This window comes from Ictidomys tridecemlineatus, chromosome 13 (genome assembly GCF_052094955.1).
Source record: "Ictidomys tridecemlineatus isolate mIctTri1 chromosome 13, mIctTri1.hap1, whole genome shotgun sequence".
Taxonomy (NCBI): Eukaryota; Metazoa; Chordata; class Mammalia; order Rodentia; family Sciuridae; genus Ictidomys; species Ictidomys tridecemlineatus.
Window position 1 is genome coordinate 44,927,928 of NC_135489.1, and position 72,089 is coordinate 45,000,016.

Genomic DNA, 72,089 nt, shown 5'->3' on the forward strand with positions numbered 1-72,089 from the left:
ATCACTTCCTCTAACCAAGCCCTCCTCCTATAGACCCCATCATTTCCCAAAACTCCATTCAATTATGACACCGTCAATGGATTTGTCCATTGATGAGATCAGAACCCTCGTAATCCAATCACTTCCCAAGAAACCCCATCTCTGGGCATTGATGCATTGATGACCAAGCCTTCCATACAAGACCTTTGTGGAACATTCCAGAACTAAACCAACCAAAGAAAAAATTGACAACTGGGAACACGTAAAAGCCATAAAAGCTCCAGGTCAGCAGAACAAACCCAAGAGCATTTCCTACCTGAGACTCTCTCAAACCCTCTCCCCAGTCTTACTGGCCCTTGTTCTGTGCAGATCATGTGAGCCTCATTTTGACTTTTCAAGGAGCCCTACTGTTCCTATGAAGAGGATGAGCATTCAGGGTGTGTGAGTGTGTGCGCATGTGCATGCGCAGGTGCTCCGCCCAGCTACATCCTGGTAAGGAAGTGAGCCTATCAGCTTATGGAATGGCATGTTAAGTGAGTGAGCGGTCAGGGGTGGGAGAGAGGGGCACTGGAGGCAAGAGAATAGACAGTGCCTCTCCAGGTCACAAGGCATCCGTGCTCCTGGTATCACATGCCACCGTGTTGGGCATGGCAATTCCTGGAGCATAAGTTGCAAAAGAACTGGCCAAGGTTATTCTGGTGCCACGGTGGTCTCCATCTCCCAGCCCAGATGGTCAGGAATGCTACAAGGCAGAGAACTCTGCTCCCAGTGGAGAGCTGAGCACTTGACTTGGCTTAAATCATGACCACTCACGCCCACTGGACAGGTTGACGTTCCCTTTTGAAGGGCAGGGGGTAGGCACGGGCTCTGGAGAGGGAGTGCTCATTGAGAGACATAGAATGGCTGTTCTGGTTCTCTCAGCCCTGCAAGGAATGCCCACAGCCCAGGAGGGGGGTGGGCAGGCAGGAACACCCGGCCAAAGCAAAGGGGGCAGAGACTTCCAGACCTGCATTGAAAGAGAATAATGCTGACAGAAATCAGCCACCAAGTGGTTATTCATCTTAAATGATTAACAGTAAAAGGAAGAAAAAGAAATTGTCAATGATTACATTATATTGTTGCTAATAATCCAGAAAAGAGAACTAAACTAATACATAATATTCTGATATCTCACGAGGTAGGCAGCATTTTGTGCCTGCTCCTTTTCGAGGCTTTGGATAAGAAAATGATAATAATTAGTTTGCATACCCACTCTAAGCTCATTCACAGTGAGTGGAGACTGGAGTTGTTACCTGTGCCCTTAAGTGTGCCTTTGGGTCAAAATTGTTTCCACCCTCTTAAAGATGACTATGGTTCTTGGCTGGTTTTTATGGACTAGCTGCTCAGCTTTGTTCCTTCTCATCCTCACTTAAACATCCTCAACACCCAAGAAGCTTTAGCCATCTTGGATAATGATGTGTCACAAAGAGGCAGCCTCTCTCTTTTGCTAGAATCTCCATGGAAAGTTTCTGGGTGGTACTTCCTTTGGGATCAGTACCTAGATCCTGGGCAGGGCTCCTATGCCCAGTTGATTAATTATCCAGAGTTCCTGTCAGAAAAGCATTACATAGCTGTGCAGCAACCATCTTCTCTGTGTGACGTTCTAATTTCACTGGTAAATGTAAACTCTCAGAACTTTTTAGTAGCTCCTTATGACTTCAAAAGTGAAGGTACACAGAAAACTTCAAGGAAGGAATTAACAGTTGTCTTCTCTTTCTGGAACATTTGCTATTGTTTGAAACCTTTTCTCCAGTCCTGTTCCAAACCTAGGGGTCTTATAGGATTTTATATAAATCCCACTTGGGAAATCTTCCCTCTACTTTGCCAAGCTAAAAGGTTATTAGGTATATATGATGGTTCATGTTATACGTCGACTTGATTGGGCCACAGAGTGCTCAGATATCTGGCTAAATATTGTTCTGGGTATGTCTGTAAGGGTGCTCCTGGTTAGGATTCCTGTTTAAATTGGTAGACTAAGTAAAGTAGATTGCCTTCTCCATTCCAGGCAGGCCTCATTCAACCCACTAAAGACTTGAATAAAAGGAAAGGCTGAATAAGAAAAAACTCTTTTTTTCTCAGACTATATTTGAGCTGGGACATTGACCTTCTCCTGCCTTCAGACTTGAAAATAACTTATTCCCATTGACTCTCCTGGGTCTTAGGCATTCAGACTTGGATTGGAGCTCTACCACTGGTTCTCAGAGGTCTGGACTTCTCCATCATCTCCTGAGCCGATTCACATATATATGATTAATTATCCATATTAATATATATTAAAATATTAAACATACATAGCTATAATTTGGAGGTACAGCCACAAAAGTTCATACAGAAAACCTTGGTCCCTGGGGTAGCATCGTAGGGAGGTGATGAAATCTTTGGGAAGCGGGGCCTTGTGGGAGATCCTAAGTCATGGGAGGCACACCCTCAGAAGTGACTGTGGGACCCCATCAGTCTTCTCCGAGTCACCCCCCACTCCCCAACACCGTTCCTGACTCATGATGTGAATACTCACTCGGATATACACTCCTGAGACCAGTCTTGAAAATCAGGATCGGGTCCTCGTGCCCTGGATGTTGAAGATTAAACACCCGAAACGCTAAGGGAAGCGTAGAAAGTAAGTTTAATTTAAGAAAAAGAACACAGATAGCAGGCCTCTCTGGGGAGGAGTTGGGGGTCAGAGCTCGATGCCTGTGGGAAGGGGTATGTTTTGCATTTTTATAGCTCCAAGATTTCCTCTCCCTCCCCACCTTCTCTTTCTTCCCTGTTTAAGTGCCTAAGGGCAGGAAGAAGCAGCCCAGGGGGTTGTGTTGGAAAGTTAGCAACCTGTTGGGGGTGGTGCTCAGAGGTGTGAGCATCCCATTTCCCTTTCTTGGATAATCAGCCCTCATCTTTCCTTTGCCTATCTCCCTCCCTCCATAAAATGTTGCCCTTGCCAGAGCCTCCAAACAATGCCCCCTACCCTCCCCGCCAATCATGGGCCTCAAACTCCAGGACTATGAGCCAAAACAATCTCTTTACTTCATAAGCAGCCTGTGCCAGGTATTTTTTTTTTTCATTACAGTGATGGAAATCTGACATATATATATATTCGATTTCCCCTGGAGAACCCTAAGTAATCCGGTATGCTACTCAAAGTTTTTGAAAACCACCTTCAGTAGCTTCCCGTAGACAAATGTTGCAAACTCAAATGGCTATAAACAAATTTAGAGGAGGGTGGGAGCCAAGCCTTTGAGTGGCAGCCATCCCCTCTCCAACGGACTTCTGCTGATTTTTCCAGTTTTTAAAGAGAAATTTAAAAATCTGGATATTATTTTTAATGTTGGAAACTACTTCAAAAAGTTTTTTTTAGAAGTTTCATACGTGCCAACAACCCCAGTCTGTTGGCCAGTTCTGGTCCCTGGCTGCCAGTGTACGATCTCTACTTTAGGGAGGTATGGATCGAAGGAAAGGGCACATTTAGAATATTTCCCTACTTCTAAACTTGGAGCTGTTGCTACAATTGCTGCATGATAACATTAGTTCTTACATGTATGGCTTGTCCTAGGTTTCTCTACAAACCTACTCCCTGACATCTTTACATTATCCCCATGGGACCCCTGAGAGGAGGAAAAGAGAACAAATATTGTAATCTCTGTTTCTATAGTTTTTGGATCTAGTTACAGAGTCTTCCAATGATGTGCCCCATCAAAAGGCAATAGAAAAATTTCAATCAATGTCAATTTAATGCAAGGCCTATCCTCTCCACCCAAATGAGAACCACGCATTAAACATTACTAACACTGTTTCTTCTATTTTTTTTTTTTTTTCACAAACACATGGACACTTGGTTTTAAGATGTTATGGAGGCTAAGTGAGATAGACAAATTTCGGTCAACAGCCCATGAATAGTTTAAAAGAAATTTTTCCTATGAATTGCTTGATTTTTTTTTTCCATTTTGATTATCAGACATTCTCTTTACACTTAGGGTTGCTTTTTAAAGATAGCTTCACTGCTAACTCAGTCTCCAAAAGAGCTTCTTCTTCTTCAAGCTGTGCCTCCAGAGCCCCAGTACAAGGAGGAGGGGGCGGGGCTCCAAAGGTGCTTCTTCTGGGTCCTCCATTGTATTCAAATTAATGGCACCACATTAGCATGGGCTGCCCTTTGGTGCTCATTTGTTCCTGCACCCCGGGGGTTAAAGGAGCCGCATGCTCTCCAGATGTTCAGTAGCTCTTATAAATGAAAGATTAGCGATTTTTTGCTGCTGCTGCTGCTGCTATTCCCTCTCTTCCCTTTTAATGCTGATATTTTCTTTAGGATCTTGCTTAGTGTCTGAGTCAGAAGAATCTCCTCCCCGAGGTGTATCAATCAATAGCATGCACAAGAAGAAGAACAAAATGGAGAGGAGGGAGACCCAGGCTGTATTAATTTGTTGACTGCAACAGTCTTCCAATGACGGCTGTATACAGCCAATGGTTTCACTCGAGTCTTTGAAATGCGGATCAAATGCACGTGACATGTTTTCCTTAGTCTAAAAACAAAAACCAAGGAGGGAAAAAAAAAAGTTGTTTTTTTCTTTTTTTTTCTTTTTTTGGGCTCACATACCTTTTGTTAAGAGCTATGACAGGAATATCAAGTCTATTTTCAAGCCCGGTTTATCTTCCCACTAAACAAGAGACGTAAGTATCTGAAATATGACTGCATCAAACTCAAAGATGCCCCCCACAAGGCCTTCCCAGGGGAGAAATAAGGAAAGTACCCAAAATGCATTCCAATAAATGAATGCCAGTTTAGCATCTACCATGCCTGCCTTTGGTACACAGAGACACTCCCTCGGCCCTGCTGTTCCAAGAGCTGTTCAAGCATTGAATAAGTAGCGTTCCAATGAGACGAAACCTTCTGCCTCGGCTGGTGTTTAACAAGCTGTTTTCTTGCTACAACTCAGTCAGGATTTCTCCAGCCTTCATAGAATGACGTCTCGTATCTTCTAATACAGATGCTCCTCCACTTGTGATGGGGCTATCTCCCCAAAACCTCACCGGAAGCAGAAAATACCATAAGTAGAAAATGATGAGGTACTTCCCAGCTCCTGAGTTTCCTGCAGAGCATCCTAGCTGAGCCACTGCAGGGCAGGTGGCTTCTTCTCTGGATGGTGGGGCTGATGAGGAGCTGTAGCTGCCCGGTAACCTGAGAGAAGACCAGACTGCACTTTGCTAGTCCAGGAAAAGATCTCAATTCAACCAGTGTAAAGTTGGAGACCGTCTTTACATTTCCAATTCTATTTTTTGTAAGCAGGAATAAAGAGACTGACTTAAGTAAGAAAGGAAGACTGATGAATACATCTCATCTGCTTACCCTCCACTCTCCCCCGAGAGCAGCTGATAGGCTGAGAGGGAGCTACTGACCCTGAGGCAGCAGGATCTGTCATGCTTGAGCCCTTGCAAAGTCACATTCCAGAGGACTCCCATCTGAGGTAGAGATACTATGGAAGGAGGCTGGAGGTGGCAGGAACACGGTCTTAATGGAAACGTGGGCCAGTCTCAGGATGGGTGCCTTGGTCCATACACACAAAATAAAGGTTTTAAAAGAAGACTAGAGATAAAATGTTTATAATAGATGTCTAAGATTGATAGCTTCAGGACGCCAGCTCAGGAAGAATTGCCAGTCACTGTCAGAGAGGAAAAAATCTTTCTCCTTTTACCTTCCTAGTGTCGGTGGGGTCCAAGAATCAACTGATAAAACCTGAATTAACTAGGGTGGGAAAAAAGCCAGGCCTGGTGGTACAGACCTGTAATCCCAGCATTTCAGGAGGCTGAGGCAGGAGGATCACGAGTTCAAAGCCAGCCTCAGCAACAGCGAGGCACTAAGCAACTCAGGGAGACCCTGCCTCTAAATTTTAAAAAAAGTACAAAATAGGGCTGGGGATGTGGCTTAGTGGTTGAGTGCCCCTGAGTTCAATCCTCAGTACCAAAAAATAATAATAATAATTAATTAATTGCTTAATCAAGTATATAAGCAAGTAAGCACAGAGATTTCATTTGAGACAGAGAGAGAGAGAGAGAGAGAGAGAGAGAGAGAGAGAGAGAGAGAGAGAGACTGAAGGAGATAGCAAAGGATTGAAGTTTATATACCAACTTAAGCTAAACAAAGAAAAAGGATTAGGGCTTCCAGGCAGGGGAGGCAAGTTATAGGAAGGAAAGGGGAAGAAATATGAAGTAAATAAGGATCATCATGTTGGGCTCATAAAGACTTTTCTGGTGATAAGAGTGGTCTTGGGAATAACCCTCTTCCCTATATGGAGACATGTTTATGAATGGGATTTCCTTTACAAATGTACATTTCCTTTAAAAGAGGGGAGAAGATTTATGCTTTCATTTGTAAACAGTTCAGGAGAGGTAAAGATCTTTACCTGGGCCTGTGTGATCTCAACTCTGTTTAGATCCAAATAATCCTTAAGCCAAAGTGGCATGTTCTTTAGGTGCCATGTTCTGGAATCCTCCACCACCCAGACCACCAGCAGAGTCAGACTGCTGCCCAGGGAGAGCTTCAGTGGAGAGGGTGGTGGTGTCAAGGGGCACACTGATTGCCACACAGAGGGAGGCACAGCGCGGGGCAGAAGTAGAGGTCAAGGGTCATGAGGGTCAGGGAGGCGATACTAAAGGACCAGAGTGCACAGGAAAGGATGCCAAACCATCTGGGGGAGATGCTGGGTCCCAACGTCTCTTTCATCTATAAGGGTGCTCTAGGGAAGCTTTTTATTTTATTTTTATTGGTACATTATAACTATACATATTAGTGGGATTCATTAGGCCATATTCATACACCCATGTGACATGACGAATTATCAATCTCATTCCCCGGTACCTTCCCTTTCTCTCCCCTTATCCCTCCCCTGATTGGCTTGCTCTACTCCACGGATCTTAGGGAAGGTGTTTTAAAGGGGATATTTTCCAAATGACACCAGCCCCAGCTGACATGGCAGAGTTTGGGAGCACACTCCAGATGGGTGATGGGGGACATTCAGTCGCATGACTCAATACGTGGGTCACGGAGATTAAGCTGATGGAAAAGATTTCAAGGCAACCAAGAGGAAGTGTGGCAATTGAAACCAGAGAGGAAAACAGCAGTGGTCCAGGGCAGATAGGAAGGTCAAAACTCACATGCCCGCTACAGAGAGCTTAGACAGAACATGGAATCTGGATTGCTCAACTGTAGATGCAATCTGACATCGATGAGAACAGAGATAGGCAAACACGTCTCAAAGAAACAGGATTGTATCAAGCCAGAACAAGTGAATAAACACATTAGTGTACTACAGAAAGAATGCTAAAGCCAAAGAGGAGGTTTAGCCAGAGAATCTAGAAGAGTCAAGTCAACTGAGCAAGGAAACCAGGTATTCACATGAGAACAAGTCAGTACACCAAGAACTAAGAGACCCAAACCCAATTTGGCCTGTTCCTTTCAAGGAGAATGAGCAATCGAATTACTCACTTGCAAAAATATGAGGAGGTCTGACACCTGTCCAGCCATCCAGCAACCTGTAACCCAGTCACCTCCCTGCACCAGGTCATGAACCCTGGGGTTTCCAGAAGTTGCTTCAATGATGACTCAAGACTTGGAACTGGACTTCCATCTTGACGGCTGCTGCTCTCCCCACAGGCTCTCCTTGCCCCTGCCCCTCTCCTGGCCAGAAAAGTCTGACTTCTCAGTTTTCACTAGTGGAAAAAAAAAAATAGAAAACAACGGTCAGAATTCAATGGTAGTCATTTCAAACACTTCCCCTGCTAGCAAATGTGAGCATCTTCAAGCAGCAGGTAGACTTTATGTTCATCTTTCTATTTAAGGCCAAGGAGGTCTGGGGATGTGGCTCCGTGGTAGAGCAAGCACTTGCCTAGCACGTGAGAGACACTGGGGTCCATCCTCAGCACCACATAAAAATAAATAATAATGAACAAATAAAGTTCTAAAAAATGTTTTAAAAAAAATAATAATAATCCAGGGGATTAGCATCATTAGCTTCGGACAAGCATGTGTCTCTTTTACCCTACAGAACCTCTACCACCAGCCCCAAAGATGGCGGGGTTGTGATCTGGTTCTTCAATTGCTTTATTAGTACACTGGTCTAAGTTATCTGATCATAAGAATTTGGGCTGTTTTTGTTTCTGTCTTAGAATTTCTCATTTTTTTCCTAACAGGAAGCAGACAGAGTCCCTAGTTAGCTGGCAAGTTTCACAGTGAAACCTGTTTGAGCAGAGATATGGTAGTGGATTGATTTCCTTCTCCTCTCTGGTAAGAAAAAAAGAAATGGGAGGAGGAAGGAGTGAGAGAGAGAGAAAGAGAGAGAGAGAGAGAGAGAGAGATGATGATGATGAAATATCCATTTCCACCTGGAGAAGCACGCTGTCTAGAGGCGCCTTGCTCTGTCAATGGTTCAGATTGCAAGCAGATAATTCCAGAAGGGAATGAGTTCATTTAGCTCCAGCTCCCAACACCTGCCATATGGGATGCTATCCACCTACCAGATCGGATGAGCTTCACTCTCAGGTAACAAATCTGTTCCAGGAAGAAGCTGCCCTCGCGAGGCGGCCAAGCAGAGCACTATCTTTGATTCTCCTCTAAGTTACTAAGGCTTTAGCTCAGACAGCACCAGAAATGCCAGGCACAAACCTGCCCTGAATGTGTTGTGGAGACTCTGTGGTCATCATTCAAATAGCCCCCCAATACAGGCTGCTGAATTCATAGGCCACACTGCCCATCCTCTCACTAAGTACTTTACAGACAAATGGGTTCTCACATATGGTGGTGCACATTAAATAGTTTCTTTAAAAAAGTTGTAACAAGAGGTAGAAATGTCTCTTCCCTGTTGAGTAGCAGCATGTTAAGAGAGTCACCTCACATTCTCTCTTCACCTCCATACTCCCCTGGCTCTACAGATGGGACTATTGGTGTAAATCATCTGGACCCTGGCATCCCTTAGATACAGCATTCAGCAATTAGTTTAGGCACAGAACTTAAATTTATATAATCAGAAAGACGCCTGGGGTCTTGACACCAATACCACCCAAAGAAAGAAGAGTCTTCCCTTTTCTTTTTTTTTTGGGGGGGGGAACAAAGTTTTCCTCTCTCCCTTCATGGATAAGAAGCAATATACCCACCTTAAAGGCATTGGCAGCCATCTTGTGCCCATGAGGGAAGCCAGTTTTAAGATGAGTGTCACTGCAGTCTCTCTCTCTTCGTTAACCTGGGAAGCAGTCCCGTGGGTGTGGGGCAAGAAAGGAGAAGGCAGGATATAGAGGAAAGGTGCCAACAGGAATGTGCTAGCACCCTCCCAGGCTGCCCTGGAGCTTCCCACATGGGCTCTGGCCCGTAGCTGCAGCGCTCCTTGGGCCCCCTATTTACCAGTGGCAGTATGAGCGTGTAAAACCAGGTTTCGCGTGCTTTCAGACATAATTTGAAGCGTGATCAGTCCTGTGACTCCTATAATCAGAAACGTCAGGCATTTGTTTCCCAAAGGAAAACTCTGCCCCACAAATCAGAGGAACAAACCAGCCCATCTTAATAGCTTTCCCGCCCAAGTGCAGATGAGCCATCAGAACCCCTGGAACTACGGGCTCAGAAGTCACAGGAGCAGTGTAAGCAACCCTCCATCCAACCAAGTAAAAACCCTTGGCTGGCTTTGCTCCTCTGAGCTCCGCCCCACCCCCTTGGTTGTCGTCCAGTCACCAAGATGTCTCTCAACCCCCTTTTCAGGATTTCAACTCCTGGGCTTTTTCCTAATGACTGCAAATGTCATAATTTCTCCCTCGGGGTCTCCAGTAGATATTATGCTACAGCATCATTTTCCTTTGTTAGGGTCGACACCCCAGTGAATGTATTTGCAAATAAATTTGTTTTCTTTTAGCGGGAAAGTGGGAAATCCGTCTGTCACTTAGTGCAAGTAGAAACTGCATCGGAACTTAGAAAACAGGGTGGCGGCTGTGGGGCGTAAAGAAGGCAAAGGGGTTCTGAGACAAAGTCAGTCAACGCCATCCACGTGGGTCAAGAGTCATCCCCAAAGCTGGGAGACACTGAAAAAGAGAGGAAGAAGGAGGGTGGGAGGAAGAAGAGAGAGAAGCTTGGGAAATCGGCCGTGAGGTCCTAAGGGAGTACTTAGAAATCAGCACTTTTTTTTTTTTTTTTTTCTGCAGAACAGCTAGAAGGAGATTGGGACATCTCCAAACTGTCCCTTTAATCCTCACCCTTAACTCACCTGAGGACTAAGGATGCAATCGTTTTCCCCCATGGAAGAAATCTTTGCCTAATCCATTTTTTTTTTTTTTGTCTCAGGGATTGAACTCAGGGGCACTCAACCACTGAGCCACATCCCCAGCCCTATTTTGTATTTTATTTAGAGACAGGGTCTCACTGAGTGGCTTAGCGCCTCGCCATTGCTGTGGCTGGCTTTGAACTCCGGATCGTCCTGCCTCAACCTCTGGAGCCACTGGGATTACAGGCATGCACCACCTTGCCCAGCGGTTTCTTTTTTTTTCTTTTTTTCTTTTTTTCTTTCTGCCACTAGACAGAAAGTCTGTGAAACCTTTATTGACACAGGAATTAAGTTATCATGATTTTGGAGAACTTTAAAATGGCCTAAGAGAATACTCATTGTTGAAAGTCTTACTTTCCGCTAATCCCCCTACATTTCCTTCCTTTATTGGCATTTTCCTGGCGATCTCCCTCCTGTTCCTTTTCTCTTTTATATCCTCTTTTCCTGTCTTGAGCCTGCCCTGTAGATCACCTCTGGGCAGCCCTTGCATCTGACCCTCCCATGGCAAACTGCATATGCCGGGCTTCAGCAAGAATGGGTCAATGAACACACACACACACACACACACACACACACACACACACACACACACACACATACACACACACACACACACTGCTGGCTTCTCTTTTGCCTTCAACCCAAACAGCTTCAGTCCACCACAGAGATCTTATTGTTGATACTCGATGAAATGAGGGCAGAAAACCTTCTTCCCTGGGCACAAACCTGTCCCTGAGAGTAACAAATAGAAAGCAGCTCACCTGTGTGCATTCTTGTTGGGTCCCTGGCCACAGGCACGGGGGATTCCCTGACCCTGTTGTGTGTATTCAGAATTCATCCCAGCTCCCCAAGATGCAAATTCTTAGGATCAACCCATTCTTGCAACTGAGAAAAGTGAAACTCCAAACAGTAAAGGAATTTCCCTGAGATCCCTATAAGCTAGTCCGTGATGAGCTGGAATTAGAACTCAGTTCTATGGAACATCTGAGCACCAACTCATTTTGCAAGCTGTCTTTGCCTCTTTCCTCCTGGAGCAGTGACCCTGGGGACACGAGGAAAGAGCAGAGATCGGAGGGGGTCTCAGGGCCACAACACCTTTTGGACAAAAACATTATGGATCTCCATGGAACATGAGCCAGAGTTCCTTCATCACACCCAAGCCAGGGGCCAGCAGCAGGGTCCCACCTGCATTATACGCCACAATAGGTTACGCATGGATGATGGAGAGTCTCCAAACTCCCAGAGCCTGAACACAGACAGACCCTTGGCTTGCAAAACCAAATCAGATTATATGAGAACATTAGAATAACTTGAGATCAGAACTGTTTTCTTCCCCAGTCCCTCTCTCCTCTGTTTTAAGTCAAATGTGTTTTAAGGTCAAAATGAAGTGATTCCATCCAAAACTGTCAAAAAAAAAAAAAAAAGCGCTAAATGTCAATGTGAAGCAGTTTAAGCATTTTTTTTTTTTCACAAAACGGATTATATTCTGCATTAATCCACAGGGAAGTGCTAAAAGCAGGTGAAGCGCTTCTCTTTGCCGTCGCTGTTTTCCCACACTGTCCTCCTGGTTATCATTAGGGTTCACTCAACACTCAAACGGCAGCATTTAAATTGATGGAGCATAAAAACAGGCAGAGTCTCTGTCCCAAGGATCTCCCCCACCCAACTCAGAGACAGAGGCTGAAACAGAGCTGTGGAGGCTGGCGGGGCGTCCTGCACCCCTTTCCTTTGTGCATTGTCTAAAGGAGAAGTCAATGCAGGCTCACCTTGCCGTGCAGACAAAAACACGGTCCTCTTTATCTTTAAAGGAGCCCCTAGATCAACCGGAGTGGCCACAGGATGTCACTGTTACTCCACACACACAATAGCGAGGGAAGCGTTTCCGGCAGCGGTTGGTTCTGGCGGGGACCTGGGCTCCCCTCGGCTCGCCTCTCACAGAACTGACATCCCCTTCGGGTGGCATGCCACAAGCCAGCAGCGTGTGCCCTATAAAAGCCATCTAGCCTGACCCATTGTCTCAATATTCGTATTGTTCTGTATCAAAGAGGAACGGGAAGAGAAAGAGAAGAGAAAAGAAGAAAAGGATCAGCGTGGTCCCTCACATCTCAGGTTCTCCATGAGTTGGACTTTGAACATTATATGACCTTGGATAAAACCAATGTCCTTTTCATATATTTTAGAGTGTTACATAAGGATAAGAACATCTTTTGCTTATCTTTATTTTCGACCATGTCTGAAAAGGATAGGGGGGCACTATTTAAGCAATTCTTAACCTTACTTCTTTGGAGGGACGCTGCTTTGTGTGGCAGCTGGAGGTGAAGCCCACTCTGGTTAAATGCTTTCCCTTTAGCCCAACAAAGCACCTGCCTCTGCCCACTCCCACTTCTCAGTCGCCTCCTAGACTCACCAGCAAGCCCACGTCCAGCAGGGATGCGTGTCCTGCAGCTGGCAAGCTAATACCACTTCCAGGTTGGCATATTGGAGCCCTCATCAGGGAACAGGGACTGAAGCAGGAGAATCACCCTCTATTCATGGCTGCCAGCTCTTCTGCCTTCCTTGTTATAGACCCCCAGAGGGATGGTTTTCTATCCCTTCAGTCCCATGCCCATTGCTAACTGCTATCCTCAGCGTATATTCTACACAATCTGTGGCACGAAATGGGAAGGGGTATCTTGAGTATCGTTAGAGAGACATTTAACAATGCAAAAAATAAAAAATAAAAAGAAAGGTACTTTGTACTTTGACTCATAAAGAGGTATTTTGAGTCATAAAATAGGGGGAAATCTTTTGCCTTCAAAAAGTGACTACTTCATAACTTAGTCTGAAAGTCATCTTCATGTCAATCAGTCATGGCAGTGGGAACCCCTCTGCCTATAGCATCGCACATTAGCCATGCCATAGCTGCAGGAAGAATTAATACAAGCAAAGCAGGCAATCACTGGCGGAGCAAGCACTTAAGAAAGGAGACTTGTACCCGCATCAGCAAGGATCTGTGCAGTAGCTAAGAGCTAGACCTATGTAAACATAGTTGATAGGACTTTGTTAATTTCCACATGGGTGCCTATCTACATCCCAATCTCAGCAGAACAGAGCAGTTAGCCCTGAACTGTACTGGCTTGGATCAGGGTGAAACACACGCCTGTAATCCCAGTGGCTTGGGAGGCTGAGAATGGAGGATGGCAGGCTCAAAGCCAGCCTCAGCAACAGTGAGGCACTAAGCAACTCAGTGAGACCCATCTCTAAATAAAATACAAAATAGGTCAGGGGTTGTGGCTCAGGTGTTGAGTGTCCCTGAGTCTAATCCCCAGTATCCTCCCCCCTCCTTCCCATAAAAATAGTAAACCAGTGTAAGACATAAGAGAAAATCAGCCTGCTAAAAGAAACCAAGAAATGCACAAAGAGAATCCAGACTGGGACAACTGCCTTAACTTCCTTTTCCATGAGATTTGAGAAATTACCTAATGGTCATGCTTGAAAATCAATGCCAAAATAGAATCTATCTAAGCATTGCAGTTTGTTTTTTATGCACATGGCAAATATTTTTGCAGCACCTATTTTCTATTAAATGCAAAGACAATGATGAACAAGGTAGCATATTCCCTGCCCTTGAGAAGTTCATTAGGAAGGCAGTTAAATATGTAGCTAAAATAGTGTCGTGGGGCTGGTGTGTAATAGAGAACCTCACTGGCCTCTGCCCTGGGTTTCTGGTAGCTAATCTCTAACTCACTGGAGTTTCCAAGTGATTGGGATGTTTCTTGTTCATGGAGGTCTCCTCGGACCACATGATAGTATTTGTAAATAAGATGAATCACAATGAGAGCAAGCCACACCAGAAAGACCACTGTATCATTAAAAGGTTGGTGCTTGAACCTTGAGCTATCACTCTGACCTGCAGAGAGAGGAAGAGCCCTGGGACCAAGTTCAACCACATGCCAATGATTCAATCACTCGTGCCTATGGAACGAAGCCTCCTTAAAGATTCTGGACATTGAGCCGAGGTGACTTTCCCTGATTGGCAATGCTTGGCAATTGTCACACATTGATGTGCTGGAGGATAATGTATCCCTCAGCCTGTTCAGTGCTCGGAGCTTGGAAATCTCCCAGACTTCTCCCTCTGCATTTCTTCCTCTAACTGGTTAAGGGTAGTGCTTTCAGAGAGGCCCGCAAATCTTTCTAGTGGGTGATCAAATCTGGGGGACTCTGTGGGCAGCCATACAGCTGGTCTGAAATGAGGGGCTCACCAGGGTCCCCCAGATGCATGGCTGGTGTCAGAAGTCTTGGGCAGACTTGGCATCCTGGAACACTGTGTTCAGACTATGAAGTTTGGCCTGTGAATAGGATGTAATAACGGACATTTGGGATGCCACAGGCACACAGAAGAGGGGGGCCTCCATCTAGACTGTGGAGGGGAAAACTGCTGGGATACTTGTGGCTTGAGAAGTCCAGAGTGGACACATGGCTAGTCATCATAGCAGACCAGGGCCTTATCAGGATCAACTGCTGGACCAAGGGCTTGTCCTGTCAATCCTGTACTAGTCCTCTCAGGGATGGAAGATTTTTATCAACCTCCTTTTGCAGAGAGAAATTACAAGGCAACAAAAGTTCATAAGATTTATTTAAAGTATACAGCAAGTTCTTAAAAGGGGCGGAGAGGCCATCAAAATATGTTTGACAAAGACTGTCCTCAATGATCTTTTTCTGAAAGCTCTTATTTATGATGCGCTTCTTGAGTCCTGTCCATCGAAACACACACTTAAACAGAATCTGCTAAATACAGTAAAATATAAGGTAAAAAATAACTGAAGAGCTCTAAGTTGTTTATTTTGTCAGGCTTGAGCATTGTGCTTAGGCCTCTATATAGAACAATTTACTTATAGGTAAGTTTGTCTCCTAAGTCTTAATCGACATAAGAACATAGACCATATCTGTACCTTCAGTCCCCAGCAAGAGTGGCCAGGCAGCCGCTCAATAAATGTTCAATCAAACAGGTTGAATAATGACTCTAGGAAAAACTAAACCTCTAGTAATAGGATCTCTGGCGTCAGAACAGAGCCCTCCCTGCTTGAGTGAATTCCTGTTGGAGCAGGATGCCCCAGTGAGCATCTGACCTACCTCCCCAGCCACCTCCACAGGTCCCCCATGCTGTTGTTTTCTTTGTTTGGTTGATTTGGAGGTACTAGGGGTGGAATCCAGGGCTTCTGATTTGTCAGGCAGTCACTCTACCACTGAGCTACACCCCCCAGGGCCTTGTGAACCTTATTCTGAGATAGGATCTAAGTTGCCCAGGCTGACCTCGAACTTGCAATTCTCCTGCTTCAGCCGCCCAAACAGCTGGGATTACAGGGTTTGGAGGTTTTTGTTGTGGTGGTTTGGTTTGGTTTGGTTTGGCATGGTATTGGGATTGAACCCAGGGATGCTTCACCACTGAGCTACATTCCTAGTCACTTTTATTTTTTTTTTATTTTGAGATGGGGCTTCGCTAAGTAACTTTGGGTCTCACTAAGTTGCTGAGGCTGGTCTCAGATTTGCAATCCTCCTGCCTCAGCCTCCCAAGTTGCTGGGATTATAGGCATGCACCACCAAGCCCAGCTCCATGTGTGCCTGCTCCATATCCTTGATGCCCTCATGAGAGGGAACATTCCCATCATTCATTTCCCCCTCATTGTTTTCAGTTATTCATTTAGTGAATATTTATGGAGCATCTGGCTCTGATTGCTGGGGAAGAGAGCTAGGTACAAAAGAGACAGAAGTTCCTGTCCTAATAGAGCTTACTTCTCATGGAGGAGACTGTAGATAAGTAGCCTAGAGAGTATTCAAGAGCAATAAGTGCTAAGGGACATAAGGCAGAGGGGGTAGAGAGAGATGGTGGGGTCTCACATCTGAACAAAGACCAACGGCAGGTGGGAGAGAGTCACAGGGAAGCGGGGGAGAGGCATCCACAAAGAGGATGCAGTAACTGCACAGATTCATGGGTGAGAGCATGTCTTAAATGTCAAGGGAAGGCAGAGACCCATGTGGCAGGAACAGAATGCGGAGATGAGAGCAGGAGGAAGCCAAGCAGGGAGGAGCAGCCGGGGTGGATTTTATTCTGAATCATCTCACTGGCAGGTCGGGAGCAGAGTGCCACAAACGGGCACATTTTGACAAGATCACGTGGGCTGCTGGGCTTCGAATAGACTGGAGAGAATGGGAAGGAGGAAGGGAGATCAACTAGGGGCTACTGCAGAGGTCCAGGCAAGAGGTGAGGACAGATGGACCCAGGAGAGTAGCAGTGAATGTGGGGAAAATGGACTCAATTTGAAGGTAGAGATGATGGATTTGCAGACAGACCAGAGATGGAATGGGAGCTAATGAAGAGTCAAAGATGACTCCAAGGTTTGACCCAAGCTCCTGTAAAGATGCCCACTTGTTAGATGGAGAAGACCAGAAAAGAGCGTGCCCAGGAAAAACCATCTGGAGCTCAGTGTAGGACGTGCTAACTATGGGAAGCTGTGGGGCTCCAAGTGCTTCCTCCTCCTGAAGAGGAGGCAATGTTGGATACACAGACAGACAGACATCAGACAGACAGAGTCTGCAACTTCAGGGAGAGGTCCAAGCTGGAGATACCAGTTTTGGAATTAAGAGCCTAAAGATGACATCTAAAGCTATAGGTGGGGTGAACTAACCAAGAAAATGAGGAACAAATAGAAGAGACTACATTTACTGAGCTTCTAGAATTGAATCAATACTCGCAGGCATCCCGTTAATTAGATTCCATCCCAACCCTTCTCTTTCCTTTAAAGCCAAGAATGAAACTATCTGACTCTCTTTCACAGCAGAGAAAGGTGAACTTGAACTTGGGATGAAGGTATGGTGGTGGCCATTCAGAGTGTAGATTGGATCGGGATGGGTGGGATTCGGTGTATCAAAACCTGGAGGAGCAAGCAGCTGTTTCAAGGGAAATGACAAACCAAAATGGCACTAAAATGTCCTCATCCTAAGGCAAGGGTCTGGTGGAGGGCAAGACTGTGGAGGGAAAAAGTCAAATTGTGTCCCTCTTCCCATTTCGATCCTTGCCTTTCAGAGTGCAGGACAAATTCCTACTGCCCCCTGTGAAGTCACATTGAGGTGCCTGGAAGATCCACAACCACATGATGTCATTCTTCCACATAAAGCCAACTTAGTAAATGTATACCTAAATGAGATTCAAAGCCAGTCACATTGAAATGAATTCACAAATCAAGAAGAAAAAATAATTTATCAATCCATGAGTACCCACTTCGGGCTCAATATTTTTTTAAAAGTCTAAGTCATCGGCTTCCTGGTATGCAGTGTGCATAACAATAAATAAAACAGATCAAAGGCTGGCGGCTAGCTATAGTGGAGGCAAAGGAATGTGTGTGCAGGGATCCCAGGAAAACACTTCGTGAATTTGCTGCCTCTGGAAAAAAAAAAAACAAAAACATGGGCTTTTCCAAAAAGGGAGATTTAAGTGGTAGCTCATTTCAGACGGATGAAAGGCTGTTTCCTTCCACAAAGGTGAGCATCACCCTTTCCAGTGTCTCCAGACCATGGTCTCTTAACCTGGGATCATAGAAGCCAAGAAGGTGAAATGAAAGCCAAGAGTTGCTTCTTACTCAACGTTGCAAAACTGGAAGATTCCAAGCCTGGGATAGAGATATTGTCTGATCAACAACCCAGAACCCTCTGCACACCACAGCAAGTTGGTTCTGAACGTACAAGAAAAAAAAAATTAATTTATTTTAATTTAAATCAACTGAAGTTGGAGATCAGATAACCCCAATCCTCTGCTCTGTATTTACAATGCAATGTTTTCCAAAGTATTAGGAGTTCAAGGTGCCTGCTGCAGAACATAATAAAGTTCTGAGTCAGGAGAGGAAGGGGATGCAAATGTCACTTTCCTTGCTGACAGAGTGGATCGTGGAAGTTGTGGTTTCTTTCTGTGGGTCAGTGGGCTGACCTACCCCTCAGCCTCCAGATTGAACTTGCCTGCCCTGCTGTGGGTAGCACTGGGGCAGAGGTGACCCAGGGAAATGTGCGGAATGGGAAGCAGACCAGAATGCATGCTCCCTGCAGGCAGACAGGGGAGGGGAGGGAGAGTAGGACCTGATTTGCACAAAGGCAGATCTCCGTGGAACTCAGCAATGGATTAAATCACTCTTCTGGTCTTCTGGGAGGAGGGAGAGGGAGAGGGAGAGAACACAGACAGTGGCCAGGAACTCTATTGCCAGTGAAACTTCCTCCAAGTGATAGCAACATCTGAAGTCTGAAATCAGCGGGAAACAGAGGGGCACTGCACTCCCCTGATTGTGCTCCACATGGAGCCCGGGTCTCCTAATCCACAGACACTCAGAAAACCCATCTCAAATGGCAAATTATGTGCAAAGCGTCTGGCGCGGTGCCTGGAACATGGTAGGTGCTCCAAAATGATAGTTATTATGATGGAGTAGAACAAAAGGGAGGGAGGAGAAGAGGGGAAAGGAAGAGAGGATGGGAGTATGAACCAGGTGGGAGGGTGTGGAGGTGGGGAACACCTGGCCAGGGAGCCTGCAAACTTGGGAACTGCGCCTGCGTGCAAGAGCAGGCAGTGTGGTTGGAGCCCACTCGGGATGGGCGAGGACGTGATGCTGTAGGGAGCAATGTACGTCTGCAATGTGCTGAAGCCAGAGTCACTGTAACTTAGTGCTGTGCTGAATGAAGTGGAAGAAATGCTATTAAATCCATGACTCCATGAGGTAATAATATTCCCAGCGAGCCCATGCCTACAGAAATACACCCAGCAAGCAGGCTTTCCAGGAGCCCCCTCTAAGTTATAACAAGCTGCCTATCTCCTGCTGCCAGGATGCAGAGAAAAAATGAAAACCAGTTACCAACTACGTTATAAACTTAGTGACCTGCTTCACCTCCCTTGGTCTAGTGACGAGCTCGGCTGCCTTTTAGGCACGGAGAAAGAAACATAAGGCAAGGATTAACTTTCCTGGCTTTTGAAGGCATCAAGAGTCAAAAAATGCTTTCAGCTGGCATTTCTCTCTGTTACCCAGTCAGCTTTGATGGATTTATTTTCTTTGCCCTACTTCATAGAAGTTACTGAGGCCAATTACAGCAAAGATGATTGCCAGGGAGTTTTTATGTGGACGCTAGGTGGCGCTGTCTCCAAGGCTGTTTTAGTTCTCCTTTGGAAATGAATGCCCAGACTGGTTTTGTTGAAATCCTCCTTAGAGCTTTTTAACTTGCAGTAAGAGTGAGGGAATTCAATGGTCAGAAAGGCACTCACTTACTTTCTCCAATCTGTGGGTCTCAGAGCCCCAGGAGAGCGGTAGAATCCTTTATACATTTCACACTCTCACAATTTTATTTCTCTCTGTAGCAAGTAGAGTAATTAGAAAGTAGCACTCGGTTCAGATATTCATAGTCAGCAATAGGCATCTTGTTCAATTTGTACTGGTATACTTCTATGCATTTTCCAGGCTTTTTTTCTTAACTACAAATTACCAACGACCTTCCAATTTAGAAATTTGTGAAAATTCTAGAACAGCCTAGCCCAGCCGAGGACATTTCTATTTCTGCTCAAACCCAGAATGTCTTCTATGGTTTGGAGCCTACAATTCTGGCCAGGAGACTGAGTCTTGCAGCTCTAAAATAGGCTGGGTATCATTCTCTTCTGGGATTTGTGGAGCTAGCAGCAGTGGTGGGGGTGAAGTTCGTGTCTCTACACAGCTCAGCCCTTGGCTCCAGTCACACAGAGGCAGAGAGACAATTAGCCCCTGGGCTTCCTGATTCCTGATGCAATGATTCTTTTCATGACACTCCACTGTATTCTTAAGTCCAAATATCTGCAAGTGCCTAGATAGATAGTACATGTTCCATGGTGCTTGAAAATTGTTACTGGGATATCTGTAACTCCAAATAGAAACGTCAAGAAACCCAGTGGTTTCTAAGCAGCATGGATAGATGTGAAAGAAAAGCAATATTCTATCTCCTGGCGAAACATCAAGTATCAAGACTATTATCTACCAGAGCTGACTCTATCAGTATGCTGCTAAGGGGCCAGTGAACTACCTTCTTCCAAATATTTGCCATGGCTCCTTCTCAGGGCCAAGAGCTGGGTGGCAGAGTCCCAGACTGTCCTCTCAGATCTTTCTTCTGAAGTGCTCCCAATCCTTTCTCCCCCAGCCCCCATGAGAGCCTGGCCTCCCACAGCGGAGTTATCAGAGCACAGAGGCACACCGCTTCAGACCACAATATGTATAAACTAGAAATGGAGGAATGATCTCTTCCTCAATTTAAAAATCTGTGTTTTATCTGCTATTCACCGATCTTATTATTGTACTTGTAAAGCTGGAGTGCGTTTTAGTCGATTTTAGATTGGTTTGCATCTTGCATGCTCTTTTGTCCCAATTACTAAAGGATTAAAGTGCTTCTTAAGCAAGGGGTCCACCCACCAATTTGGATGTTTCTGCCATGTGAGAAGTAGGTTGCTCAGCCCTAATTACAGGTCAAATGCCTCACGTTTAAGGACTCAATTTTTTTTAACTCCCTTTTTTTTTTCATTAGTGAAGTGTAAAAATCTTTACTAAGATTTTAAGTTAATTAAAATAGAAATCAGAAGGTAGCTAAGAAGGAGGAGCTTAAAAAGTAGATTATTTTCTTGGGTTCATTCCTTTGTTCATTTACTCACAGGCTACCTATGGAACACCTATTTTATTATGTATAGAACACTTATATTATTCTTATTGCCCACCAGGAAGCTCAGGTGTTGAAAAGAGACGATAGTGAACCATATCTATCAATTCATGAATCCTTTGGATAAAAAAACAGTATTTTGGATAAATAAACAGACGATAGTGAACCATATCTGCTCAATTCATGAATCCTTTGGATAAATAAACAGTAAATAAATGAACGAATAAAGTCCATTGATATTATTTCAATTATATTTTACTTGATGACACTGATATAAACTCTAGCTACAAATAGTTCTTCTCTATCCTGGGCTCAAATGCTTTCTACTTGATCCAGGTTCTTTTATGGTAAATACATGCAGATTAATCCTTGACTGAGTTCCAACATGTTCCCCTGGCAGCAGCCTGGCCTTTGTGGAATTCATGGTCCCCAAATTCAGAAAATCAAATGTCTATAGGGCCATTGTAGACCTATCAAAAGTGAACCAGGCTGGATTAGGCCAGGACTAAGGCAAAGTAGAGATCAGGGCTCAAGTTCTTTCTAAAAGAACCACAGTCAGAAGTTGCCTCGGGAGAGCAAGGCTGTATTGTGAGGCCTTGGAAGTGGCCATCTGTATTACTGCAGTAACTCTCTGATTTTTAAATGATAACAAGAGGTTTTGTTAGACTACTGTTTGGGTCAAATAGTACATGTTTGTGGGCTGGCTGGGTTCAGGCTGTCCATCTGAGACCTCTAATGTACAGTTCACACTTTTCAGAGAGAGTAATAAACCTGACCTAACAAAATAGTTCAGAACTCTATGGCTTTGTGAATGTGCTTTTTTTATAGCCAATTTTTCTTAATCTCTAAATGGAAACAGCGCCATCCTATTGACATACTCTCTGAGCATCCTCAAAACTTTCAGCAAGCTTGTGCAAAAGTCTGAATTAGAAGGGAGTGAGAGCCATTTTCGGGGAAAGATTAGCTACATTTCCGTCTCTCCGCTTATTTATTAGATGAAAACTAAGTGGTCTTGCATCTCTGTGGAAGGCTTCTTAGGGCATAGAAAAGTAAAGCTTTATTATCTTAGCAGAATACGGGACTCAAATAAATCAAAGATTCATGTTCTCTCTGATATGTGGATACAAACACATAATAAGGGGGAGAGAAAAGAATAGAAGTTCAATGGATCAGACAAAGGGGAATGAAGAGAAGGGAGAATGGGAATAGGAAAGATGGTAGACTGAACGGGACATAACTTTCCTATGTTCATATATGAATACACGACCAGTGTAACTCCACATAAGTACAACCACGAGAATGGGAATTTATACTCTATGTATGTATAACACGTCAAAATACATTCTACTGACATGTGTAACTAAAAAGAGCAAATAAAAATCTTAAAAAAAAACAACTAAAGCTTCAAAAGAATTTCTAGGTTACTCCTCAGTTTCTCTCAAAGAAAAAAAAAATGTTGCCTGATGATGTAGATCATGTATTCACCCAACAAATATTTACAAAACTCCTAAAATAACCTGGCATCCTGAAATGCAGTCTTTATCACTCTTTGAAGGCTTTTCAGGACAGGATCTGCCTTTCAACTTGCCATGTTCAACATATGTTAATTAAATACTGTTCTCTAGGGCTGGAGTTGTGGCTTGCCTAGCAAGTGTGAGGCACTAGGTTCGAACCTCAGCACCATGTAAAAATAAATAAACAAAATAAAGATATTATTTCCATCCACAACCAAACAAACAAATTAAAAAAAAAACACTTAAAAAATACTGTTCTCTAACAAATCTATTGTAAAAGCAACTGGAGTTGATCTTCAGGTAATGGTAACACAAAGCAGTTGGGTAATAACCCGTTAGAGGATATAATCAAAAACAGACAAAATTTTCTTTCTGAAAAATTTATTTCAACCTGCAGCTATCTACCAAAGGCATAAAATAAATGAAGAAGTATTTATTCTGGAGCACAAAACTGATGGAGCTTTGGGTAAAAATGATGGAAGTTTGTGTAGCCTCCTGCCTGGGCTACTCCTATGCTCTCCTCCCCCAGCTCAGTTGGCAAGAATTATACCTGCACCAACTTGGACTAGCTGTAATAAAAAATAATAATAATAATAATAATAAGGAACTTTGCTGTCAAAGAACAAGGACTTGGCTGGAGGGATGGAGGAGGGCAAACATCTATGGTATTCACAGCTAAACATGGCAGACTTGGTTTGGAAGGGACTGTAAAAACCTCAGCTTTCCCAGAAAAAGACTGTGCTTCTCTATTTGAGATAATGGGGCCAGACTAGCCAAAAATTTAATGGGGCGGTATTGGAATTTAGAGTGTCACAAAAGGGCGGTGATAAGCTCTCCCCACATTCCTGGCTGCCTGCTAAACTACACGTGTACAGGGGCGGTTCCAAAGGACCCTGAGGAAATGTGAAAACCAAGGGACACCTGAGAACTGACTGCAGCTTTGAACACGTGCCCCAAAGACAGACTAAGACGGAGCAGGATGTGTGTCTAATGGTTTCAAGGTGTTGAACAAAACCTGGGCCCCAATAATTAGCTGACCCCTAAAAATATACAGACAGGAGTGGTTCCTAGACAGCCAGGTTAAAAAACAGATACAGCTAAATCTGACGGGCAGACGTTTAGCAGCTGCACCCTGGGAGGGAGATGAGTTCCACCATGGAAATCACTAGACATGTAAAAAACACAAACCAACTAACAAAAATCAGGAAAGCATAAATCATACCAGGGTGCTGGGGAAGAGACAGTGGTTGTAAGCGGACCGACCCTAGATATTGGACTTTGCAGACAAGACTTCAGACAGCTATTATAAATAACATTCAAGGAACTAAAGAAAACTATGCTCAAAAGGTGAAAGGAAAATACGCTAACTAGTCAACAAATAATATGGCCCCACAAAGGAATTGAAACTGTATGAAAGAATTAATGGAAATTCTAGAATCAAAGAATATAACCGAAATGAAAACTGCAAAAAAAAAAAAAAAGGAATTTCCAGATAGATTAATAGGAATCGTTAAATCTGAAGACCAGGAAGAAATAAATGAAGAGAAATGAACAGACCCTCAGAGGTTTACCAGCTAATATTAAACTTTCCAAAATATATGTAATGGGAATCCTAGCAAAAGATAAGGGGAAGATAGAGATCAATAATAGAAGAATCTGTAGCTGATATCTCTCCAAATTTGATGAAAATCTTAAGATCCAAGCTTAAGATCCAAAATGATCAGCAATCACCCAATAAATCTGAGCACAAAGAGAACCACATGGAGATGCAGCATTGTCAAACTGCTGAGAGACAAAACCAGAAAAAAATCTTGAAATCGCAAGAGAAAGTGATTTCACCATGTGCAAAAGAATAATGATATGATTAGCAATGTAACAATGTAATCCAGCAAGCATTTGGGAAATATATTCCAAGCACGGAATAGTTTAGTAAATAAAAAGGCCACCAGGAATTCCAAATCCAATAAAACTATTGTTCAAAAATAAAATAATGATACTTCCAAGTGAACAAAAAGTTAAAACATTCTTTGATAGCAGACTTGTGCTATAAGAGATACTAAATTTTAATCCTATAAGATAAAGGGAAATTATATCCGATAATAACTAGGATCATGGAAAGAAATGAAGAAAATTAGAAATGGATAAATGTCAAAGATTTAAGATTGTTTCTCTTTTTCTGCTATTAATTTCTTTATAAACATAAGATTATTTAAAGTAATAATTATAATATAATTTTCATTGGTTTATAATATATACTGAATATACATATAATAATAACACTAAAAAAATAAGAAAATGGAGATGTATTAGTTACTATATTTAACTTAAATCAGCATTAGCCTGAGATTGTATAACTTAAAGATGAATCTTGTAATCCCTAAGGTAACCACACTTCAAAAATTTTCCCCAAGATATTACTAAAAATCAACAGAAGAGTTAAAATGGTAATATCAAAAATATTTCCTTAACAAAAAATGTCAGTAATGCATGAATAGAGAAATGAGGAGAAAATAGACAAGAGTATTATAAGAAACAAATCACAAAACGGAAAACATAATCTAATGATATGAATCAACTCAATACTCCAATCAAAAAGCAGAAATCATTAGACCATAAAAAAGTAAGTTCCAATTTATATGCAATCTCTAGGAGAAAAAATTAGATTCACATATACTGAATGGGATGAAAAGATGCCTCATAAATATAATAATCATGGGAGAATGGGAAAGGCTATACTGATATCACACATGTTAGATTTTAACAAAGGACATATTATAGAAACAAAGAAGGACACACCATAACAATTAAACTATTAATATACACAAAAGATATCATATAAGATGTAGAGGTACCTATTTATTACTAGAGCCCCCCCAAAAAATGATGTGAAACAGATAAAATTGAAAGGAGAAATAGGCAATCCAACAATTATATATGGAGTATTTAATAATCCTTTCTCAGTAATTGGTAGATCATAATTTAAAAAGTCTGTAAGAATATACAAGTATTAAATATTCTGATCAATGTGACAGACACCACTCAACCTCAAAATAGCAGAATATGCATTCTTTTCAATAACAGAAAGAAATCTTAGAAATCTCCACACATTTAAAAATGACACAGCACACTTCTGAATATCCCATGGTTCAAAGAATAAATCACAAGGGAAATTAGAAAACATCATAAACTGAATGTAAACATGATGTGTTAGCCTTCTGCCACTGTGACAAAATACCTGAGATAATCAATTTATAAAGAGGAAAGGTTTATTTGGCTTACAGTTTCAGAGGTTCTAATCCATGATCACCTGACTCTCTTGTTTTGGACCTGTGGCCAGGTGGCATATTGTGGTAATGAGGGTGTGGGAGAGCAAAGCTCCTCACTTCATAGTGGCCAGGGAGAAAAAGATAGAGGAATTGGCTCCTGTCCCTATTCCCCTTCAAGGGTATGCCTCACCCAGCCCCCGCCACCCCCCATCTAGGCCCCATTTTTCTAAGGGTTCCACTGTTTCTCAAGAGTGCCACAGGCTGGTGATCCAGTCTTTAACACATAGGCCTTTCAGAAATACTTTCCCCACCATAGTACACAGTATATCAAAATCTATGTGTTCAGTTTTGTTATGTTTTGTTATGTGTTATGTTTTGCTCTTTAAGCAAAAACACAGCTTAAAGAGAAATTTGTTGCTCTACACACTTATATTTGAAAGGAAAGTGAAATTCTCAAATCAGCAGTATGTATTTCCATCTTGAGAAATTAAAAATAAATTCAATTAGATACAAGTAATAGAAAATAATAAAAATCAGAGCAGCAGTCAATGAAAGAGAAAAGTCGAAGAAATAAATAGAAGAAAATCAATGAAACCAAAAGTACACTCTTTCATATAATCAACAAAATGGAAACACCTTTAGCTAGGCTGGCCAAGAAATAGAGAAGACAATGTTTACCAAAACTGGGAAAGAGGAAGGAAACGTGGCTACAGACACTACAGAAATTAAAAGGATTATAAGAGAATATTATGAGCCACTTTATGCCAACAAAATTTTTAAAATATTTTTTTAAAAAAATTAAAGGTGGACACAATACCTTTATTTATTTATTTATTTTATGTGGTGCTGAGGATCAAACCCAATGCCTCACATGTGCTAGGTAAGCACTCTACCACTGAGCTTCAAACCCAGTCCTATGCCAACAAATTTGACAACTTAGATGAAATAGACAAATTCCTAGAAAGAAAAATTATCAAAATTGGCTCAAGAATAAAGAGAATTTTCAGTACACCTGTACCAAGTAAAGAAATTTAATTAATAATTTGAAATCTCCCCCAAAAGTCCAAGAACAGATGGCATCATGGCTGAATCCTATCAAACATTTAAGAAAGAAATAATACCCATCCTACAATTCTTAAAGAAAATAGTCAAAGAGGGATCACTCTCAGATGAATTATATGAAACCAGTATTATTCCAATTCTAAAACCAGACAAAGGCATTACAATAAAAATATGCTATGGGTGGGTGTGGTGGCACACATGGGTGATCCCAACAGCTCTGGAGGCTGAGGCAGGAAGAGCGCCAATTCAAAGCCAACCTTAGAAACTTAGTGAGCCGTAAGCAAATTAGCAAAACTCTGTCTCAAAAATAAAACATCAAAAGGGCTGGGGATGTGGCTCAGTGGTTAAGGACACCTGGGTTAAATCCCCAGTACCAAAAAAAAAAGGCATGGGAGAAGACAATATGGACCAATATCCCTTATGGGTATCAATGTACAAAATCTTTTTTAAAAAATATTTTTTAGTTATAGGTGGATGAAATATCTTTATTATGCGGTGCTGAGGATTGAACCCAGTGCCTCTTACATGGTAGGTTAGCGCTCTACCTCTGAGTCACAACTCCAGCCCAACAAAATCTTAAGAAATCTAGAAGCACATATGTAGAATCATACACAGTAGCCAAACAAGGTTTATCCCAAGAATGTAAGGTTATTTTGATGTCCCCAAATCAATTAATGTCAAATATCAAATCAATAGAATGAAAATTAAAAACATATTAATCATCTCAGTAGAGACAGAAAAATCATTTGATAAAATATTCATGATACAAATTCTCACAAATTAAGAAATCAATGAGAATTTCCTCAACTTGATAAAGGGTGTACTAAAAAATGCAGCTAACATCATAGTTAGTGGTTGAAGACTGAAAGCTATCCTAATATCGGTATCAAAGGAGAATGTGTATTCCCATCACATATATATATATCTTATTTCTATAATGTGTGTTTCCATCACATACACTGTGGAATGAAATGAGACAAATAAAACAGAAGGAGTACAGAGGGGAAAGCCAAACTATCTGTATATGCAGACAAAATCTTTTATGTAGAAAAGTCTAAGGAATCTGCAAAAAAAGATACTAGAACTACTAAACAGAATTAGGAATATCACAAGTTATATGACCATCATACCAAACTGTGTAACTGTCATTTTTATATACTAGCGCTAATGAATTCAAGAATCCAATAAAGAAAATAATTGCACTAACAGAGCATCAGGAATAATAAAATACTTAGAAATTAATTTGAATTAAAAAGTACAAATTTAAGTAAAAGAGAACTAAATAATGGAGAGCTATGCTGCATTCCTGTATTAAAAGATTAACAAAGATGTCAATTTCTCCAAATGGATCTTTAGATTTAACACAATTCCTATCAAAATCCCAGCAAACATTTTTTGTAGGAATTGATAAGCTGGTATAAAATTAATATGGAGGGCTGGGCTTGTATGGCTCCGTGGTAGAGCACTTGCCTAGCATGTGTGAGGCCCTGGGTTCTATCCCCAGCACCACATAAAACTAAATTAACAAAATAAAGCATTGTGTCCATCTACAACTAAAAATATTTTTTAAAATCACTATAGAAATACAAAGTATCTTAAATAGCCAAGAGAATTTTGAAAACAAATGAAGAACAAACTTGTTAGGATTTACACTGATTTCAAGACTTACTTAAAATAGTAAGTCTTGTATCTCTCAGTATCTCTCAGGAGCTAAAGAGATATGGCTCAGTGGTAGAGCACTTGCCAAATTATAGTATATAAATATATAGTGTTGCATGCTTTTTGTTAATTACCTGATAACATACACAGAATTCTATGACTTATACATTTTGGGGGATGGGTACCAGAAATTGAACTCAGGGGTACTTAACTACTGAGCTACATCCCCAGCCCTTTTATTTTTATTATTTTTTTAAATTTTGAGACCATGTCTCACTAAGTTGTTTGAAGTTGTGATCCTCCTGCCTCAGCCTCCAGAGCCACTGGGATTACAGGTCTGTGCCAATGCACCCCTCTCTATAATTTACATTTTAAAAGCAGCTTTAGGCCTATAAAATGCACCAGTGTAGATAACATGTAACTATGGTTTATTTGCTCTCACCATTGTTTGGTAATCCTTTATAAAAACACATGACTAGATTCTTTCCAATTTGGGCTATTAGATACAATGATAAAAATACTTACACATGTATCCTTGGTTATGCAAATTTCATTCTAGGTCATATGTCAAAGAGTGAGTGATTTTTTTAAAAAATTATAAACTGTAATTATAAGTTAATCTTCAGCTTTCTCTAGAATGTTCCAAATTGGTTCTTCAAAATGGTTGCACATTCCTCCCATCTACAGCCGATTCCCTTATGTTCTCTCTGCAGCACTTGAGATTGGCAAACTTATTCCCATGATAAGGCATTAATAGTCAGTCATTTTGGTTGTCTCTGACTTCTTTGTTGCTGATAAAGAAATTAGGCACATTCCATTATTTTTTATTTGAACTTTTTATAATTAGAAAGTACTCTTGGTCACAAATCCATCATTTATCTTTATATAGACTTAATACCTACAGCTAGGCATTGTGAAATGCAGGCTGCTCACTTACATTTTAGGAAATGGCTTAGTTCTGACTACAAAGCTGTGAAAACAATTTTGTAAATGACCTTCATGAGTCATCTACACCTTTATGTATGTATTTTCTGAGGATAACCAAACCAGGGGTGATGTGATATTATAGGCAAGACTAATCAGCCAAACTAGAACATGCCGAAGTGTACCTATTTTAATCATTGATTTATAGGTGCTTGTCTTCGTGCTATTGCCTATAGGTTAAAGTTGAACTATTTCAAATCATGTCAGTATGTTCTAGTGTGGAAAAAACCCAGAGGTGAGTAGAATGATTCCATGGTTCAGCTCCTTATCCCCCTTACAAACTATGCGATAAATAAGATGTCTACATATATAAAAGCTTCACATTGCATTTCAATCCCCTTTTCTCTTTAATGTGCCTTATAAGCAATGTCCAAGTATGCAACTCATAGGAGTGTTTTATTTTAGTTTTAGGTTTTTTTGCTTAGTTTTTAGATGGAAAAACAGTGATGATGATGACTATGATGGTGATGAAGGATGCTTACTCAGGAACCAAAGAATATAAGATATAATCCAGAATGCTCCTGTGTGTAGTGTGTGTGTGTGTGTGTGTGTGTGTGTGTGTGTGTGTGTACACATGCACCCAGAATGGGGTTGTCCTGTGATTGTGGAAACTACAATACCTCTTCTACAAATGTCTTTTTAGATAAAGCAAAAAATGCAGTGTATACATCATGAAATGACCCTGTGTTTATGGCTATAAATTGAAGAATAATCCCCTCGTTGGACAGTCGTAGCCTAAGGACAATATTGGAACAAACTTGATGGAGATGTGACTCATCAAATTTTGCCTGCAATCTTCTCCCCCGAAGCTCGATCGTCTTTGTTTTTGAAGTCATGCCATCCACGGGCTAGGAAAAGAAGAAGCAGATTTTGAAGAATGTTAAATGCCAGTGGTATCAGTAACTACAACGTAACTCCCAATTGGTATCAAGCAGAAATCCACTGCGTACCCATTAGACTGCCAACTCCTGGAAGTCACTGAACCTGTGTGCGTCCCTGCATTTGCGGAGCACCTAGCCAAGTGGGTTATGCATAACAAGGAGTCGATCAATACTAGGAAAGGATGAAGGCTGCTCACTGGGCCTGTTGCTGTCTACAGGCTTGGTAAGGGTCTGAACTCCTGTCCCTCCCTGAGTCATGCAGGGCTTTTTGCAATAAATGAGCTGCCTCTCCCTGCTTGCTGTGTGCCAGGTTTTTGTCCATCTGCTGCCATTGTTTCCCCCGAGCTGCACCGCTACACTGTATTGCATGTGGTTATTCTTTAGTGGGTCATTATGGCATCTGTCTGCCCACCTTGTGCATACCCCGCTTCAGTTCGCCAGCCAGCAGCTGCCTGCACATCCTGCCCCCTCCATCATCTGCCCAGATCCAACCCAATCAAGCCTGGTTGCAGAAATCATTTTATTGCTCGGGGGTTGGCTACACTCCAGGAGTTGGTTACAGGGATCCTTGCTCATGGTTTACTATTGCTATAGGTAATTCTTTCTAAACCCCAGATGTGTTACCCATCAGAAATTTCAGTGTCAAGGATGTATTCAAGAATGCCTACAAATGTCGCCTTGCTGATCTTTATTAGTGGTCATTTTTTTTATAGGAAGTGACTCTGGAAGCCACATTAATAATAATAAAGTTCTCAATATATTATGACTGCTGGCCATTCTACAAACAGATGCACTTTATTTTGCCTCCTTAAATAGATAATTCCTGATGATTTGAAGTCATTCACATGAAGTTTAGTTATATGTGGTATATCATTCATGATGCTATAATCCAAAAGTTTGAGTATTAAATTGATTGTTTGGAACTCAGGTTTCTGTTTCCACTGGGGACTTCACTTCTCATAAAGTTTAAAGCAGTAAAAATTCTGGTTGAACCCATGTCTATACAGTGTATCCAAACTTAAAAGCATCCAAGGTCTTTCCTATAAATACAGCTCATGGTCTTTGCCACAGCTATTTTTCCTAACCTTTTCTGCTCACTTTGATATAAACTGTATGATAAAAAAAGACTAGGTTTTGGAGCCCTGTTTAACATAAAATGTGTCAAAATAATATTCTTAGGATAGAATCTCATCAACAGATAGAACATTGTTAATGACATGAAATTCTGCCCAAGTACTATATTCCTGCTTTATCCACAGGAGATATATTCCAAGACCCCAGTGGATGCCTGAAACTTCAGACAGTACTGAGCCCTATGTATACCATGTTTTTTTTCCCTATATATATCTACCTGATAAAGTCTAATTTATAAATTAGGCACAATAGGAGATTAACAATAACTAATAATAAAATAGTAGATGCATAATAGTATACTACAATAAAAGTTATTTAAAACTAATGAATCATTTTCTCTGGAATTTTCCATTTAATATTTTCAGACCACTGTTGACTATATCTAACTGAAATTAAAGGAAGTGAAACCTTAGTTAGGGGGGGTCTTCTATATGATTTGGAGGGGGCAAGTATAGCGCTCCTTCTTCTGCCCATCTCCTCTCCCCAACTCTGCTGCAGGGCACTGCAGAAGGTTCACTGGGAGCAGCAAGAGAAAAAGGAAAGAAGGCTAAGCAAACTCAGTGATGGAGAAGGTGAAACAGGTCCTGACTAGGAGAAATGGGACCTTACCATTTCCTGAGAGCTAGTCCAGGCCCCAGACTGTGCCAAGTTACTCTGTATACAGTACCTCCCTAATTACCACCATATTCCATGAGATAGGTCTCATTGTTTCCATTTTTTCAGATGAAAAACAGAGACTCAAGGAGGACAATGGGTCCAAGGTCAAGTCCATCCTAAGTGCAGAGATGTCATCAGAGATTAGTCTCCAATCTGAGCACTTGCTTCCAAGAGGCCCAGGTGATCTGATCCAGAGTTAGAGATCAAATGACCCAGAGATTTGACTCAAGGCAGAGCAAAAAACGTGGGCTTACCAACTTCTTTCTTTATAAATTTTAAATATTTCAATGGACTCAAGCTAGTGTGAATAAGAAACAGGGAATGAGACGGTTGAGTCTGACCTGCAGTGGCACTCCTTGTCTGACCTGTTTAATAAAAGGTAACAGGATGAATTATCTTCTAAAATCAAACACAAGAATAAAAAGCGCTTTCTTCTTACAGCATGGTAAAACAATTTCGAAGAATAAATTGTTTTAATTCTAGACTTGGTTTCTTTATAAATATTATGACACCTGGCATCCCATCTTGAAATTGAGACCCTTTCCGGTTTCTTTATAAACTTTCCAAAATACTCATGAATTTTCTCCTCCTGCTGCACCCTCCTTTAGACATACATTTCTGCCAAGCCCAGACCTTTCTCATTCCTGTGCGTACTGTACTAGTCTTCAATTTGAACCTAATCCTTTAAATCCAAGTGGGAAAAAAAGTACTATATAAATAAATCTTTATTACTGTCAGCACTGTTAAAGAATTTCCCAGTTTGAGCTGCTCTTCGTTTGAAATCACCACCTTACCAGGACAGAGAGGATCCTGCTAGGCATTTTAAATTAGGGAAGACAGTTTTATTGTCAAGGCAGGTCAATCAAATTATAATTGGCTCTAATTTGCACTCCCACCAACTGTTAAATTCTTCACCTGCAGCACTCAGAATGGTATGAAATTCTTGCCTGCTTTGTGAAAGCTTCAAAGAGAATCACTCTCAATCTGATCCCTAAAACTAAAAGCCCTTGTTACGTTTTCATCAGAATTGAGAAAGAAAATGCACCTTTGGCGCCGACTCTGGAAAACAGGGCATGGTCTGTCCAAGTGGGTTGAGCTGGACAGGGATGGACAAACACATCTTCCATGAACGATCAACCCTGACAAGCCAACATTTCTACCACAAACCAACAAAGGGCGACTTTTCTTTGTTATAGCTATTATACCATTGAGGGTTATTTCCTAGCTCATTGCTAATTGAATTTGTAGCTGTCAGGGAAATCATAAACTGAGCACTCAGGTGGAAATGGCAGACAAGAAGAGAACTCGGGGATAGGATGCATTGGATGCCAGTTAGGCTGAGAGGATGCGCTATGTTTGAAAGCATCCTCTGGTGCTATCCCAGTTATTTGGGGACTCTGAATAACTAACATACCCAGAGGAAGCCCCTTTGTAGAAGTGGCTCCCCAGACACATACTCCTCCAGGAAAGAGAAAAAAGTAACACCATTTAGCCCATCATAATGCAGGACTTCACTCTTCCTCCAGGTCTCAGTTTCTAGCTCTTTTTGCCTAAGGCAGTTTTGAACAAAACATAGGTCCTATGAAGGCAGCAATAGCAGGGTAGGACCAAATGTGGAAGAAAACAAGTAACTGACCTAACCTTACTTATGGATGGATTTTAGGGAGTGTCAGTTTGGCTGTGGCTAAGGAAGCTCTTTCATTCCAATAACTGAATGGGAGTGTTCATCATCTTGCTAACTGTCTGCGAGGACTGCTCTCAGCAATCTCAAAATGAGGGTCTGTGGGGATATTTGGTGGGGAGAAAAGGTCACGAAGATGTAAGGGTTCTTTGGAGAAATATGTTTGGGTTCAGAATGGGTTTAAGAAAATGCAACTTTCTAAAAATAGAATGAAATATTGCACTAGAAATAAGAGACAGAACGGCTTCTGGGTAAACTTTCTCAGGAATTGAGATGGACACAAAGTTATATCAGGATAATCATAATGTTACTTAAAGAGAAAAAACCTGGAAACAACCTAACTTTTCAATAATAAAGGATTAGTTAAAACATCTAAGGCACTTCCTTTAAACAGAGTAGCATGCAACGTCCAAATGGTCCTTATGAAAGGTTGTATTATATTACATGAAAAAACACCCAACAGTGTTGAATGAAAACAGGATAAAGACTATTTAGAATGTCATCTCATTTGTGTAACTATTTTTAATGCATACATACTGCAAACTCAAAAAAAAATGTTAAATAAGAGTGTTTATTTTCAAATGGTGATTTCACAGATAAATTTTAAAATATTTTCTCTATTTTCTGATTTTTATAGACTGTTTCTTTTTTATTTTCATAAACAACAAAATACTTGCCACCAGTTGAATGTGTGATGCAATGCAAAACAAAAAACTACAAAAGTCCCATGCTTTAATTTTCCTAAATCAAAACAAATCTCTGTGACCCAATGGCTCAGGGCAGGCAAAACACTCATTGGTGGTCACTTTGGGGGCTCTTTGTGTTTCGGTGCAATCAGGAGTTGAAATGGATTTAGAGAATCTGGGAAGAACCAAGACTTTTGTATATAATTTCCCATCGTCCTCATCATGCTCGTAGTACCCGGATGGCCATGCAGATATGCTGTGCTCTGGTACTAAGGCCCCGATGCTGATCTCTGTTGGTCTTCCCTATAATCCCAGGAAGAGCCTGTGTATCTTTCCCACACCCCGACCCTACCAAAGGTCTCACCACTTCATGGCTGTCAACCTCCTGCCCCAAGCAAGGATGTGGCTTATGAGCAAAGCACAGTTCCCCATCACTTGTGATTCATGGTGTGCATGCCCCAAATGACAGCTGATGAATCCTGCCAACTCCCTTTACAATAAGCACACAGGGGCAAGCTCTGTCTTTAAGCCCAAACAGTGTCTAGGGCCATCATAAAATAATGTCACACGCTGGTGGCTTAAATAACAGAAATTCATTTCTCAAGGTGTGAGCCAGGTGGGTTTCTGCTGAGGGCTCTCTCCTGAGAGAGAGAGTCGCAGTTGCACCTTCTCCCCGTGTCTTTACATGATCTTCCTTCTGCGTGTGTCTATGACCCAACCTCTCCTTCATGTAAGGACACCAGTCTCATCACCAAACAGCCCACCTCCACAAAATCATTTTACCTTCATTGCCTTTTTAAAGACCCTGTTTCCAAATACAGGCATATATGGGGGCCTAGGGCCATAGCTCAGTGGTAGAACATGCACTCAAACGTGCATGAGGTTCAATCCACAGCATTAAAAAAAGAAGAACAAAGTACAGTCACATTCTGAGGTAGAGGTTAGAACTTCAGCATAGGAAATTTGGGGAAGAGCACAATTCAACCCAAAGTATTACTTAATGTTAGTTTAGTCTCCTTGAGACAAAGACTGGTTCCCTTTTGATGTACTCTGAGGCATCCATATGACACTCAGAATGGGCTGCTTCTCTTTGCCTTCCCAAGTGGACACCTGGACATTAGTATTTCATGTAGTAAAAGTCTACTCTGTTCACTAAGCCCTTGGTGTTGGCTGAGAACCACTCTGTAATGTGGAAGCTGCATGGAAAATGGAACACTTGATTCCTAGACTAGCACTTTGCAAATTTGAGTCAAGAAATCAGATAAACAGCTCTTGTCTAGAAATCCATGACTACAGCAATTCGCCCACTTATTCAGAAAGGCATATAGAGTGCTGGGGATGTAACAGTCTCCTATGGCCCTATTGCAGCTGTGAAACCTTAGGAAAGTTGCTAGACCTTTCTGTAACTTGGTTTTCTCATCTGTAAAATGGCACTAATGGTAGACACTACAGAAGATTGTTGTGAGAATTAAATAAAAGAATAGAGGCAAGGATGTTAGCACAGTAAACATTAGCATCTGCATCGTCATTGCTGGGCTCTCGGGGTCAACCCACACTGGTTGGTGAGAGTCAAACTGTGTCCCACTCCAGTGCTCAATTTCAAGAACTCAAGTTTCCAACTCCAGGACAATTCTATATAGACAGACAAAACAGTCTCAGTGCAAGTCTTGGAAGCCAGCTAGTTTGTTGGAAGCTAGACGCTAAAGCAGTGCTGATGATGGAGGGAAGTGGATATAACTCAGAGAGGAAGTGGCCAGGGGAGCAGTAAATTCTGCCTCAAAAACCTGGACGGGAAGCCACAAGTCATTGGGCAAATGCCAGGTGGGGAAGCTCTGTTTCCCTCTGAAATCCTGGTCTGCTGTCCCTTGTATTCTCACTTACTCTCCCACAGGCAAACATATGGGAGGTCACATGCACTTAGAAATCAGGTCCTGGGGATGGATTTTGCTCCTTCTGCTTCTGTGCTTTCAGGCAAGTTACTCAACTTTTCTGAACCTCAGTTTCCTCCCTGTGCAATGGGAAAATAATACCATCAATACAGATAGTGAATATTAAGAGCCTGGAGCTTAATGTACCCTGATGGTTGACTTTCTTTCTTCTTTAATTAGGATCAGCAGTGATGGTTCTGAAGTATTTCTGTCTTCTACTTACATAAATTCTGAATGCTGGGTGCTGCCCCCATCTTTCTTTAATGTAGTGCAATTAGGATATTGCGTGGAATAAAGTTGGAACTCTGGGACTCCAAAGGGAGGTTTGCAAGAAGCCCTTTATTTTTGAATAAATGTTATTTCAAACATTTGCCAAACATCCAGGAAATCATGAAGGTTCTATTAGTGTCTGTCTGTCAATGTGGTAAGTAGTCAGATGAAGCTGGCTTGGAAGGAATGCATGACAGAAAATCAATTCTCTAATAAAAAGACCAAGGCAACAAAACTTCAAAAGGAAATTTATCAGTTAAGACTTTGGGTGTGTCTTATATAGTCTTTAAGGAAAAAGAAAATGAACACTTTATAGCTTGCAAAATATTTTCACATATAATGTTTCGTTAATTATTGTAGAAAATCCAATGACATATCTAAATTATTTCATGATGAAACAGTAGTAGGTCAAGTGCTGCTAAACCAAAACACACCTGTGTGTGTATCTATCAAAGAAAGCTTCTCAATTCAGGTCCAGAAATCTTAGAAATCATCTAACAATCTTTACAGTCCTCAATTTATCTGTTAGATCTTGTGTGTGTGTGTGTGTGTGTGTGTGTGTGTGTGTGTATGTGTGTGGGAATTTGTATTTTTATTTTAATAATTACCTAAAAAATAAATTCATGCAAATTCTGTATTATTTGAGTAAGTAACTTACAATTGAGTACAATTGTGAGATTTCACAATCTCATTGGTATTGAACAACTTTTTTTGATGAATTAATTCTTTTTGATGAGCTACTTGAGGTGCTTTGGGTAAGCATATAATATGTTCCTGCCATTTAAAGACCAACAGATATGTAAGTAAAGTTTATTCAAGAGTACCCCAGAGACAACGGTGAGAGAATGGAGTAGTCACAGAACCCTCTATATTAAATGCTTGCATGATACAAATACCTATGCCATAGCATGCAGCACCCTAAGTGCTTTACAAAGAGAATGTGTTCCAGGAGAAAAGAGCAACATCAACAACAAAAAACACAATAAGGGTAAGAGGGTATTTTAAATTTCATTTGGGGAAGGTTTTCTTGAAGAGTATGTAAGGTGAAGTTTTGGGTTTTGTTCTATGTTTTTAGAAGGATAGTAAGCATCAACATTATACTAATTCAAATTTGTATTTTTTAAATTACTTATTGTGCTCCTATTATATAATTGTAATTTAAATTATTTTCTTGTAATCTTGCACAACACTTGAGTAAAAATGAGGATCACCAACTTTGAAAACACTGCATTTCGAAATAGAAACATTCCTCAAATTTGCTTGTAAAATTTTTAAGATTTATTAAATGATATGAGGTGACCTCAAAGAATTTGATTAATAGAATTTCATGAATTCTTTTTTAAGTGAGTGTTTTGTTTTGTTTTGTTTTTTCACTCAAACCATCACCAGGTGGTTTTGTCTTCTTTCTATGTTTAGACAGTCGTAGAACTGTATTTTCCTGAAGCAGGACACCTGGCAAAGTGAGATTGATGAGAGTGAGAGAGAGACAGCCAAACCTGTAGCAAAATGCCTGTGACCACTGCAAACACTGAAAACACCATCAGCCTCTAAGTTGAATAAACCACAACTGAAATCCAATATCAACGCATGCAAAAATGGAAAATAGGGAAAAAATATTGCCTGGGTAACCAGCTCTGAATCTGGCACTCTTAATGATTTCCTCTGTGATTTTCTAAATAATGTTTTTGTTATTACTCCATATTTTTTTCTTTTCTTTTTTTTTTTTTTTTGGTCATGTGCAAAATGGGGGCCAAGGGTATTAGTTCCTAAGCACCTTGTGAATCACAGATGGCCAGTATTCTCAAGCATGAAGACCTCCAAAATATACAATTTATGGAGTCTTGGAAAATTATTGATGTAACATGCCTTGCCATTTCATTTCTTTTTATTTCATACCCAATCATCTTAATGCATTTATTTGAAACAGACGGAATAGACTAAATAGACTAAATAGTACTCCAGTTAGGAATGGATTTGATTTCTTAATAAAATGAAGAGTATTTAAAGGTACCCAATGATGTCATCTCCTTTTGCCCTGGGATGAGAGGCAGGAGGGAAAGGGCTATTTCTAACTTGAGTTTGAGAGGGGAAATATATAAAGGAGAAATTTGATAAGAAAAAAAAGAAGTGATTTGGGGTAACTTTTATAATTCAAAAACTTTAAGAGATTTTCTTTGGGTTTAATAAAAATTATGCACACCATCACAATGGCTCTGTGGGCTGGTTTTTGTTTAGAAACAAATAAAAATATCTGAATTATTAATGTGAAGTAAATTGGTTACTATGCAGTTAGAGTCACTTTTTAATTCACACATGTATCTGTATTAACATCTTAATGGTGCTTTATTATGGATTATATCAGAGTTAGAATGGCATCTAAGGAACCATTTAAAGGATAATGTTTGTTGTAAAGACATATTTGAAAAAGTGGATGGTGTTGTTCAGAAGAGGAGATCATTGTCTGAATAAAAAATCGTACCCAGGAAGTTAGAGGGGATAGGATCCATAACATGTCAGACATGCTCTCATATCTGACACCAACTGAAGATTGCAAGGCTTCCCCAGTCCACCCTCAGTTTCAGTAATTCACTAGAAGAACTCACTGAATGCTAGCATAATCCTACTTATGGCTTATCGCAGTAAAGGATTCAATGGAGTCAACCAAGGAGAAAGACATATGGGGCAGAAACCAGAAAGTCTCCAAATATGGAGTTTCCAGTTGTCTTCTCCTTATAAAGTTGTGACAGTGTTAACTATCCTGGCATTTATCTGTGACCTTAAACATGGAATACTGCCAGGGCCATGAAGCTCACTTGAGCTCTTATGTCCAGAGTGTTTATTGTGGGGACACGGTTAACTACACCTCTAGCTGACCTTTAATCTACAGCCCTTCCAGAAGTTGAGACTTTGGCCTCCAGCCCCTCTGGAGCCCTTCCAGAGGCAGAACAGATTCCATGTGGCCCAAAGCCCTCACCATAAATCACATGGTTAAAGTGTCTTGTATGGTCCTTCATAAGTTCTCAGGAGGTTTTAACTCATTGATTTCCCTACCAATGTCCGTGTTATAATACTCATTTACATATGATAGTTGAATCTTGCCAAAATACCAATGTTACACTATTGTAGAGTCTGGTCATCATCTGATTCTGTCCCATTACAGATCATTACAGATCAAATCTCTAAGAATAAAAGAGGCATTTCTAGACCCTCACAACGCAATGAACCCTTGCCTGTATTCCACATATTACTATGGACAGGCACCATAACTATTGGCCATAATTTGGTTATTTCTAAGGTCCAATTTAGTTGGAGATGAGGTCATTTGCTTTGTCTCAGTTCAGAGGCTTGTACTAAGACCATTACTCCTGTGTCTTATTATGTAGCAGAACACACCTCCCTCCTGTAGGAAGTAGGTGGGTGGTATTCAGAATAGTTTCTATTTCTGATAACTGTAGTGCAGGATGTCTTCTTTTGACATATCCTAGAATCAAGGATAATCACTGTGCGTCTACATAAATTACAAGTGTTCCTACAGGACTTCCATAGATTTGGAGGGCCATATGGTCCCCACAGGTATATCTCTTGGGTCTCAACAGCTAGACCATCCTCCCAAGTCTACTCAGCTTTCACTTGTATCAAAGAAGTCACCAGATCATGTTGGGTCGGAGTCCAAATCTTTTCCCAACACTAGCTCCTAGTATTACCCAGCAGAATTTGATGAGTTGGCCTGACCCACTTCACTAAGGCCTATCACCTCTCCAGTCTGGCTCCCATCTCTTGCCTTCCTGCTGGAAGAGAGTGTCCTCCAACCATCTTATTCTGTTAAAAAGTATTTTTTCCTCTAAAGGCCACTCCTCAATAAAAGCAGACTTAGCTTGTCCCATGAAACCTAGACCAGAACCTATCTTCTGTAAAGCCCTTTCCTGTCTTACAGGCCAGCATTGGTTTTCTACCATGCGTGTTGCTGTCACTGTATACTGACAGCCTGGGTGCCATTAAAACACTTGATTTATACTCAAAATGTTGGTTCTACCATATTAGGGTAGCATGAAGTGAAGTCACAGCCAGACATCATTTAGTCTGAATATACCATAAGGCCTCCATAGTTTTCCTCATCTCAAGGTGGGGTCACTCCTAGGGGAGTTCAGCCCCATGATGTGGTACCTACTGTTCTGACTGCATCAGGCACCGATTGTTCTTTCCTACTCTATTTAATAGCTTTTCACTCACAAAAGCAAGCCAGAGGCATATGCATCTGTGGTATATCAGGCATGCCATCACTATATTTTATCCATTATCATCAGGAACTTGTCCAAGCATCTGATCATCCAGGTTTATTTTTATACAGTGATTCATCAGCCAGGAGTTGTACATCACAAGGTCCAAAGGTTCAGTTGGGAGCAGTTCTCAAAAATTTCTTCCCAGATCATATCCTTTGTAGTAGAAGAAAGCTGAAAAATAAGTGTCAAAGGATATGGGCACATACTAAAGTCCTACTCACTCATTAACCATCAGGTCAGTTCGTCATCTTTTGTACAACCAGAATGTCTCCCAGAGCAGTGCTACTCAGGTTTCTAGCTCCTGTCCAACTTTCTTTCTTGGATTCCAAAACAAGGCAGTGGTGTCAAACACATAGCCTCACCTCTGAGCATCTGGTATAACTGTGCTGAGATAATATTCTTTTCTTATTCTGAGCCTCTCTCGAGGTACTAGTGTACTACCGTCATTCACTGCTTAACCATTGAGGATATATTCTGAGAAATGTGTCCTTGGACAATTTTATCATTGTGAGAACATCATAGAGCATGTTTGTGCAGACAGAGATGGTTTAGCCTACTACACATCAAGACTATATGAGATAAATCTGTCAGGAGGGTGGCAGGGGTGTATGGCCTATTCCTCCTATGTCCATAATGAACACAACGGCATAAGAGTAAATCAAGCACAATATAAAATTGTGTAATCAAAAGATGTAATAAAGACAACAAGATGTATGAGGCTTCTGTTGGCCTAATATGGAATACTGTTTGACGTTCAACTTTTTCTTAATCAGTAGATTCGACAGAACAATAAAATATAGTATAGTAAATATATAAACCAAAAACATCATCATTTATTATCATTGCCAAGTATTAAGTACTATTCATAATTGTATTGCTATATTTTTACTCAACTGGGAGACCGGGAGGTCTGTTTGTATTAGCACCACCAGACACATGAGTAACGTGTGGCACTATGACATCATGATGGCTACAATATCAGCAGGTGATAGGAATTCTTCTGTTCCATTATCATCTTGTGGGACCACCATTGGCTTAAATGTTGCGATACAGCACTGAACAACATTGCATTTCTATCATTGTAATAATAGCCCATTTATCCATTCCTCTACCCTTGGCTCCTTCTCTTCATTTATCATTTATTTTTACCCAAAGTTTCCACTTCTAGAAGGGATGTTCAGGGAAAATAAATGCTCTCTCTTCACAGAAAGTTAATCCAAACGTTCCAATTTAATTCAAATTTTCACTTTAATCTATGAAACGCTGCATCTCTATATCCTCTAACTGTTGATGGTGGGAGAACTTCACCAACAGGTTTTGGAATCACAGTGCATCGGACTACCATGTCAAGAAGCCCCAGAAGACTCTTCCCCTCCTCAACACCAGAGATCTACACATGTAAATGTGGCCTTGGGTTCTCAGCTGGGGATTGAGGCAGAAGATCCTGGACCCGTTGTCAATTTTATCATGCTTAGTGCTAAAAAATCACCCAGGTGATATGAGGTCACATTCCTCATTGTCACCTTTGCCTGCCAGCTTTTCAAATTCCTCCAAATAGGGTAATTGGAGCAGACTTGTTTGGGGACCCTTTAAATTTGAGGAGCAATAGGAGCTCCCATTGGTTTATCCAAACTGCAGTGGTGCTGCATTAAGACCTTTATTCATTACATTTATCAATAACCATCTAAGGATTTCTACCCTGATTTGTCAACTTCTTTGATTCTTTTCCCATTTTCTTGTAAATATATATCTGTAAAATACATAAGGGAAGCTGAGACAACAGATCTGATCAGTCTTCTCAGACCGTTGCTTGCTATTGCACTAATAATGTTATATGAGTTTCCCATGCAAAAGAAACCCCCTGAACCACAGAATTTACCATGCCTTGGGTAAGGCACTATTTGGAGGATCTAATCTTCATAAAGCCAATTCCACACAGCTTGCCTACACAGCATAACAGCTCCTTCATCTCTTCCAGTTGGCATTCAGAAGGGAAGTTAAACGGTTCTCCTTTTCAGGGTAAACCAAATTTACATTGACTTTTATTAGTTCACCCGGAGAGCTATTCTCTCAGGAACAATATTCTGTGTGTCACAATCATATGCAGCCTCCTGTGGTTGCTCAAGCAGGAGCTGAGTCATATCAACCCAAACACGCTTCTTCACCTCGGAGCATTAAAAACCAAAGACCTCTCTCCTGCGTCAGTCACTCACAAGCCATTTCAGGATGTGTTCTTCAGGAGGCTGATGAACAAAGTGAACAAAATGAAACAACTCCTTCACACTCTACCCTAGGTTTCACCAGTTCCTTGCTTTTGCCCTTCCCCTACACAGGACCTTCTTGATGACAAGAGGTTGTAGAGGGGCTACCTGTTGTCCCAGCAAAAATTTTCCTTTGATAGAAAACCTTAGACTTTTGGCCATAGCTCAGACCAGAAGAAATCTGAACTTGATATAGAGTCATGATCTGTCCCATCACACTATTTTCTCTCCCTCTTGGCTGTATAACAATAGCCAAGAGATTGTATATTTACTTATTTCTAATTATTTTACCATGTATTATATATCCAGTAAAACTCCTTGGGAGTTTAATCCATCTCTAAATTCTATTGGTAACTTTTACCTCTACTAACTGCCATTTATATGCAGTCTCATATCATAAGTAACAAAGTGGTCATTGAGAAGTTAAAAGTCCATCATCTATAACGTTCTCAGACTTCTTCCAAAATCATGGTTCAATGAGTCAGGGTCAGTCTATGGAATCCCACTTGGGACACCAAGTATGAATGAAGTTAAGGAATATAGTCTATAAGACCATGTTTATTTGACTTCAACTTCAAGTTTAAAGGTACTCAAACCATACTCAGTTTCAATAAATTGGTTTGATTTTGAGGGAAAATTTTAAATTATCAACTACACAGCATCTAAAATATTTTCTCAGGCTTCACAGGGACTAACACCCAGATCCACAGCCTCACCCAGTATATGCCAGTTCTATACCCAGTTATGACCAACAGTAAAAAAATAAATTTGCTTAAAACCTTTCTGAATTTGACTCTACAAAGGACATTCTTTGGTTGCCTCCCAGTATCCATTTTGCCCTTTTTATAGCCCAGATTTCCTTTTCACTCCACCTTAAGTTTCACTTATAATTAAACCAACCACATTATTTCATCCATACAATCAGAATAAATCTTGGGATTTTGCTGGCGATATTGGTGTGTGTTGGGGTGGGAGATCCTACTAGCCCCCAAATCCCAGGATGACAGGAAGCCATCTTGGTACCTTGAGGAGAGCTAGCCTAAATTAGATGAAGCCAACATTACAGAACACAGGAAAAAATGGCCAGCAGCATCACTATCACTTGAGGGCTTCCCAGGAATACAGAATTGGGACAATACTTTGGATCCTCCTAAACTAGAATATGCATTTTAACAAAACCCCAGAGGATCTGTACACATTGATATTTGAGATGAACTAGCAGAACCTATTTGAATCATCTTTGCCTATAATTTGCGACATGAATCAGACCCCCGCAACACCCCTGCCAGGATTAGCATTCAGATTCCTCTTTAGAGAAATCTGAGCCTCAAGGAATTTACATGCTGGCCAGTGGGTGAACATCCTGATTCTAAGCCCTGCAGTAATTTCTCCTGGGATTAAAGGGGATTGGCTAACAATTTCTGTGGACCTTGCAGTTCAGGACTAGGGCTACCTGTTCAGCAACCTTGTGTTAATCTTTATTAAAAAAAAAAAAACACAGTAGCCAATCCCAAAAAAACAAATGTCGAATGTTTTCTCTGATATAAGGAGGCTGACTCATAATGGGGGAGGATTAGATGAATTCTAGATAGGACAGAAGAGTGGGAGGGAAAGGGAGGGGGCAAGGGATTAGCAAGGATGGTGGAATGTGATGGACATTATTATCCAAAGTACATGTATGAAGACATGAATTGGTGTCAACATACTTTATATAAACTAGGAGATATGAAAAATTGTGCTGTATACGTGTAATAAGAATTGTAATGCATTCCGCTGTTACTTATTTTTTTTAAAAATCAATAAAAAAAAACCACAGGTTTTACAAATGTCCTTTCCTCCCTGTGTTTATAATCATGGAAAATTCCGTAATCTGGGTAATTTATTTAATGAGTAGCTCCAAATATTTGCTTCCCAACTACCAGGAGTTTAATACAAAAATTACAGGCTAGCTTAATTGCACTTAACCAAGTAGGCTCTGCAAACACTTTTCTCTCATTATTTCTCACAGAAGCATGCACCCTCTAAAAATAATGATGTTTTAAAATCCTTGCCTTTATTTTGAAAATCCCACCAAACAGATAAGGAAATATCACTATATAGGATAGAATTATTTCAAAGAAAAGTTGTCCTACAGAAACGCAACAACTGGTAGATTGAAATGATATGAAACACAGAAAGATACATCTGGTAAACTGCTGTAACCCTTAATGGAGTCGACATGTACAATAGTTTCACAATAAATGTTTGTCGCTTGAATGACTTTCATTTTCACATTACTTTACAGTTTCAAGGTACCTTGCCTTCTTTCTTTTTTCATTTAATATCATCAATTTATATCTTTGCAAAAATCCTGGTGGAGTAGGTGTTATTATCTTTATTTTAGACGGTGAATCTATGGCTCAGAAAGATTAAAACGTACTTGCCCATAGTCACAGATTTATTGAAGAAAGAGAGTAGGATTTCAATCCTGGTCCTGGCATCAAAATTCGAGGTCCTTCTATTAACTTGTTCTGAATCCTTTTAAGAAAGGGATTCCAATGAGCCTTAAACTCAAATTGCTGTTTAACCCAGAGCTACAAGCACTTGCCAAAGTGCACAGATGCCCACAGCCCATTTCATGAAAACTACTTTAGATGCAAATCTTCATATAATTTGCATCACACTGGACAAATCACAGTAGACCAAATGATCCTCCAGCATTTCTATTCCTTGCAAATTATATCATTATTAAGTTTCTTTTAGACTAGAAAGTTGTCTTGGCCTTTAGGAATCCGCATTAAGATGGGATTTTTCTTTCTGCCTTGGGTTGTGCTTAGTGTTAAGGTGGCCTGGACAGTACCCCAGCACCTTGAGTCAGCTTCTTATGCCATGCATGCCCAGGCATGGACATGACCACCCAGCACATGGCCCAAACACAGGCCATTCCATGAGTGGTGGTAGAAAACAGAACTGTCGATAAAACATGCCTCCTGTTCAGTTGCACATTTGTGTACTTCTTGAGGAATATATGCCTTCTGTCTTTGATAGGGATTCTGCCAATGTTATGGTAGATGGAAAACTGGTGAATTTGGGCTCATGGAATCCAGCTGGACATAAAGATCATGATGGATTATACCCTGTAGCCTATCACACATCGATGCATTTTAAATTTGTGGTTCCTTGTGAATCCTACATCATTTAAAAATATTCAGGTGAAATATCCTGATGTTTAACATTATAGTCCAAACACACATGCTTAGTGGGAACTAAGCACCGCACGGTCTTAGGGATGATAAAGATTTGATTGGTCAAATGTAAGAGAAACTGACTCCCACCTCCTGTTCACAGAGGTCAAGTATGGCTAAGAAGATAGGTGCTATAAATTCATGTACGTAGAATGCTCAATTCTCACACCATGAGACTTGGAGATGGTGTTTAAAGGGGTTATTAACACAGTTCTCTGATCACCACCTATCAAGAAGAGGAAGAGGATATATCCAAGCCCCTCCATGTTCTGTCTCTTTTGGAGCCTTCTATGCTTTGGTCAAAAAATGGTAGAGTCTTTGCACTCAGTGCCAAGTTTTTTAATAGATTAGCTTCTCCATAAAACCATAGTGACCCCATCACTAATTTCAAGTTTTATTGGTTTAAAGTGAAAGAGTTTGAACTTTAACATTCTATTAAAATTAAACCTTAAAATATCAAGTCTCCCTAAAGCCTGGTTTTCCAAAATCCCCTATTCTTGTTCAGACTGAGTTGCCACAATGCCCTCTGAACTATGTTGCATTGTTATGCTATGAACATTAAGCACTAACTGTTTCAAAGACTGTAGCTTTTGATGTCATGAAATGCAGACACTTTCTAACAGGTTTCAGATATGTGAAGCAATATAGTGTCCTTATGACAGAATGCCATTGAATACATTCCATTGTCACATATTCTTTATCTAACCCTGCACTATGTACTAAAATGGAAGAGTATAACAACTCAACTCTTTGGTCCATTTTTTTTATTTCATAGTGATTTTGAAAGATTTGAAAAAAAATATTTTGGTGAGCTTACTCAGTTTTACCAAGATTTTAAAAAGGAATATTATTTATGTGATCCATTATTGAAGTATGCTGCTCTATGTCATGGGTCTACTGGGATAGAGCATGTAGAATGGACCTGGGCTCTTCCCTAATGTTTCCATGTGAGTATCATAATAAAAGGGATATGAACATAAGAGAAAACCTGCATCAGGATCTGAATGTGGAAAAGAAGCCATTCACAGAATTTTCTGCAAGATACAGCAGGGCACAGATGAAAGAATGTGCTGGAAACTGACCTACGACACCCCTTCCTCCAAAAGCAGTGTGGCATCAAAGGAAGAAGAGACAGTACATTTTGAACCTACAAAACCTTCCAGTTGTGGGAATAAGTGGCAAGGCAGCCTTGGAGTGTCACACTTAACAAAGGTTTTCACTGCTATTGATCAACAGTATTCCAAAAGGAGAGATGACTGGAATTAAAGTATTCTAAGGTCCTAATGTTTTTCTGAGAAAAGTTTCTCAACATTTAAGACATTTAGACATCTTAAGCTATATAGGTATAGTTAAATTTCAAGAGTTATAATTAGCAGAATAAAACTAATAGGTATACAAGTCACTGCAGTGGGTAGGAAAACTTTTAAATCAATTATTAAAAGTCCAAGAAGTAGGAAAAGCACAATAAAAGTAGAAAGACAAAAATAAGATGTTAGATAAAAAGTCCAAGTATTTAAATGTCCACAATAAATTCATAGGGGCAAAACTTGCCAATTAAAACATTAATGTGACCAGTTTGGGAAATTTTAATATATATATTTAAATTATATATTATAAATATAATATAAATATATAGAATTTATTTTTATGCAGAGATATATTTAAACATATATATAATATAAATTATATACATTTTTTTAGAAGACACACATATGAAATTGTAGGTAATGAAAAAGTTAAAATAGAAGGACAGAAAATGAGATTATGGACAAACTTTCCAAAAAAACTCATACAGATATGACAATATCAGAAAAAAATAGGCAATAAGATAAAAACGGTTATTTGAGAATGTGGGAGAAACTGATGTTTATTCAACCTTCATTTCTGTTTCTTGCAGGGCACACTTCTACACTACATTATCCAACCTCCTTTGCAGGGAGGTATAATCATGTGACTGAATCCAGCCAATAGAAAGTGAGAAAAGCCTGTGCTGCTTCCAGGCCCAGGATTTAAAGAAAGCAGTGATTATTTCACTCTCATCCCCATCCATCAGGAGGGTGCAAACAACATCAAGTCCTCAGGGAATGACAGAAGTATAAAATAGAGATCAAAAGTCCCTCAATCTTGGAAGAAAGTCACTACAGATCAGAAACACCTATATTAGACATAAAGAAGTGTTGTGTGAAGCCACTGACGTGTTTTCCTTAACAAACAAGAAGGAATGCCAAAGACTAGACATTTTCAACAAGGATAAAATGCTGAAGAGCAGAAAGGAAATGTATATATTATGAAAACAAAAATTAAATAAGAATAAGTCCAAAAATTCAAAAGGGGGTCAAAGTAAATAAAATTAAAAATCATGTCACTAATCCATTGAAGAAAAAAGATCTTAAAGCAGATTAAATAGAGTGAGACAGGCTGTAACAGATACAGACAAGATCAATTATAACAGAATATTATGACAACTTCATGAAATGGCTGATTTTCAAGAAAATATGAATTATCAAAATTCCCTGGAGTCGAAGTAGAAAAATCTAACTAAGCCAATAACCATGAAAGGAATAAGAGAGAAAAGGGAGGTTGTCAATAAATCATTTCCAAGAAGACGACCAGATCCTCAAGTATTCCCACCAGCTGTGCTCACATAGTCAAGAAAGAGGTAATTCCTATGTTTATACAAAATATTTCATGGCATAAAAATAGTTTTTAGAAAAACCTTCACAAGTCACTTTCACAAAGCTAAACCAAACTTGATATGAAGACTCAAAATAAATATCACAAAAGGATAATTAGCCTTACCTGTTGAAAAGGCCACACTCTCGATCCTTCCCTGGATGCTCCCCAGTCTTTCTCCTCTCTTGCATTATTTACTCTTCAATGGCCAGGAGTGCACCCCTCATTCTTGGCACACAGTAGGCCCTCCGTAAATGTGTGAATGGATACCTGAGGTGAAGAGCTTGAGAAGACAGAGCACCAAGCATTAACCTTGTTTTCTCATTCTAAGCACCTCTCGCCCCCAAAAAAACAGCCAAAGGAAACAATCTCCTTCTCAATGTTCATACTTCAAAATTTTCAACAAAAATATCTTACTACAACCTCAGAGGATCCCATCCAGGTAAACTCACACTCAAAGGGAGACTTGTCAAGAAGCAATGCTGAATTTGTTATCAAATGTCATTGTCCCTGACATCCATGACACAGGTTCAGAGAAACTACAGGTTTTTCTCCTACAAGAAAATCTTTTCTTCTGAATGCTTTGTCCCTATTCTCTTTTCTGGGATCAGGAAAAGAGTCTGTCCAAAGTTACTTTTCTCTAAGGTCTGAGAAGAATTTGATGTTAAATTGTCCACCTATTTTTTCCTTTCACACAACATTATATGAAAAAAACTGTATGAACTTCAACATTATACGAATTATGAGTAAAGGACCCCAGTACACATGATGGGAGGAGAAAGAAGATCCACAAGCAATGGTGTATGAACATAGATGTGGCCTTTCCCTCAACCATCCATGGCTCACCAACTTGAAAAGAATAACTCTCTAACTCTTTTGCTAAGAAGTAAGCATCCAAAGACCTGCATAGGCCAAGTTCTTTCCATTCTCATCTGCCCAAATTCTTCTCATGTGCCCAAGCTTCACACCTTGCAGACCGCCAAGCTCATCAGAGACTTCCATTCATTCCGCTTCCTAGGGTCTGAATGTGTCCCCTTAGGTTAATGTGTTGGAAACTTCATTTCCAATGCCACAATGTTGATAAGTGGGATCTTGAAGAGGTGATTAAGTCACGAGGGCTCTGACCTCAAGAATAGATTAATGTAGTTATCTTAGCAATGGAACTTCCCAACCTCTAAGACCGTAAGAAATAAATTCCTGTTCTTTAAAATTACCCAGTGTCAGGTTATCTGTTATAGAGCACAGAGTAAGCCAAGACACTAATCCTTTTGATTAGAATGACTTTGATAAGCCTGCCTTCCTGCTAAGCTCCTATCCACTCCTCCCACACCAAGACCTAAAGTCACTCTCCCTATAAAATCTTCCACCAAGCCAGAATCAATCACTCCTGTGTCCCAGACCATCACGATATACTTAGATTGAATTATTTAGTTATTATTTAAATATGACTTTACTCCCCCTAATAAATTATAAGCTTTTCCAGGGCAGAAACCATGTCATATTTGCATGTAGGCTCTCACATTCCCAGTGCTTGGCACAGTGCTTTGTGTCACAGGGGCTCAGAACACTTCTATCAAATGGCCCTCTTGAGGGTCTTCTGGTGGCCCACTGCCTGATGCAAGCCAGCTGTAATTTGATGTAAAACTTGAGTAAACATAAGAACTGACAAAATCATCTTCTAACAATGGAAAAACTGTGTTCAAGAGGAAACAGGTGGAGGACAATGAATTCTTCAGACTGGACAAAGAAGATCAGATCCAGATCAAATGAAAAGAAGCCTGAAAGAGAGAGAGACCTGTGAACATTTTCTCTGCCCTGATTCTCTTTATCAGTAAACTTGGTCTGAAGACAGTGGGTGGTACAAGCTAATTGTTTTGATTACCTATTGCTCCATAATAAACTACCCTGAAATGCAGGAGTTTAAAAAATAATTATTTCACTCATTCACAATTTTGAGTCAAGAGTTCAGATGGGGATAGATTGAATAGTCCTGTCCCATGTGGCACTGACTGGGATAGTTACTCGGTGGTATTGAGCTCATGGTCAACTGGAATAGGAGTTCTAAGAAGGCCTCATCTCATGGGCCTGCCTAGTACCTTGTATTCCTTGGTGACTGATCTCTTTCTCTCTTCCACCTCTACCACCCCCCACCCACCACCCCCCCCACACATACTTGGTTGACCTGGGATTCTTCACAGCATGCTAGTCTCAGGGCAATAATACTTCATACGTGGATGCTGGCTTCCAAGATGACATGTGCCAAATGGTGAAAGTAGAAGCTACAGATCTCTTGAGGCCCCAGTTTCAGACTTTCAGTCATTATAGAGTGACTTCTGTTTCATTCTAGTGGTCAAAACCAACCATAAGGCCATCTTAGATGTAACAGGAGAAGAAATAGCCTCCACTTTTCCATGGAATTGAAGGCAAGGAATTTGTAGTCATTTTTAATCCACAATACTTTTTTTTTTTCCTGGAAGCTGATGATCTTGGGATAAACAAAATATCAAAGTATAGGCCTCCTTACATGAGAATATAAATCCTCTTCATCAGGCCATTCTTTAACATAAATTCCTCATCACTATAACACATAATAGTTTATTTGACATATAGTATATGTTCCTGGAACATTTCCATACTTTAGTATTTTTGGCAAATGAATCACATTGTAAATGTATCAAAGGAGTTGGCTAGTTAGAGAAAACCTATTTTTTGCAAGAATTTCTCTTGCTCATTTTAAAAATGGTTCCAATTCTTCTTATCTTCATTCATTTTATTAAATACTCCTTGATAAATGCAGTGTTAAATATATTCATAAATATTCTATTAAGAACTGATTTTATAAATTATAAGCTTTTCATATGAATGAATTCATAAAGAAGAAAAATATTACCAGAATTACTAGAGGTGAACTGACACTTTTACTAAGACCCCCACCATGGTTTGAAACCTCTAAAGTTGATTTTGGGAAAGACTGATATACTAGGGATATACAAGTAGCCAAAACATCTTTTGAAGCAAAGCCTGAAGCATTTATTCAGCAAAATCTTAGGTGACAGTGTTGAGAAAGGTTACTTTAAAAATTATTGATAAAAATTGTCATTTAAGCTTCGCTCTCTAGCTACATAACAGCTAAATACTCAATCGAACATTCTAAGATTTGGGAGTTTTATTTTAATACATAGTTCATTAACCTTGGCTGTATGAGGTAAGTCTGAGATTTCCAAGTCAAGTTTAATTTTCTCAAAAGGATCAACACCGTTTTTTTCTGGTAGCCATGACATCTACTTGTCTCAATGTTTTTATGGAGTTAATGAGTGAGTGAGTACTTGAGTGAATGTATCACTTGTCTCCTTCATAAGTAAGCTCAAGATGTCCACAGGCAACGGAGAAGCTATCTAAATACTGTAGACAGTGGCAGCAGGATTGTCAATTTTTGAATTTTCAAAGATTCAGAGTCTCCAACCCAGTCCATATATTAAGCCCAGGTGTGAAATGAGGTAACCTGACACTTTTGCTAAGACACCTCCCCCCACCAGCTCTAAAATGAGACCAAGAGGCTTCTCATGCTGAAAATATAGCATGTATTATAATATAGAAGAACACTCATGTTCCACACAGTCAGAAAGGTCTAGACTCACATCTTTCAATCTGCCAATGAATTAACTCTATGACTTAGGACCTATCTTTAGCTTTTCTGATCGGAAAAATGGGGATAATGGTAATCAAGCCTCTTCTGTCTACCTCGTATGGTTACTGGATTTTGATGAGAAATTGTGTGTGAATACATTGGGAACTAAAAAGCATGTATTGATATAAAATTATTTTTGAACTTTGGCAAGCAGATTAATGATGATTAATAATTGCTTGAAAGTAGCAGCATTTGAGAAGAGCATAAATCACCAAGCATTGATGAAGCTCTTTAAATTATAAAGACTGAATAGCACTAAAGTGTTGTCCACTCTCTCCTCCCAGAAATCACAAGCCGTCCTCCAAGCAAACCTTGTCCTACCTTGTACCTGTCTCTGCTGTTAACATTCCACAGTCAATTGTCATTATTTGATGCTGCATCTCGCTCCCTCCCACAGTGTGAGAACCTTGATAGCAGATTGGGCCTCATCCATTCTCCTTCTCCTTGTATCTGTAACCCCTAGCACAATGTTTAGAACATGGGTGAGGTCCCATAAATATTTACCAAAAGAATAAATTAATAGTGACCTCAGATAGTCACTGAACCTTAACTTCCTTATAAAAGAATAAAATGAGAAGTTTGCTCTAAATCCTTACAACACTAATATTTTCTTCAGACACATCAAGCAGTAATCAAGAATTGCTGGACACACTGGAATAATTATTATAACACATATAGAAACAAACAATTAAAAGTATCATAATCATTCCTTTCTAATGGATCAAAATTATTTTTTTTCACCTGTATTCACAGAAATTTATTACAAGGAATTGGCTCATGCAAATATAAAGACTGATAAATCCCAACACCTGTGTTGTAGAGATCCAAAAGAGCTAATGTTGTTGGCCACACTCTAAAAGCTGAAAGGCTCAAGACCCAAGAAAAGCAGATATTTCAGTGAGAGTCTGAAGACAGGAAATGGATCAACAGTCTTTAAAATGACATTAGAATTAATGTCATTAATAGGTTTCCAGCATTTATTACTAACGGAGTAGCTGCCTTCATAGACAACCAGAATTGACAATAGCTCAGGCAACAGGCAAGAGTCTGGTCGACAAAAGATTCTTGGCCTATTTCTCCCTCTGTTTGGCTAGTTGTGCCTGAGCCTACGTGCACCCCCACCAGCTCCTACCATCAAATGAAAGACCCTGATGGTTCTTAACCCAGATTAAACATGCCAAGAACCTTAAGGACAGGAGTGACTCCAGGAGAAGTGACTCTGGCACCTCTGGGTGGCATGTCTTTGCCATGGAGCACCTGAAACCTACAACCAACAACCAAGCTGTGGAAGGTATCACTGAAAGTTACAGTAGGACAAGTTGACCAATTGTTTTGTTCAGTTTGTTGAGCAGCAAAAAGTACAATTAGCAGTTGGGGTGGGGGTTATTGCAAAATATAATTGTGTTCATTGACTTCTGTGACCTTATACTCATTGTTTATCTATATAAAATTTATTCTTGAAGACTTTTTTCCCCATTACTATTTACTGCCCCTTGGAAATTTGAAAATAAGTGGTCCAAATTCAGAAGTTAGATGTCATTTAAGCAATGAGTAAGATCAGGTGGTAGTAGGCATAACTTCCAAATAGACAGCTCTGTGAGTCCCAAGACTGGGTTAGTGGCCAAATTCTGATGAGCCGCACTTGCTTTTCCTCTAAGATAGGCATCTCAGGGATAGCTGGAGTGTTCCCATTTCTGCATTCAAACACAGGTCCTTATGGGTTCAACCATCAGCCTCTTATGGGTGGATGGAATTCTATCTGTCTATCTCCTTTGGCCCAGACTGAGTCTCATTGATGCCTTGGAGTCAGTTTCACCTTCAGTCATGAGTAATGGATTGATCTTGTCAGCTATTGGAACAAGAGGTTTGTCTTCACTGCTACAGTATTATTTGAGTGCTAACACTGTACCTTTCAATTCTCCATTCTTTAGGGTTCCATGAGAGAAAAAGAACCCCCAAAATAACTTTAGTGATGTCACAGAAAAAAAAGGAGGGAGAGAGAGAAACTTTTTAAATGCATGAACTTTGTCAGTGGCAAGGAAATAATCATACAGAAAAACAAAATTCCACAAAGCTTCCACAAAGAGAAAATTGCAGAAAGGGTAGAGGCACTGCTTGGTTTCTACATTGCTGCTTGTAACAAACTTGATAGACTTGCCTGGAATGGTCTCCAATTTCTCATCTAAAAGGCTTTTTATTTGAGAGATTTTCAATGTAAGATTCATGGCCCACCCCAAGATGGCAAAGGGAAAAGGATACTAACTCTTTAATAATGCTGTTACTAAATCCTAAATGTGGCTTCAAAAAGCCATGTTATTAAGAACTTAATCAATGAAAATTCCTAATTCAGAGCACACAGAGAAGTAAAAGCTTCACCTGTCAGCATGGCAGTTAGATTCTTGGATTTGCTGTGTGCTCCTGTCATTCATTCTATTATCCAGTAGTTTTCAGATTGCATTTATCAGAACTAAGCTTTTCCTCATTCTTTAGGTCTCCTTTAAGGCACAGTTTTCAAACCACTTTGAGATTACCAGGGAGCATGTTCCTTGAACCATTGCCTTGATTTCTCTTCCGGTAGTTACTGGATACTGACTACAAAACACTGTGTTGGGTTCTCCACATGAGCTACCACTCCAACTCTGATAACCACAATTCTATAAGGGCATCAGGAAGATTTCAATAGTGTTAAATCTCAAGGTCACACAATGTTTTAGTCTTTTTTTCCCCACTACTGTAACCAAACAACAATTTTAGAGGATGAAAAGTTTATTTGGGGCTCACAGTTTCAAAGGTCTCAGTCCGTAGACAGTCAGCTCCATTAATCTGGGTCCCTATATGAGGCAGAATATTATGGCGGAAGAATGTGGTGGAGGAAAGCATCTCACAAAAGGAAGCAGAAAGAGACAAAGGACAAAATACAAACCCCAAAGGCACACTCACAGTGATCCATCACCTCCAGCCACACCCTGCCTGCAGTTACCATCCAGTTAATCCAGAGCAGGGGATTAATGCACTAATTAGGTTAAGGCTCTCAAAACCCAATCATCATTTCACTTCTAAACTTTCTTGCATTGTCTCACACATGAGTTTTGAGAAGACATCTCATATCTATAAGTCATAACACACAATGAGTACCAGACCTGCATTCAAACCTAGGTCTTCTAAAACCCATTCTTTCTCTGGGTGTCCCTCCTTAACATGAACTGTCACTTTCTCCATATGAAATGTCTCACCTCTTTCCAACCTCCCCTTCCAAAAAGGAGGTGGGAACCTATTCCAACACAATTCTTGGAGCTATACTTCAAGTTAACTGCTTCAGCTATATCACTTTCTACTTTGGGGGGGGGGTGAGTGGCAGGGTCAACTTCTACACATTGACAGCACCCCTTGAGAGCAAATGGCCTTGTTGTGTTGTGGAGAAGCCCAAGGGTACGTCTATTGTGGGGTGACCAACAGCTCACCAGTGAATTGCCTGCTCAGAGGGATAAGCCTCCTGAGAAATTAAAATCTAGAATAATTAGTGAAGAACAAAAGACAAAGTCAGAAAGATAGTTTCAAAATGTTGGAGCCCCTGATAGATCCAGCCCACCCAGGAGGTGGAGCTAGACAATTAGAAAATGGCTCCCCTGATTTATTCAAGCAGGGACATCAAAGGCAGGGGTAAGGTTTCAAGGGTGGAATCTTGCCTCCTGATGTCTTATGGTCAGCAGGTTGATTGGCATCTTGGCAAGTCACACTCATCTTAGAGAGGCTGTGCGGCTGGGTGGTTGTATCAGGTCACCCCATCTGCAGTGCTGGGTGGGACCTTTGGCAGAGCTTGAACAGGGCTCACAATGTGTCTGGGCAATCAACCAGAGGAAATGTCCACTGGAAGTCCCAAGACACCAGATTCTCCTATTGATTAGGCTGAAGTATGCCACTATCCCCACACAGCCCATGGATGGCTCTCAACACAGGTCTCTCTGGGTTCCTGACCAAGAGCTCTAGCCCTGTGCCCCTATATCTGGCCCTCACTCTCTCCTCCTTTCTACACATGGCTTCAGTATTTGCTACAGGATAGAATCCATGCACATTGTGTATGGACTCTACCCTGTTCTCACTTCCATCCTCTGGCAGATCACATTTCCCAAGCCAAAAATCAATGCACAGTGTTCTCCCAGTAGAACAGAATGTTTGAAATTGAAATAGAAATGGAAATGGAAAATCTGGGAATAAGGTTCCCCCTGTAATTATAATTGCTTGTTACTTGTGACACATATATCTGTAACTAAATATGTATCTGATTAGCCTTCCCTAAATTTTAATAGAAAAGTCAACTCTGTTTGTATATACACACATAGACTGCATTGTATGTTCTCCCTTAACAAAGTTGTCAATATTAAAGTACATTAAAGAAGACATTGACCACCAAGTATATTATAAAATACATTCCTACATTACAAAGTATAGCTTAAATCTCTCCAGCAAAACCCTACTTATTTATGATTATTAACCAAAAATCACATTATCCACTTCACTTTTATGGCACCTGGCATATTCTCACTGCTTGGCTCAATGTAACATTGGGTTGAATATTCTTCAACAGAATGAGATAATTCAAAATCATCAATTGGAAACAACTTACGGTTCCTCTTGTCGATTGTAGTTATTGGTTTGCTTAAGCAGAGATCCCAATCTATTTCATTCTCTGCTTTGTAAAGCAAAAAAATACAAATACAAATTTCAACAATGTATAAATTGCACACATAGAACATTTCACTCACAGGGCCCCTAATTGGTTCAAGAGTTTAGCCCAAATTTTTCGTAGACTTTTGGTGGTATTAATGTTGTAATTTCCTGCATGTCAGAAAGATCCAGAGATTAGACCATGGCATGTTAGGACTAATGGGGATTTTAAAGACCTTGATTTAGCAGTTTTTTGACAAAATCACTTTATCAGTGCCTGTTTTCTGGTTCTGCTGATTGTTCAAAGAAAACATCCTTGTGACGCACTGCTGAAATAGTGATTGTTGCAGTCCTGATGCTGTCAGCTACAAGTAACAGAAAACCCAATGAAATGAGGCTTCCACAATGAGAAAAGTGTGTTACCTGATGTATTAAGAAGTCTAGAGTTGGCCAGTTCCTGAGAGCTGGATGCTTTGTCGCTTTCCACCAGTCTTGCTCTGCCGAGTAGATACAGCCCTCCTTTATATTGGCAAGTTGACTCCAGCAATCCCTAACAGTACCTGCAGGCATGACATCCAAAAAGTAAGGCATCTTCCTGTGTTTCTCTTTATATATTTCAGGGGGAATATTTCCTTGAGACTTTCATGCAGTTGTCACATGATAGATAACATTTACAGGGAGCTTCTTTTTCCTCCTATAAATCCAATTTCTAAACAAATTCATTTCTACTAGGAAAGGGACGGTAGCTTTGAGATAAGTAATCCACAGCTTCTGCCACAGTTACCCCAATATAACCCATCACGCTCTATGTACCTTAGAATTGCTATGTGTTTGTTTACATCCGCTGAAACCCTCTTAATATCTTTATCTCCACAACATTCTCATGCATTCAGATTTTAAGGAAATCCACCCAACTTCTCAACATACTTTCCTTTTCTATCCTGAGCCATTTTTCTCCCAGGAACACTCAAAAATAACTAAACACAGAACCTTGTGTTATTTGTAGGCCTACCTGGGAATCACACCTCCCAAATCATACAGTTTTGGAAGGAAAATCTACTTGTTTTTGACCCTTCAGCAAAGTAATGCTTCCAGGCACCCACCCACTACCTATCCAGGAACAATGGAACAATGATCCATCCCAATATTTCCCAGCCCCAATTTTTTTTCAGAATATGCATTCTTATGAAGTTATGAAGATTAACTTTGTTCTATTTCGTATGATTTCTGGGCTCACAGATTCCTACCAAAGAGAACTAGAGGAAACGGCTCTTCTCTGACTCTCCTAACCAGGCTGGTGCAGCTGCCTCAGGTGTGCTTCATAGAACCTTCTGCCCCCTCCCCTACATCTGATTTGTTTCAGTCCTGAGTCACTTGGACCAATGGTTTTTCTCCTGGCCAAAATGAGAGCTGATTTTTCAATGTTTTCTTTTACTTTAGTCTTGGCCTCAGGTAGAAACATAGGATTTGACTGGTGAGACCATTACTGATAGCCAGGTGGCCATCAAAGAGGAGAAAAAAAAAAACTCATAGCAGGGAGTGTTGTCATAATCTATAATTTATAAACCCTGTCACTTTGTTAATTGCCCTTAGAAATTTATTATTGTTACCACCAGCAGCATTCACTGATGAGACACAGGTCAAAGCTCTCTCCAGCTGCTGGAAGAGAGAGATGTGCATGAGAGAGAAGGAGGTGTCAAGAGAAGCTCCCAGGAGCAAGGGTTTGAACTTCATTAGCCCTTTCTCCATCTTGTTTACACCTGTCGGTGAGCCACGCTTGCATGCACCCTAGGAAATTTCTACCTAAATCTGAACTGAGGAACAATGGAAGTCAGCATACTAGTGAGGTTACATGGAGAGCCTTATTCTGGAGGGCATGTTCCAAATCTTCTACCTGCATCCAGTTCTACAATGTGGGCTCCATATACGGGTGCTCCCCCCAAAATACTCAGGAATATGCAAATAATTCTTCTTGCTGGTTTCTCCCCTTTCAAAGCATTTCTGTTTTCTTATTAACCTCATCCCCAGCAGGCATGACATCAAGGGGCACTTGAATATTACATGCAGTGGAGACCAAGTCTCTCATAGGAGTCCTGGTGTTGCTTTGGAGTGGGAGACAAGGGTTGGGGAGTTGGAGGGGATGATGGGAGGGGCATATTAATTTTAACATGTCTTCGATAAGCCCATCAGTATTTGAGAACGCTCGCGAGTCACACTTTGGGGACCAAAGCCTTAATTATACAATATAATTGTTGTTAATGGAACGTGTACATTTCAACCCAGCAAGCTGGATGGTGTTTAATGCCAGCATGACATATCTCCCAAATCGTTGTCTTTATTTGTGTAAATAGGAGAAAAAGCAAAAGCTGCATCAGCCCGCTGCATAATGAAGAGGGAGGGGATGTGCCGCCTGTACTATGGTGGCCAGATGCTCTTTTATCTCTCTTCAAATCAACATGCAGAGCTGGTGGTCCTCAAATAGAAAGCATCTTTCCTCGGGGATGGCAGCACTGAACGTTTGGAATGATAACATTCTATAAATAAATAAAAAAGATTATTAAGAACACTGTGTAAATCTCCTCGTCAAATACCCCTTCAAGCAACCGTCATCAGGAATGCAGTGTGGTCCCCTAATCCCAGTGTATACAGACACACAGCATAAATACAGTATTTAACAAGCGCCCGAGAAGAAGCTGCACTCTTGCAATAAAGACTCATTCTGGAAGAATGCACATCCCCACACCCCCCCCCCCAGTCTCGTTTGGCTGCTCCCCGATTTCTGTTCTTGATTTGATTCTCCTGCCTGAATGAGACATCCACGCCCTGACCGAATCTCAGGTACAACCTCCTATTGAAATAGAACAGACAAACATTAACTTGGTTCCCACGTCCTTATTGTTCCGCCTGGGTGAACTCACGGGGTAGCCATTAGAAATCACATCACATTTGCAAACATCCACAGGCTTCCCTAAATTTTGACACTGTCACAGGGTTCAAACAGGATCAGAGATGGAGATGAGGGCAGATCTGATATGGGGTCTGTGAGGATCTTATGGGGTCTGAACCCTAGTGTGTGGTGGCTGGGTTTGACTTTGTGACTAATTCTCTCTGCTTGATCTATGTGTGTGTGTGTGTGTGTGTGTGTGTGTGTGTGTGTGTGTGTGTCTGTTTTCTGTGTCTCTCACTATTTCTTCCTGAATCTCCTTTTTTTTCTTCTTCTTCTTCTTCTTTCTGCCCTTGGGGTTGTTCCTCAATTTTATTCTTTGTTGTTCACTGTTTGGGATCTAGGATTGTAGATCATGGGCAGCACGAGTTTTGAGCTAACAGAGAGGGTGGCATTCTGATGGAGAGTACAGCCTAAACATCATGTCCTGGCTTTCTTTGTTGGCTTCCGGTGCATTATAACAACCTGCAATCTCCAGGTTTGGGGCTGCCAACAAATCAGTACCCCATTGTCTCCTCAGCCCACTTATCTGTCCAGGTCCAAGCCCTTGCAGATTCGGGTTAGAAGAATGCAGTACTTCTTCCTTGTTCCCTCAGCCTGAAATACAGAAACAAGCCACCCAGGCAGGGTCAGGTAGCTCTGCCAATTAGGGATCCTCTTGGCGAGAGCCCATTTCTCTAGCTGTCTTTTGCAGCATTCCACCACCCCAGCTTTGCTTCTCTCCAGGCTGGTTGGTGTGTGAGAGGGGAGAGTGGGCAGCCACAACCAGCAAACAACCTCAATCTACTCTTCCCTTCCCCTTTAACATCTTCCCTTTCCATCAAGCCTGCCTTGCCCTGGGTCTGCCAGGCACTCATATCCCTCCCCTGCCAGGTTCAGAGAGATGACATGATAAACTGAGGACACAACCCAAGGGGACTTCAGGAGGCTCCACTTCTAACTTGAATCCTAGGTTCAGGCCAATTTAGCCCCTTAGATCATCAGCTCACTGTTGATGAGGCCAAAGTGGCTCTGTAGCTGATAAGTTTCTCAGGAATGATCGATTGTCTTTCAACTCTCAGCAAGAGTTGGTTTGGGAGTGTCTTATTCCTATGATTTCTATGCCCTCCTTTGTTACACCCAAATGCTTAATAAAATGCAACGTAAGTTGAGCTGTACTGATTTGCCACACAAAATAACACAGACTAGATAACCTGAACAATGGGAAATTATTTTCTCACAGATCTGAAGGCTAAAATTCTAGATCAGGTGTCAGCAGATTTGCTTCCTCTGAGGCCTCTCTCCTTGACTTGTAGAAAGCTGCCTCCTTGTTATGCCCTCGTCTTTCTGCTGTGTGTATACCCCTGGTGTCTCCAAATATTGTCACAGTCTGAGTACTAGGAGTTAGGATTTCAAGGTAGGAATTTGGGAATCCCAAACTGGAACACTTGTACTTCAGATAGCATCCAAATTCTTACCAAAGTTTGCCTGAAATGAAATGGAAAACTTGTTTCTAATTCTCTGTTGATGTCATTGTGTTTTTCATCCCTGAACAATGACATTTAGTGACCAGTGCAGTGACTAAACAGGTGTGGGGAGAAGTAAATGCAGTAAAAAATCAGTTCCTAATGAATCCCATGGATCTTTGCAATTCAGCCGCTCCCAAGAAAAGTTTCCTCCCCCAGCTTCAAAATAAGAGTGGAGGTTTATCTGTGGTATTTTGTGTGGTTGGAAGGAGAGGGTTTCTTTGGTATGGTTGTTGTGCTCTCACAGTATTTTCTACATAGAAGTTTCTTTGAAAATTTTTAATTAATACATATGAAAAATTATGCATATTAATGGGATTCAGTGTGACATTTCTATACGTGCATACAGCGTGCACTAATAAAAGCCAGCCTCCCTTTGTCTAGCCCAGTCCACTCCCTCCCAGTGTCACATGTCATTATTCTACTTGCCAGCAAGACTCTTTTTAGCCTCCACATGAGACAAAACATGCGGGCCTTGTTTTGGGTGTCTGGCTTATTTCACTTAAAAAAATATATATATACACATATATATGTATGTCTTCCAGTTCCATCCATTGTACTGCAAATGACAGGATTACATTCTCCTTTAAGGCCAAATGATACTCCATGGTGTGTGTGTGTGTGTGTGTGTGTGTGTGTGTGTGTGTGTGTGTGTGTGAGACATTTTCTTTTTCCATTCATATGTTGATAGATGCCTAGGCTAAATTTCATGTCTTAGCTATTATGAATAGTGTGTATGGCACTTTCTTAATTATTAAAGGCTTTATTGATCATTGTTTATTATTTATATTTATTACTTTTTTCTGTAGCATTGGGAATTAAAACCAGGGGTGCTCTACCACTCAGCTGTCTCCTCAGGCCTTTTGACTTTGCAGCAGGGGGTACCAGGGATTGAACTCAGGGGCTCTCAACCACTGAGCCACATCCCCAGCCCTGTTTTATATTTTATTTTGAGACAGGGTCTCACTGCGTTGTTTAGCACCTTGCTTTTGCCGAGGCTGACTTTGATCCTCCTGCCTCAGCCTCCGGAGCTGCTGGGATAACAGATGTCTGCCACCATGCCCAGCTTCCTTTCAATTTTTTTTTTTTTTTTTGAGACAGGATCTTGTTAAGCTGCTGGGACTGGTCTCAAACTTGCAATCCTCCTGCCTCAGTCTCCCAAGTTGTTAGGATTACTCTTGGACTGTCATAACAAAGATTGCTTCTATCCAATTCTCTACAGGACACCTTGTGACAACTTGACAAATATATCAGTCTGCATGCAAGTTGAATTTGCAGAGAAAGAAGGGGAGACTTTGTGAAGCCATTCCCTTTTGACGAGCTTTCCAGAAGTGCACCCCTAGGTTTGGATCTTCATTTATTTCTCCCTTTAATAAACATGACCTGTCATTTGGAGTAAGTATGAGTAATGTAAATAAATAGGAAAATTACTGCTCCAGACCTCAATTAATTACACAAAAGCCATCCCCAAAGTGTGTCCCCATGCTTCTGTGCCTGATGGTTCAGCAGCTGCTCCAGGGGAGACAAGTCCCTGAGGTCCCTCTGGCCCTGGCCTTATTTGAGCCTGGCATAGTAAAGGATTTGAGGAGACCCAAAGACCCCACTGTTGGGCAAGGTTGCTTCGGGGGGGGGGCAGCTCTGAGACATAAAGACATTCTCATTTACTACAAACTGAATAGGAACTACACCCTTTGGTGTTCTCGGTCTCTGAGCCTGAGAATGATTTCTGAAAGTCACACAGGAAGAAGACATTTTGGTCAAATATGTTAGTAGTACACACACGTCTGTCTCTTCTTCCATCCATAACCAGACTGACATGGCAATGAAGGACTTACAGAGATATAAACCCACAAGCCCACAAGAATTGAGGAGGTCACAGCAGTGAAGGAGATTTTCAAAATATTTTGGCAGAAGTAAAGAGTGGAGGAGTAGCAATTAGCTGAGCAGAGTAGAAGAGGCTACAGCCTATGAACATCGTGTTCACCCACGAATCCTGGAGAGGCTGGGCCCTTGGGGACTGCAGATTTCTCCAGAGATGAGGGTGAAGCAGAGGCACTGTGGAAAGTCTGCATGGGTACTGTTCGTACCCAAGTGGGTGTGTCTCTTCCCCCATCCCACCCCAGCCCACCAAATACCAGGCCCCCTCATTGACCTCCACCAGCTCGTCCCCTGCTCCATCCTTTCCAAAAGGGCAAATATGTCCTCTTGAGAAAACTTACACCAGAGAAGCTCTGAAGTTAGCTAACATCAGGGTACAGGGCTGAAAACAAGACACCTCGTTGAAAGTCTATTCCAAACGCCCTTGATCTCTGCTCCCTGAACTGGAAAGTTCAGACATACACCTCCCAGGGAAGAGACAGAGGGAGGATTCTCCAAAGAAACTGACTGGCCTACTGAAAAGCCCCACAGAGACTCCATTTGAAACATTCTTCATCAAATAAGCCAGTTCATCTCCTGACAATACCTACTGAAGGACCAGCCACCTCATGTACAGAGTCTCCCATGAGCTTTTCAACACAGACATTCAAGGATCACGGGACATTTGAAGATGAGATGTCCTCAAACTAGAAAAAAGAGAACAAAACAAATAAGCTTTTTTTTTTCTTTTCTTTTTCTTTGCTAGGAAGACAGGTACAAAAGGAAGCAAAAAAAATATCTATAATGATCATCAGGAAGTTTTGAGAACATATTACATTCATGAAATAAGAACAGAATACAATCTTTTTAAAATTATAATCAGAAGGCAAAAAAATAGAAATGTAGTAATTAAATAAATAAAAGGCAAAAATATTCAATGGAACACTTGGAAGAGACGCTTGAATGACTCTTCTTGAAAAGTCAAAAAAAAAAATGGATGAGAGGGAGTAAAAGAAAATAAAAGGGCCTGTCCAATGTGTCCAACATCTCAAAATTCCAGGAAGAGAAAAGTTACAAAATACAAGAATGGAAATGACTCAATAACTGGTTAAACTTTTCAGAATTGAAAGACATGATTTTCCAGAGAGTATCCAGCACACTGTACTTAAAAAGAAACAGATAGCAAAGCCAACATGAAATCTCAGAATACCACAGACAAGAAAGATGTTAAGTTTGCACAGGTGAGAATTTAAAAATGAAAAATAAAAATGTCAGTGGGTCTCTAACTAGCAACATTGCAGCCAAACAACGATATAGCAAAGCCTCTGATTTTCTGAGGAGAAAAAAAAAAATGTTTTTGTCTATGTCTATACCAAACCAAACACTTAATCCAAAGAATTTTTTCAGATAAGCAAAAACTAAGAAAATATACTTCCTGTACACGCTTTCTCAAGAAGCTACCTGGAGTTGGTGATTCTCCAAAATTTCTTCCTAGTTCTCAAGGTAAAACAAAATCAGAATCCAGGAAATGAGAGAGGGGAAAGTGAATTCAGGACAAAGCAAGAGAAGGAATCCTCAGGAAACTGTTCAGTGGGCCTGAAAAGCAATGGCTGCAGACTTTAGGAGTCTGGAAAATTCCAGGGGAAAAATGTCTCCAAGTTGGCAGTGGGAGCCAAGTAGGCACATTCTAGAATATTTGATACATCAAATCTATGGAAAATAGCATGAGAGGCGTTTCACACAGTTGTCAGAGGAGTTGAGAGACATTAGTGATAAGTTGACAGAACACCTAACAAATGAAAAAAAAAAGCAATTATCACCACCATGACAGAAAGTAAACAGGTAATATCTAAAACAAATAAAAATTAGCAATATTAACAGGTTATCTAAAATGGGGTAGATACATAAGAAAAAGAGGTAAAAGAGAGAGAAATATTGCCAATACAGAGAGATTAGGAGGTAAGGAAAAGTAGAATAGAGATACTTCTAAGTTTGATTTTAAGTCTTTTGGTGGTAAATTCTAGTTATCCCTCAATATCTATGGGATTGGCTTCAGGAACCCCAGCAGATACCCAAATCCAGGATGCTCAAGTCACATATAAAATGGTATAGTATTTGCATATAACCTATACATATTCTCCCATTTACTTTAAATCATCTCTGTAATACTTATAATACCTAATCCAGTATAAATGCTATGTAAACAGTTTTATAATATTGTTTAGGGTATGATGAGAAGAGAAAACTGTGTACATGTTCAGTGTAGACACAATTTTTAAGAAATATTTTCAATCCAAGGTCGGCTTTGTTGTGGATGTAGAATCAGAGAATACAGAGGCCCACTGTACTTTAATAAATATAAAAATGATTCTAGATACATTAACATATAGAAATAGATAAAATACAGACAGGAGAATGGGCATGAAGGCGAGTTTGAGTAGTTAACAAGGAACCTTCTGTTGACACTAGAAACTGTCTCAGGCCCAGCCTGAGCCAGATACAGGTGCTACTTTGCTGAAAACAGAAGATGAGCATTGGGGAATCAGGCAGAAAGAAATTACTTTTTAGATTACGCAGGAAAGATTCTGGCTTGGAATGAGAAAAAAAAATCACATTGGAATTAAGGAAAATGTACTGGCTTCTGCGAGAATCTGGCAAAATAACCAGAGATGGTCACAAGCCAAGTATGCATTATTGCCCAACTGCAGGGGAGGTGACTCACATTGGATCCAGGTGACTGTGCCCCCTGGAGTTATGCAGGTGTGTGCACCAGCCCTACAGGGAGAGATTCAGGCCCTAAGTTTTACTTCTTAAACTGTACCTCAACTCTTTTAAATTATATTTGGTCATTGTATCTACCTGCATTTATATCACTGTAGCCGATAACTCTTCAGATGTTGAGGAGAAAAACAATTGTTGCTTTCAGGAATAGCATTGGTGTCTTACTTTTAAGAAATTTGCTTCAGAGGGAGATGAGGAAGTTCTTAAGACTCACAGATAATAGCAGAAGTATCAACACAACACAGAGCTGGGTTTCGTGAGGAGCATCACCACCATTTCCTAACCTAAGTGTGAGAACACAGGATGGTCACTGGCTTAAATGGATGTCAAAGATATTTCTTGAGATGAGGAATTTGGCTTTGCACTCCATGGCCTATTCCAGTTCTAAACTCTTTGCAATATCTAAATTACATTCTGCTAGAAGGGTATGGGTTTCCCTATAGGGTTGGGGGCCATTTCACAACAGTTCAGGTTTCTGCTCACGGGGCTTCTTCTTCATACCACAGAAGCCCACTCTACCGAATTTTCTATATGAGTTTTGAGTGAGGCCCAGGAAAACTTCCTCTTATGTTTTATGCTTCTGGTTTTAATAAATCCATGGTGAAAAGTTAAAACAAAATCCTCTACTTCCTGATCCAGGATCTCAGTGGAAAAGATGGTCACAAGGCATCCTTGGGAATCTCTCTGTTTGTTGTTCCCGTTGAGGGGGAAGGTGGCTAAAGAGACCTTTATCAAGGCAAGGTCATCCTGTAAGAGTCTTCCATAGGGTTGCTAAGGAAGTTCTCGTTGGTGGAAAACACAACACACAGTGTTTGTGAGTTGGCCTTAAACTTGAGCTCTAATTCTTTTGGTCCATGTCCTCTCTGCAGTTTAGGGAAGCAAACTTATTAAAAGTTGTACCCCAGCTGGTCAGCAGGCACTAGGGTAACCAAGATGTCTGCAGTCTGATTCCAAGTTTTCTTTTCAGCCTGATCTGCTTCACACAGGACCCAAAACGGCTGTGGTGTAAGCATGACTTATTTTGCATCTTAACCCTTTTCTCAAAATTCCAAGTCCCTGGGATGTTGAACTTTTGCTCTCTATTGGGGTACTTTGCACCTTTCCAGCCTAGAAACACTTTTCCTGACCCACTACCAACCCAGGACACCTTTCCTAAACCTCACTGGCTGAAGAGTTGACTCTGCCCGTTAAGTTTCAAGGTACTGACTTCACCTTTAGCGCTCCTCATCTATAGAAAATTTTTACCATTCTTCCTCAATTATCTTGAACATTGCTTGGGGCTTCTCTATCTTCACTAATATCACCAAACTATGAGTGTCCTAAAGCAGAAAGTCCATCTTGTACTTCTCAGTTTCTCTTAAAGCAGTTGGTGCACAGCATAGTAGTCATTAGGCCTTTATCTTATCATTACTGTTACTATTACTATTATTGAATAAGATAACGTTTCAACCAGAGACACCCACTACAGAGCACATGAAGAACACCTACTGTTTCTTCAACTCTAGAGTCATTTTTGTCCAACAAACCTAGTCACTCAACTTTGATGACCTTCAATACCAAAGGTCCAGAGTTCACTTCTTTTTGAATACAGTATCAGCGAACAGAGAAGGCAATGTATCAAGAGACACAATGGAGCTTGGTGGTTATCTCCGTGGGGGTCTCCATCCCTCCTCTGCAAAATTGGAATAACAAGAGAACCTATCTCATAATGTTATTCTGAAAATTAAATAACTTAATAATTGTAAAACTACAAACTGAACAATGTCTGCCTCATAGTAAGTATTCAATAAACACTAATGAATATTATTACTACTTTTTCTTTTAAACTTTGGTTCAACTCTTATTTGACTATTCTTTCACTCAGGGCTCTCTCAAATAGGAAAAAAAAAATCTCCCTGGTAGCTTTTAATCTCTTGTATGATTTCATTATATTTTAACAATTCTTGCTTGATGACAGAGTATCACAGAGGACTCTGAATGACAACCAGACAGATGGATCCAAGCCTCAGATGGGCAGATAAGACCACTCCTTGGCCTCCCTCATTCGCAAGCTCTGTATGAAGGATGGGCTTTTTCTCTTTGGCACAATAAAAACACTTGCAATAATGAATAGGAGATTTCTACAGGAACATAACTAGGAGTGTACCAATTGAATAAAATGAAGCATTTTTAAGTATGTGAGTGACTTCAAGACATCAGAGGTTCTTTGCACTGTGTTTTAGAAATTTTGAATCTCATACCATTACATATTTCTTAGGGTGCCTGTGAACACTGAAGTCTTAATACAGGAGGAAAACCTCTCTTTCACCAATGTTTCTGGTTGGCCTCTTACACCATCAGGGTGGGGGTGGGTAGGCTGCTCCTGAGGGAAACCCCTCCTAGGCCACAGTAAGGCCTGAGATTCATGCATCGAATCCCTTCTCGCGCTAGAGGTAAGATATTGAGGGGTTCCCCCTGAAGCCCCCCCTCTGGTAAGCAATCAGGTAGAGGGGGAGACTGCTAAGGGCTGGGGTCAGTGTGTCTCCAGGCTGAAGCCCTGTCCCAGGTGCCACTTTGTTGACTTGCCCAGCAGTGAGAAAAATGAGAAAATAGTTACGGGCTCAGAAAGTCACAGTATTCATCCAAGAGTCTGGAGAACCATTTGCTGCCATGTTGACCACCTAGCTATTTGTTCAACTGGCCAGGAGAGAAGTTTATATACAGGTGGAAGATCTGGGAGGAGGGGAACAAAAGAGGGAGAGCCTCAATATTTATATTCTCTCTCTCTTTCTCTCTCTCTCTCTCTCTCTCTCTCTCTCTCTGACACAGATTGAGAGAAGAGAGAGAAAGGAGGGAGGAAAGGAGAGAAACTAAGAAAAAAAAAGTGAGAATTTGAAAAACTCGAGGGGCAATAAAGCAGAATGGGCCCTGGGAAGCCCCGCACAGGGTGACAAGCCACGCAGCAGCCATTGTGTGGAAGGGCTCTGCCGACTGCGCTCTGCAGCAGGCAGCCTGCAGGCCCTGGAGCTGTGGAGCATGCGGCAGCTGTGCCTGCCTCTACCTGCTGCAGCCGAGTTCCGTCCTGAAGGTGCCCCAGAGGCTGCGTCTCCATGAACTGCCAGGGCAATTGATAAGTCGTTGGTCGGGAAGTGGGGACGTTTACAGGTTCAGACCTGAAGCTCGGTCCTTAAAATGAATTGGAAGCATCTGGCTGTTTTGCTGTTGGTAGGTAATGATGCAGCCGCGTCCCACACCCAGATGTGATTCTACATTGCTGCAGCTGTTCTGGTGGGAGTTTCAACACCCAAAACATCTGCTGCTGGGACTCTGTGGTACCATTCGCACTCCATCTCTCTGGGTTCTTATTCTTTTTCCCAGAAAATGTAGTTTCTTTCCGCTTGGTATTATTCTGTTTTCCAAAGGTGTTATTCCCAGCAAAGGGATGCCCACCATATTCTATGTAACATGGAAGAGAAATTCATATCATCTTCAAAATTCACAGCCCAACTGAGGGGGTGTGACACTAATTAGTTTTATGAGGTTTGATGAGATAGAACATTATAACCAGGCAAAGACTTCATTGTTTATGACACACTTAGAAGAAATGGCTGTAATGAAGTCACTTCTGTATGTTAAACACATTGGGCAGGGGAACACCTTTAAATTTGAAAATGTTTATCTCTGGGATATTTGTCTGCATCATCAAACTGCATGCATAAAGCTCTCTCAGTACTGCACATTTCGCAGATAAAAGAGTCTTTTAAAGCATGAGACCCTCAAACATTTTAGGTGATTTATAAACTCACACCATCGTTCTGAAGATCAACAGGAAATGTCAAGCATCATAAAATAGTCACATACTTTGACCCAGCAGTTTCTGGGAATTTATTGTAAAAAAAAGAAGATCTTTTATATGGAAAAGGCTTATGTGTAACTATGCTTATCATGGGATTAATTACAGTGAAAATGGTTTTGATCTATTGTCCCAAAATACGGAAATAGTTAAGATAATGGGGTGTCTCTACTTCCATAGGATACAAGGAAAATCAATGTGAAGAACTGAATAGTTCCAGCTGCTCAGACAGCAATTAAAAGGATATTTACTGATGGTAATAATAACATGGGAAAACACGTTTGACATATATTAAGTAAAAAAGCAAAAGGCAAACTTGTTTGCACATGATACTTAGAATATTACCAAAACTCGCCATTTGAAAATAACCCAAAGTAATAGCTCCAAAATAAGAATAGCTATCGTGTGTTTGAGTGATAGAATTATGAGCAATTTTCTTCTTTTTTCTACTTTCCTAATTATTTGTGGTTATATTATTTGAATCAATTAAAAAAAAAACACAGAAAAGTGGGTCCTTACAGGAAAGGACATGGGATCTGCCAAAGTAAGTGAGTTTGGAAAAAGAGTAAGACCAATTCAAATCAAATCCAATGTCATCAAAATCTGGAGCTAGCAGGCTGCACCTAGAGACCTATTTCCCACATTGCAACCCCAGCTTTCTGCCTATTTTATCCAGTGTTTTAAGGAATCCTTCACCTGAGATGGTTGAAAATACAGTGATAGACTATTTAAAAAAAAAAAAAACCCTGCTTTTTATGAAAGCTTATGAATAAGCACTCATGGGTAAATTTATTTTCCTTAATTTCAATGATTGACAAAACTTGGAACAAGTCTTCTCGCTCTGGTTCCAACAGGTACGTTTCCAAGCTCTCAAAATTGGGGAAGGGTGGATATAGATCTTGTGTCCCACTGTTCCCAAATGTCTTTACCAACCTCATATTGAACCTGAAAGAGAAAAAAGACAGAGCCAATACTGCTCTGGGCTGATTTTCTTTTCCTAACAGTCCTCTCAAATTTTAAAATAGTACAATTGATTTTTTTTTAATATCCAAAAATACACGGCCATTTCTTAGCATTAATAGAGGACAGCTTTAATTTAGGAGTGAACAAGGGATGATGGAGTGATGGGAAACTGATTAATCTCAAGGTTTCTCAAGGAAATGCTGACCCAGCATCATGGCCCTCACGCACACCATTATAATTCTTTGATTTCCTGTCACTGCGGACAGTTTTAAAAAAAGAAGAAGAAGAAGAAGAAGAAAGTAAATAGGAGACATGGAAAATCAATGTGAGGTGCTGAACTGTTCCAGCTGCTGAGGCTCTGTTAATTACATCATATTTTCATGGAGACATTCAGATCAGACTTGCCAAGTGCCTGCATCTGGAGGGGAAGCTCTTCTCCCCAGGCATCCCAGTTAACTGCAAAAGGACAAGCTACCCCAGGAAAGCAGCTTGTTCACACTGACTCTCTGAAGCAAAGTCCCGAGGATCACCAAGTCTTCCGTTACCATAGAGATAAGAGGTACAGGGAGCTGGAGAGGGGCCCACAAGAGTGGCGGGAAGCGGGTTCGTCGGTATGCACAGTGTGAACCTAAGAAAATGCAAGTCTTTTCTACTTGGATGGCCAGGCCTTGGTGGGCTGAGCAGGAGAGAGCAAGAAGAAATGAGAG

General features: G+C 40.7%; 2 long non-coding RNA genes across 2 annotated transcripts in view; both read right to left on the reverse strand.

The window, feature by feature from the left end:
• Window positions 1-28,565: 28,565 nt before the first annotated feature.
• Window positions 28,566-58,560, reverse strand: LOC120886223 (uncharacterized). Its single transcript, XR_005729025.2, has 3 exons — window positions 57,924-58,560; window positions 49,274-49,430; window positions 28,566-30,320 (listed from the first exon to the last, which is right to left on the reverse strand). It is a non-coding gene; the product is annotated as an uncharacterized LOC120886223 (long non-coding RNA).
• Window positions 58,561-71,188: 12,628 nt separating this feature from the next.
• Window positions 71,189-72,089, reverse strand: part of LOC144370122 (uncharacterized) — a 3,984-nt gene continuing 3,083 nt past the window's right edge. The window contains exon 3 of the long non-coding RNA XR_013430062.1: window positions 71,189-71,364. This is a non-coding gene — a long non-coding RNA (uncharacterized LOC144370122). The remainder of the gene's footprint in view (window positions 71,365-72,089) is intronic.